Source organism: Electrona antarctica, assembly GCF_951216825.1.
Source record: "Electrona antarctica genome assembly, chromosome: 10".
NCBI classification, from domain to species: Eukaryota; Metazoa; Chordata; class Actinopteri; order Myctophiformes; family Myctophidae; genus Electrona; species Electrona antarctica.
The window spans coordinates 765,656-835,962 of NC_136791.1; the positions used below are offsets into that span (position 1 = coordinate 765,656).

The 70,307-nt window shown below is 46.2% G+C and overlaps 2 protein-coding genes across 3 annotated transcripts; both read right to left on the bottom strand.

The window, feature by feature from the left end:
- Nucleotides 1-29,399: 29,399 nt before the first annotated feature.
- LOC306931480 (alanine--tRNA ligase, cytoplasmic-like) lies at nucleotides 29,400-32,435 on the bottom strand (the record flags this gene model as incomplete). The annotated part of the gene is made up of 1 exon (XM_079512879.1): nucleotides 29,400-32,435. The coding sequence occupies one exon, from the start codon at nucleotides 32,433-32,435 to the stop codon at nucleotides 29,400-29,402; it is 3,036 nt and encodes a 1,011-aa protein (XP_079369005.1).
- Nucleotides 32,436-46,304: 13,869 nt separating this feature from the next.
- Nucleotides 46,305-60,341, bottom strand: LOC306931681 (GRIN2-like protein). 2 transcript variants are annotated; one of them, XM_079513222.1, is made up of 4 exons: nucleotides 60,226-60,341; nucleotides 56,531-56,635; nucleotides 51,591-51,748; nucleotides 46,305-49,401 (listed from the first exon to the last, which is right to left on the bottom strand). In XM_079513222.1, the coding sequence occupies exons 1-4, from the start codon at nucleotides 60,298-60,300 to the stop codon at nucleotides 49,293-49,295; spliced, it is 447 nt and encodes a 148-aa protein (XP_079369348.1). In that variant the 5' UTR covers nucleotides 60,301-60,341; the 3' UTR covers nucleotides 46,305-49,292. The 2 variants fall into 2 exon arrangements, with proteins under 2 accessions (XP_079369348.1, XP_079369349.1); XM_079513223.1 differs by lacking the exon at nucleotides 60,226-60,341 and adding an exon at nucleotides 57,627-58,310.
- Between the last annotated feature and the right edge of the window lie 9,966 nt (nucleotides 60,342-70,307).

A 70,307-nucleotide genomic window follows, 5' to 3' on the forward strand; every position in this document is an offset into this window, starting at 1 on the left:
ACGTTGTGAGCTTGTAGATTGGCTATTTTCAAAAACATTCTGAGCTTTTTTGGTTTTCACTTTCAATTCAATCAATCAATCAATCAATCAAACTTTATTAAAGACACAAGGTCCATAGTGACATAAAAAAACAAAACATACAAATACAGAGACAAACAAAAGGCAGACATTGTCTGCATAAAATCACAAGTGCATACTATACAGGCTTACACGCCAATGGTTCCACAGTTTAGAAACAAACCTGACTGAACTCAATAAAGGGTTAGTCAGAATAACAATAATGCTGTTGGCAGAATCAGACAGCCTACACATACATTTGTACATGAGGTTCCTCAGCACAGCTGAGCAGGTGGGTACGCCGATGCTGACAAACATTTCGCTTGCACTGCTGCACCGTGGCACTTTAAGCAGTAGTCTCATGGCATCATTATAAGCCACATTGAGTTTCTGCATACTGCCCTTTTTGTAGCGCCGCCACAAGTGGGCAGTATACATAGGTGTGCAAAAAGATATAAATAGTGTGGACTTCACAGAAGTTGAACACATACTAAACTTACGAACAATCATGTTTGCTTGTGCATATAGCATTCTACGTTGCCTGTATATGTCCCTATCATCAGATAGGTCATTTGTTAAATAGTGGCCTAAGTACTTGACCTCATCACAGACTTTAAGGGCTGTACCAGACAGAAAAAAGACTGGAAATGACAGTTTACTGTCTTCCTTGGTTCTTACAATCATGATGTTACTCTTCTTCGCATTATAAATAATGTCACAGTCTGAGCCATATTGAGAACAGACCCTCAGTAACTGCTGAAGGCCAGCACTATATGGGCATAGGATGACCAAATCATCTGCGTACATCAAGTGGTTGATGACTGTGTCGCCGACCCGACACCCTGTATCACAGCTGTTCAGCTGTTTAGATAGGTCATCCATATATAAATTAAAAAGCAAAGGGGATAAAATGCTTCCCTGTCTGACGCCATTTTTCACAGTAAAATGTGACGACACACAGTTACCCCATCTAACACACATAGTTTGATGTGTATACCAAAAGGCCAGGATTCTTATTAAAGAGGTAGGAACCCCTCTGTTCTGTAATTTATTAAATAATTTTTCGTGATTGACACGATCAAAGGCCTTCGATAAGTCAATAAAACATGTAAAAATAGTGGTATTATGCCCGTTATATAAATCTAAAATTTCCTTTAGGGCAAGGATACACATATCGGTACCATGTTTAGGTTTAAAACCGAACTGGTTGTCAGACGTCAGGACAAACTTCTCCAGTCTGTTCAGTATAGTCCTCTCCAAGACCTTGGATAAAATACTGGCCAGGGCTATTGGTCGATAATTATCGGAGCTATTCAGCTTCCCAGACTTGTCTTTAATGACGGGCACTAATAAGACTGATACAATGGAACTTGGTAGAACACCATGTATTAAAAACCCAGTGAAGCAGATAGAGAGTAAGGGACAAAGTTTTCTGCTTGCAAATTTTAAATGCTCGGCCGATATTTTGTCAATACCACATGCCTTATTATCTTTAAGTACTCTGATTGCATCGTAGATTTCTTGTGGGGAAATGGTAACATCCTCACTGTTGTCAATGTTGCCCACTATAAAGGCATTACTTTGAACGCAATTGAACAGTTCATAATAATGTTTCTGCCACAGTTGGGCAATCTCCTCTGAGCCAGTAGCCTTATCAATGTTGGTTGGCAGCGATGTTTTGCACTTATTTAATACCTTGATTTCTTTCCAGAAGTCATTTGCATTATGTTGTTGTAGCTTCTTTGCAAGAGAATCAGCCCTCATTGTATTTTCGTTTTTTTTTATGAAACGCAAAGCGTATTTAAAATTTGCATTTGAACATTTCTTTTGTTCAAATAAGGGACCATGTCTTTGTCTTCCTGACATAACCCTGGCTTTGAAGGCTCTTCTAGCCTCGGCATGAAGCTCACCTACATGTTCCTTCCAGCCTGGCTTAGCCTTGTATTTGTTGGTCCTATGTTTATACAGAGGCCTGCTGGACTGAAGTAGAGACTCCACAATGCAGTCATAGAAATTACATAGTTCAGTGCAATGTTGAGGATTTTTACAGTTTATATCACTACACACGGCAGCATCTCTTGGCAGTACAATGTTACTCAACATGGTGTTGGACTGAATCTGGTACTGGCTGATATCCTCCTCAGTCAAGTTAGACCAGTCAACCCTCCCAGAACTCATATTATTGTCCACAGGCAACAGAGTGGGTACCTGACCCATATTTACAGAGACAGAAAAAGGTACATGATCTGATATGGCAAATTCATAACAAATTCTCATAGTCTGTAAGGAGTCATGTGCATCAGCTGTACATATGCAATGATCCAACCATGAAGTTGTGTGCCACACCTCACTGATGTAGGTGTAGCTGTCATCAGGCAACAACAACTTACTGGAAAGAATCAAGCCACTGTCAGAGCAGAACTGCTTTAAGTGTTTAGCAAATGAGGAGTTGACATCAGAAACATCTGCATTCAAATCTCCCACCACGTATATGCATGTGGAGGCATTGTCCTCAATAAAAGACAAAACACAGGCCAATCTGTTCAGATATTCATCTTCATTGTGTGAACTTTCATATGGTGTGTATATATTCAAGATGATGATTTTTTTACCACCACATCAATATTACAATGATTCGTTTTAGTCTAGTTTTAGTCGGTTTCGTTTTAGTCATGGTACAACAAGTATTGACATGTTTTTATGATTCGTTTTAGTCTAGTTTTAGTCGGTTTAGTTTTAGTCATGGTACAACAAGCATTGACATGTTTTTATGTTGTCCTGGACAGTCAGCTCTCGTTTAAAACTCACATCACAGCTGTCACTCGATCCTGTAGGTTCACACTCTATAACATACGACGAATTAGACCGTTCCTCAACCAGGAATCAGCCCAGCTCCTAATCCAGACAACAGTCTTGTCAAAACTTGACTATTGTAATTCGCTCCTTACTGGCCTACCGGCATGTGCACTTAAGCCTCTCCAACTGATCCAAAACGCCGCAGCTCGTCTGGTCTTCAACCAGCCAAAATTCTCACATGTCTCCCCCCTGCTCCGCTCCCTGCACTGGCTCCCAGTTGCTGCCCGCACAGAATACAAAACTCTGATGCTGGCATTCAAAGCAACCAAAGGTATGGCTCCCCCATATCTTGCAAGCATGATTGAACCCTACAAACCCTCCCGCGCACTCAGTTCAGCCAACGCAGGAAAGCTGGAAGTACCCTCACTAAAAACGCCGGGACAACGCTCCACACGTCCCAAACTCTTCTCCCTTCTGGCCCCAAAACTGTGGAATGCACTCCCCGTTGCAATCAGAACTGCAGCATCACTCCCAATCTTCCGCCGTAGTCTGAAGACCCACCTTTTCAGACTCCATCATGGCCCATAGCACTTATCCTACCCCCTTAGATAGCACTTTTTAGACTTAGATAGCATTTGAAACAGACTTATAGCATGTCATGTAGACAGCACAATAATTGCATTGTATGTAGTCATAGCACATCATAGTACATATGTATAGCATAGTATAGTATATATGTATATTTAATATGTATAGTGTCATTATATAGATATGTTCTAGTTACGTTCTTAGCTTACGCATGTTTCTTGATAAATGCATTTTATATATGTGATGTATTCCCATACTTTTGTTCTTGCCTAATGTAAGTCGCTCTGGATTAAGAGCGTCTGCTAAATGCCTAAATTGTAAATTGTAAATTGTAAATTGTATGATTAGTTTTAGTCTAGTTTTAGTTTTAGTCATGGTACAACAAGCATTGACATGTTTTTATGATTAGTTTTAGTCTAGTTTTAGTCGGTTTAGTTTTAGTCATGGTACAACAAGTATTGACATGTTTTATGATAAGTTTTAGTCTAGTTTTAGTCTGTTTAGTTTTAGTTATGGTACAAGTATTGACATGTTTTTATGATTAGTTTTAGTCTAGTTTTAGTCGGTTTAGTTTTAGTCTACTTAGGTGTCATATGTTTGGAGATGACCTCATAGGAGCTCCAGAAAGCACAACGTATATGAAATAGTTAAACGTAGATGTGCAAGAGGAGCAGAATATGATGCAGTACTCTTACCCGTAGCGTACATCCACAGCCATGGAGTTTGGCCGGTCCAGACCGGTGTTGACCAGGACTGTTCTGTACGACCCGTCTAGTTTGGACACCTCTATGGTGTGACTGAAAGCGGCACCCCAGTACAGGTTTCCTCCCACCCAATCAACAGCCAGACCGGATGGAACACTTCCGAGTGACTTGTGAAGGACCTGTCAATCAACCACACATGCACTCTGAATATAATCAACATGTTTTATTTTTATACAACTCTTTCAACATTTGTATGACTTACATACATTCTATTACATATTATTGGGACAATAAACATACAGGAGGAGTCCAAAATAAAGCAAACGTCAGAACTAAACACATTGAAGCCTCTCAAACCTGATGTTGCTGCTTGTTAGATACAACAGATGTACAAGCTCACAATGTGTAACGTCTGCGATGCGTTGTTAGCTTGTTGATCGTCTATTTTCACTCAGGCAAATGTGTCTTTAGAGTCAGCTTTTAGTCAGTTGAAATCTTCACAGACTAAGGTTGAAAGTGTCTATATCTTTGACTGACGCAAAGTTCAAATAATGACAACACTTCCATGTGTTGAAAGTGTGGTGTAAAGTAACTAGGTACATTTACTTAAGTAGGCTACTATACGTAAAGGACCACTTCACCACTTTTCAACCTATCTTCATATAATAGGTCCTCACTAATAATCATGATAAAATGCCACCATTTTTTTCTACTCAGTCTGTGTCTCATAGGAGGGCTGTGGGCAGTTCAGAAACCCGTCCTCCAGTGACATCATCATTAGGCAGATTTTTTTTTAACAAGATTTTTTTTTTACAAAAATGTTTAGATTTGTATCATCGTGAGAACGATGGCTTCCATTTTCGCATTGCAACTTTTCAGGACTAGAAATCCTGCAGTTTCCATTAGCTTTAAAAGTGGTGAAGTGGTCCTTTAAGTACAGTTTTGATTTTTTGTTTTGTTTTAAACTTTACTGGAATATTTCCAATTTTTGTTACTTTTACTTCTACTCCATGCATGCATGTCACACTGACCTGGACGTCGCTGCCACTGATGTGCATGTCACACTGACCTGGACGTCGCTGTCACTGATGTGCATGTCACACTGACCTGGACGTCGCTGTCACTGATGTGCATGTCACACTGACCTGGACGTCGCTGCCACTGATGTGCATGTCACACTGACCTGGACATCGCTGTCACTGATGTGCATGTCACACTGACCTGGATGTCACTGATGTGCATGTCACACTGACCTGGATGTCACTGATGTGCATGTCACACTGACCTGGATGTCACTGATGTGCATGTCACACTGACCTGGACGTCGCTGCCACTGATGTGTATGTCACACTGACCTGGATGTCACTGATGTGCATGTCACACTGACCTGGACGTCGCTGCCACTGATGTGCATGTCACACTGACCTGGATGTCACTGATGTGCATGTCACACTGACCTGGACGTCGCTGCCACTGATGTGCATGTCACACTGACCTGGACGTCGCTGCCACTGATGTGCATGCGTTGGATGCTGTAGGGCATTCCTTCTATCCAGTAGATCATCTGCTGCTGATAGTCAAAGTCCAGAGCCTCTGTACCTACATCGGTCTGTCACACCACAGCAGTTTGTGTTAGTTTTAGTTGTCTCAGACAGGAAAACATTCCAGCATGGCAAAAGCACTGTGTGCGTCAGTGTTGATTTCGTCGACTAAAGCAAAGATGAAACCTGTTGGTCGACTACGTTTTTTCACCGGCGAAAACCAAATAAAAACGAAATGAAAAGTAAGCTATGCCGACTGAAACTAGACTAAGGCCCAGGCCACACTACTCTGGATCTTTTGCAAAACGGATATTTTCGTCCTCCGTTTTAGAAAAAATCCCTGGCCATACGAGATATCTGAGTCCACACCCAAACGCAGAAACACATTGAACACAGGATAAAATCACTGCAGTAGCAGGTTTCAATTGTAGGCTATATTATATTTGATTTTATATTTACACTTGCCACTGCCAATCATATTTTTTAATGAAGGAATAAGTACCGCATTTTAAAAGCCACCTAAATTGTGAGTGGAAGTGGAACATGTTTCTTTCATTGGCCGGGTTTCCAGTACAGATTTCATACGCATCTTCTTAAGAGCAAAGTTCTACGCACGCGCAGTAGCCCTCTAGGCCGCAAACAGAAGCCTGTCTACTGCATAATTGGCTGCATGGGCAGCGAATCAGACACCATGTCGTTTTTTGGGAAACGCCGTCAAACACGACAACATAGACATAGAATACCTAGATAGAGCACAGCCTTACGTGTCATAAGGCCTCCTGCATGAATGAATTTAGAAGTTACCCCGTTTTTCCTAAAGCCTTTTTAAATATAAAAATGTCGTAATTAAATTAATATTTTTAGCATCATCTAGAGAATTTCAGCCATCTTGTCATATGTTTTATATTTCTTTTAGAATTATTTGATTACCCGTGACAGCACTTTAGGAAAATGCAGCTATTATAACGTCGTCTTCATTTTGCTGCGCCATGGCCCAGAATATGAATGGAGTAGGCTAATTATTTTTTTGGAAAGGCTCGCCACCAAACATGCAGTCATCTTTTTTTAGTATGGTAAACAATAAACATTGCAGGCAATGCATTTTGATTTAATTGTAAGAGGGAGCATATCAACACACATGTGTAACCACTACATGTTCTGATTGAGCAAGGGGACGCAGCGGGCAAATCAATGATTTCATTATAAACTGTAGGCCTGTACCGGTAGATTGCAATTGAATAAAACCATAATTTATAGGCCTACACTACACATAGCCTACTGTAGTACTGTGTGTAGTCAAGTGGCTTAAACCCCACATGTTACAGGCGATAGAAAATGTAATGTCAAGCAGAGCCTAGCCCGTCTCCGGACCCCCCGGGTTGAGCTCCTTTGGACCTACCACGTAGGGTCCGGTCTCACCGGCGTCAAGCAACATGGGATGCCATCTGATTTCCCCTGACTTAGCCCTGTGCTGCGGTGTGGGTGTCACGCTGACATATTCCAAACGAAGCATATGAACGCTATAGGAGACAACGAACCATCTGACCCCCCCCGCGAACGGCTCAGAAGCCGTTAAGTATTTTTAATGTTTGTACGACCGTTTTGCCAGCTCTGAAATTCTCTCTTCGGTCCCTCCTTGTTGACATCTCGGTTGGCTAGCTGCGCCTACGAGGCGCGTAGGGAGGCGCTGCTAGCCAACCGAGATGCCGAGAGGCGGTACAATGGGATGACAACAAGAGAGAATTTCAGAGCTGCCAAAACGGTCGTACAAACATTAAAAATACTTAACGGCTTCTGAGCCGTTCGCGGGGGGGGTCAGATGGTTCGTTGTCTCCTATAGCGTTCATATGCTTCGTTTGGAATATGTCAGCGTGACACCCACACCGCAGCACAGGGCTAAGTCAGGGGAAATCAGATGGCATCCCATGTTGCTTGACGCCGGTGAGAAGGAACCCTACATAAAGTCATCAAAATGTCAGAAACTTTAACGTAGGGTTCCGAAAGGAGCTAAGCAGAGCCATGCAGTGCGCTTGAGCATTATATGCCGATGTTAGCATCTCACTCCATATCATTTAATTAAAGCATATAAAAAACATGAATTATACACCCAATGAAAATGTACACTTCACGGATTATAGGCCATTTGGAATTAGAACAATCGGTTGAAGATTGCCCGAGTATAGCACGATTTAAATATCAACTTTGTGGTTGCGCTGAGGCAGTGAGGACCTGGCTGGCTGTGCGCACCGAAAATGGATGATCTGCAAGCTCACAAAGCGCCGTCATGCAACACTTGGAGCTTGTAGATACACGGATGACAATAAACATTTCACAGAATACCGTATAGGCCTATACCACTTTGAATTAAAACAATTGGTAGTGCATAGGCTGCATAGGCACTTGTGAAACTATAGCCTAGATTTATTTTATGGATGTGGAGCCGGAGGACTGGTGTTGCGCTGTTGTTAGGTGAGTGGCGTGCGGAAATCTGCAAACTCAACACTTAGTCCTGTACCTGCCTGTAGACCTTCTCGCAATTTGGTGTTGTGGGGATTTCTCACTTGAACTGAGTCAATGGGTCCCTAGACATGAAAAATCAACGAGGTGCTCGTCCGCCATAGTGCCACGAATGGCGCAATGGCCACATCAAAAATGGCCGCCATCGGCTATGATGAAAATACAACTTTTTTATTTCTGCGTGTATTTGCACATGTAATACTAGCCTGGGTAAACCCACTCCCCCTGCTGGACAACATTTCATTCTGCCAGGAGGGTTGAGGCAGAATGCAAATCTGGCGAGGGGGGAGGGGTTTACCCAGGCTAGTGTAATACATCCATCCTGACTAATTCAGGTGTGTGGAATTCGTTTCTGATACTATTTTAATCATTTTGGGTGTTATTGACCTTGAAAGGTCATGGTCAAGGTAATTTTTGCCATTCCGAAGACCTTGGCCATAACCTGGCCATTGTTAGGAGTAAGAACAGGTGCAATAAGTCTAATGCAACTAATTGTGACATTTTCAATTCATTTCTGATACTATTTTGACCATTAAGGATCATCTTGTCATTGAGATATCAATATAAATGTTTTTATTCAATAATTAAATTCCGATTTTTGTCATTACTGTCACTTTTATTGTATTTTTTCCCACAACTATTTGTTTTATTTATAACAAGACATGAACCTAAAAATATAACAATTATAAATGTCCCACATAAAATCAAAACAAAATCAAATAACAATTTCACACAAAGTGCACCATTGTGTGCATGCAAGTTAGTGTGATGGGTTTTTACTTTTTACATGAGGGATTTTCCATGGCAAAATATTATGCATGGAACTCCATCAGCACAGCAGCCACATCGGCGAGTGTTACTTCCCTGCACACTTGCATACTGTGAGCAAACTGGGTGGTAAGGGCTTCAGACATTTTGATGGCAGGAGTGTACAAAAGTGCTCCTCCCATCCATGTTCCATTGGCTCTAGTCTTGACTTGGGTTCCTTTGCTGTCTCAAGCAGGTGGCAAGCCCTATGCACCAGAAAGCACCTTGTTGGATGTGACCTCTGATCACACGACTTGTGGGAGGGAGAGCATCAATTCCAGCACTGGCACTGGTATAGCTTTCCACCCTGAGGTCATCATGTCTCAGCAGTTGTACTTGACCTGGCCCCTGCCCAGACAAGCACCAAGTACTTCTCTGCCAACGCTGCATCTTGTTATCTCAAGGTGTCTGACTCTCCAAAGTTAGTTAAATATTTTACTGGGTCAGAAGCCATAGCTGCATGTTTGGTCCCCACCTTGCTCATGCAGTCTTCTCCAGTCAGGATATGTGCCTTGATCACTGTCTTTGCTAGTGGTGGTCCAAGACGAGAGACTGCTTGATGCAGTGGAAGCATGCACAGCTTCTCGCAAGTGCAATACTGCAGCCAGATCTCCTTCAACCCCAGTGATTGGACGTATGGGGTGTAGTGTAGCAGTAATGCGAAGGTGTCTGTATGACAACTCTCTTGCTCTGCTTCACTCGAACAGCCCACTCCACATGCACCACCAATCTGGTGTCAGCCTCCCAATCCAGTTCAAGAGGTCTGGGATCTCTTGCTGGGAGCACCTCATCATCACAGACAACAAAGCTGACAATGACGGTAGCATTGCCAAATTTGCCATAGACTTGATGGCACAACATATCCCGAACTAGCAGCTGGAGATTCTGTTTGTTTTCCTCAGACACCCAGAATTTGTCAAGTTGCTGAGGGATAGTCTCTGTTCATGCCAACAATGTCGATTCCTGTTGTTGAATCTGTGCGCTGCATGCGCACCCTTTCCTTTAGAGACATCTCAATGTAAGAATAGTATGATATGGATGAACTCTGGCTCTTGGCAAAGAGATGATGTTGACCTGATGATGGCATTGTTAACAGCACCTAAAGTAGGGAATTGTGCTAGTGGCATCTGCCGCATTTTCGACATGAAGTCTACTACAACATGAATGGCAAGAGTAGACTTTGGACTCCATTGGGTGAGGTCAAGTTCAGGCTCAATCTCACTGGCAGGTTTTGACTTGTCGACATGAGCTGGAAGGTCACCATCAAGCAGGGGAGATGCTGAGAGCACATCATGTGTAAGTATCTCCTGGATATTCATGCCCCGCTTCTTAGCAATGTCCATACTCCTATGTGTCTCTGCAATGTATTTGGACGAAACTAACTTCTACTCCTTCAGAATGGTTGTTGGTGTCTTCTGTGGTTGCTCGTTGAAATGAGGTATCTTCCGCTTTGGTATGGTTGTGCTCACTGTCTTGGTCTCTTCCCAACTAACATTTCTTGTCTGTATGAGCAGTACACACGCTCCCCATTTTTAGACAGTTTAGCAAGCGTGCAGCGACCCCTCGGTCAACAGCCTGCTTTGTGAGCAGATTGTGCAGTGTCACAGGCACATTGACCGCTATCGAGTATGGATTCTGACGCTCTAGCACAAAGTCCATCAGCTTCGCCACATTACGATTGAATGTAAGGCTCAGTGCATGCTGGAGATGGCATTCTGTGTCTTTCATGGTGTGGTTGTTAGTGAGAAGGTTGAGGACATTGGTGATTGACCAAATCTTGTGGAACAAGAGCTCAAATTCGGCCACAGAATTTGCATTGTGTATGGCTCCTACTACTGTACATAGTGGCCACCTGGACCCACACTCACTGAATGGTCTGCTCGATCTTCATGTCACCTCCTACAGCGCAGAACCAGCCTGGGTGATCCTGAACAACTCAATGGCCTACAGAGAAGCGCCAGTAGAGCTCAGGATGTGTGAACTCTAGAACCTGTATTTGTTCAAGATACCCTGCATGAGCCATGCCAGGTACTTTATGCAGTCACATTCTGCAAAGATTGGCATAGAGTCGTTGATAGTAGTCACATGTAGATTCCAGTTTCCTTCTCTTTTGGAGACTACAGCATTCTTGATGATCTTGATGATCCAGCCAAACTCCAAAGAATTGGCATGCCGATGTGGCTGCCGTGCTGCTGGAGTCTCATGCATGTAAAACCCATCACACTAACTGGCATGCACACAATTGTGCACTTTGAGTAAAAGTGTTATATTTTGTGTTATTATTTTGTTTGTATACCACATTTCTTTTCTGCATAGACTTATATTCTAATGAAAGCACCCAATTAAAATAAAAGTTAAAGGGGGACATTTATAATTGTTATATTTGTATTTTCAATGTCTTTTGATATAATAAAAAAACAAATGATTACGAGAAATATAATAAAAGTGAAAGTAAAGACAAAAATCGTAATTGAGTTATTGAATACAAATATTTATATTGATATCTCAATGATAAGATGATTATAATGGTCAAAACAATATCAGAAATGAATTATAAATGTCAGAATTAGTTGAAATAGACTTAATGCACTTATTTTTACTCCTAACAATGGCCAATGTCTTTGGAATAGCTAAATGACCTTGACCATGACCTTTCAAGGTCAATATCACCCAAAACGATTAAAATAGTATCAGAAATGAATTCCACACACCTGAATTAGTCAGGATGGAGGTATTACATGTGCAAATACACGCAGAAATAAAAAAGTAGTATTTTCATCATAGCCGATGGCGGCCATTTTTGATGTGGCCATTGCGCCATTCGTGGCACTATGGCGGACGAGCACCTCGTTGATTTTTCATGTCCAGGGACCCATTGACTCAGTTCAAGTTCACACCAAATTGCGAGAAGGTCTACAGGCAGGTAATATAAAAGAGGGCTGAGGCTGATTAAGTTTGCAAATAACGGCCCATGGGCGGTTATATGGATGATATATATATATATATATATATACGCTAGAAATGCCAAAACGCGACGATGCGCTTTTTTCATCGCTAGAAAGGTCAAAACGCCACGATGCGCTTTTTTCATCGCTAGAAAGGTCAAAACGCCACGATGCGCCTTTTTTTTTTTGGCGCATCGTGGCAATCGTGATTAGTGATTAGGATGTGTTGTTTTGTTTAATGGTTTTCACCTGTTTGATTAGGATGTGTTGTTGTGTCTAATGGTTTTCACCTGTTTGATTAGGATGTGTTGTTATGTCTAATGGTTTTCACCTGTTTGATTAGGATGTGTTGTTATGTCTAATGGTTTTCACCTGTTTGATTAGGATGTGTTGTTGTGTCTAATGGTTTTCACCTGTCTGAGCTCTGTGTAGATGGAGCCGTCCAAGCTGATCTTCAATAGGTCGAGCCAGTCAGCTACGATGAGGAAGGGCTCCACCTCTGGTGAAAGTGAGACATTACATCTGAGTTGGTTTACAAAAACATGCACACACCCTACAAAGCAGGACTATATGCTTATATATATATATATATATATATATATATATATATATAAAACTTTATTTATATAGCACCTTTCAAATTTGCATTACAAAGTGCTTTACAACAACAAACAAAATATACAGCAGAAGACATTTCAATAGAAAACAAAAGCAGGAAAAATATATATACTAAAATATATACATACATACATACATACATACATACATACATACATACATACATACATACATACATACATACATACATACATACATACCGGTATATATAAAATGTAATAATAATAATATATACAATATAATATCTCTCTCTCTCATGTAGATTCATACATAACCATGTAAACAGCAACATATCGTATCGTTTTGAAATAGAAAAAATACATTTAATCAATACTAAGCACTGCATTGTGTTTAGCAATTTTAAGAAGAAAAAATATAAAGATGGGTTTAATTACTTTTCCATTCCATATCGCTACAATTGGTCCATCGAACAATGTGTGTATTCTGTGTTCATGTCAAGGCGTGGGTTTGTCCATATGTGTTCAAATACAATGTCCATGATCCATCTATTTGTGTGTATTCTGTGTTCATGTCAAGGCGTGGGTTTGTCCATATGTGTTCAAATACAATGTCAATAAACACTAAAACAACAAATAAACGTTTAAAGAAATCCGACATTAATATAAAATACAATTATTTTGCTGCAACATAAAAACATTATGACATTATATTATTCCTCCCCCAACGCTGAGACATTATCTTAGTTACGTCACCATCAATAGTCAGTGCCGTCTCTACAGGGGGGCACCCTACCCTACCCTACCAATATTTATTTTATTTTTTTACAAATGTAAAATACCTTCCACCCAACATTGAAACATATCTTAATTATACGTCACCATCAACAGCCAATTATAACCACGCATACCATGCATAACACTTTTGATCCACTCTGCTTGTGCAAGTAATAAGACATGTTCTCTCACCACTATGAGGATAAAGATAATATTAATAAAACATGTTCTCTCACCACTATGAGGATAAAGATAATATTAATAAAACATGTTCTCTGACCACTATGAGGATAAAGATAATATTAATAAAACATGTTCTCTGACCACTATGAGGATAAAGATAATATTAATAAAACATGTTCTCTCACCACTATGAGGATAAAGATAATATTAATAAAACATGTTCTCTCACCACTATGAGGATAAAGATAATATTAATAAAACATGTTCTCTGACCACTATGAGGATAAAGATAATATTAATAAAACATGTTCTCTCACCACTATGAGGATAAAGATAATATTAATAAAACATGTTCTCTCACCACTATGAGGATAAAGATAATATTAATAAAACATGTTCTCTCACCACTATGAGGATAAAGATAATATTAATAAAACATCTCTCACCACTATGAGGATAAAGATAGTATTATTAAAACATGTTCTCTCACCACTATGAGGATAAAGATAATATTAATAAAACATGTTCTCTGACCACTATGAGGATAAAGATAATATTAATAAAACATGTTCTCTCACCACTATGAGGATAAAGATAATATTAATAAAACATGTTCTCTCACCACTATGAGGATAAAGATAATATTAATAAAACATGTTCTCTCACCACTATGAGGATAAAGATAATATTAATAAGACATGTTCTCTCACCACTATGAGGATAAAGATAATATTAATAAAACATGTTCTCTCACCACTATGAGGATAAAGATAGTATTAATAAAACATGTTCTCTCACCACTATGAGGATAAAGATAATATTAATAAAACATGTTCTCTCACCACTATGAGGATAAAGATAGTATTAATAAAACATGTTCTCTCACCACTATGAGGATAAAGATAGTATTAATAAAACATGTTCTCTCACCACTATGAGGATAAAGATAATATTAATAAAACATGTTCTCTCACCACTATGAGGATAAAGATAGTATTAATAAAACATGTTCTCTCACCACTATGAGGATAAAGATAGTATTAATAAAACATGTTCTCTCACCACTATGAGGATAAAGATAATATTAATAAAACATGTTCTCTCACCACTATGAGGATAAAGATAGTATTAATAAAACATGTTCTCACCACTATGAGGATAAAGATAATATTAATAAAACATCTCTCACCACTATGAGGATAAAGATAGTAATATTAAAACATGTTCTCTCACCACTATGAGGATAAAGATAGTATTATTAAAACATGTTCTCTCACCACTATGAGGATAAAGATAATATTAATAAAAGATCTCTCACCACTATGAGGATAAAGATAATATTAATAAAACATCTCTCACCACTATGAGGATAAAGATAGTATTATTAAAACATGTTCTCTCACCACTATGAGGATAAAGATAATATTAATAAAACATCTCTTACCACTATGAGGATAATGATAATATTATTAAAACATGTTCTCTGACCACTATGAGGATAAAGTTAGTATTATTAAAACATGTTCTCTCACCACTATGAGGATAAAGATAATATTAATAAAACATCTCTCACCACTATGAGGATAAAGATAATATTAATAAAACATCTCTCACCACTATGAGGATAAAGATAATATTAATAAAACATCTCTCACCACTATGAGGATAAAGATAGTATTATTAAAACATGTTCTCTCACCACTATGAGGATAAAGATAGTATTAATAAAACATGTTCTCTCACCACTATGAGGATAAAGATAGTATTAATAAAACATGTTCTCTGACCACTATGAGGATAAAGATAGTATTAATAAAACATGTTCTCTCACCACTATGAGGATAAAGATAATATTAATAAGACATGTTCTCTGACCACTATGAGGATAAAGATAATATTAATAAAACATGTTCTCTCACCACTATGAGGATAAAGATAGTATTATTAAAACATGTTCTCTCACCACTATGAGGATAAAGATAATATGAATAAAACATGTTCTCTCACCACTATGAGGATAAAGATAGTATTATTAAAACATGTTCTCTCACCACTATGAGGATAAAGATAATATTAATAAGACATGTTCTCTGACCACTATGAGGATAAAGATAATATTATTAAAACATGTTCTCTCACCACTATGAGGATAATGATAATATTATTAAAACATTTTCTCTCACCACTATGAGGATAGTTAGTATTATTAAAACATGTTCTCTCACCACTATGAGGATAATGATAATATTATTAAAACCTTTTCTCTCACCACTATGAGGATAAAGATAGTATTATTAAAACATGTTCTCTCACCACTATGAGGATAAAGATAGTATTATTAAAACATGTTCTCTCACCACTATGAGGATAAAGATAGTATTAATAAAACATGTTCTCTCACCACTATGAGGATAAAGATAATATTATTAAGACATGTTCTCTCACCACTATGAGGATAAAGAAAAGTAAAGTAAAAACCTCTCTCACTAGTTTCACCACTAGCTTCACTAGTAGTTTCACTAGTCTGAGGATCCACCAGTGGATGTGATGCAGGTTGTGGATCTGGGTCAGGCTCAGCTGGAGTAGAAGGACCTAAAACACACATATAAGTACAATAAATAATAGGTAAAGTGTTACATTATAATACTACTGTGATAATGCTTATCACACTGAGTATAAATGATTGAACTATTAATGGACACTGACCAGCAGTGGTATATAGGAGAAGATAGCAGGTTCTCATTTAGACTATGAACCCTTTCAGCGCTATCATTTATTGAAAAATTAGGATCTAATTCACGCCAGCATTTTTTTAATTTGAGCTCTTATTTTGAAAAGCCGCCATTTCCGCTCCACTTGCAGTAGTCCTAAATTAGGAATTTACACGGAGCTGGGCCGGCCTTGTTTACATTTTGAATCCAGACCGGAGCTCTGCAGAGCTCCAGAACGTCAGCTCTGTTCCGTCAAAGAAACGCTGTTTTGACCAAAATGCCATCTGGGACAAGGAATAGGAGATACAGGCGATTGAAAGAAATGGATAGAATGGATTATTATGGCGACGACGATCTAAGATGGGCGATCCAGTGCTGTGCTAACAACACAGCTAGCTAACCGGCTAACGTGAGTAGCTTTTGGTTCGAGCAATTAAAGGAGCATTCAGTGATTTGGAAAACCACCCAGTCCGCCCCGGTAACAAAATGTGCACATGCACGCTCTACAGTGGGGGGAAGTGCAACAGGCCAACAGCATGTGCACCAAGGCCCGCCCCCAGTCGATCATGATTGGAGGAAGGCCCCTCTCATCCTGATTGGATGAAGGCTTTGCCACCCGCCACCAAAACTGAAACTAGGGTTTTTTGACCCCAGGGGCTCACTGGGGACAGGGAGGAACTCCTTATATGGTCAGCACACTCTATAGTAGGGAGGATTATCCAGAAAAAAAGAAAAAATAAGTGATACTTGAATTAAGTAAAATCACTGAATATACCTTTAACTAGAGAGATAGTAATACAGGTTCTCATTTAAACTATTAACTAGATAGATAGTAATACAGGTTCTCATTTAGACTATTAACTATAGATAGATAGTAATACAGGTTCTCATTTAGACTATTAACTATAGATAGATAGTAATACAGGTTCTCATTTAGACTATTAACTATAGATAGATAGTAATACAGGTTCTCATTTAGACTATTAACTATAGATAGATAGTAATACAGGTTCTCATTTAGACTATTAACTATAGATAGATAGTAATACAGGTTCTCATTTAGACTATTAACTATAGATAGATAGTAGTACAGGTTCTCATTTAGACTATTAAATATGATCATGTTGTATGCCTTCTTGAAATAATTCATATTTGGACTTTGTTGAACCTCCGTACTCAGTCCACTGACTCCATCTAAGGACCCTGGCAGTACTCAGTCCACTGATTCCATCTAAGGACCCTGGCAGTACTCAGTCCACTGACTCCATCTAAGGACCCTGGCAGTACTCAGTCCACTGACTCCATCTAAGCACCCTGGCAGTACTCAGTCCACTGACTCCATCTAAGGACCCTGGCAGTACTCAGTCCACTGACTCCATCTAAGGACCCAGGCAGCTCTTCTTTGTTGAACCTCCGTACTCAGTCCACTGACTCCATCTAAGGACCCTGGCAGTACTCAGTCCACTGACTCCATCTAAGGACCCAGGCAGCTCTTCTTTGTTGAACCTCCGTACTCAGTCCACTGACTCCATCTAAGGACCCTGGCAGTACTCAGTCCACTGACTCCATCTAAGGACCCAGGCAGCTCTTCTTTGTTGAACCTCCGTATTCAGTCCACTGACTCCATCTAAGGACCCAGGCAGCTCTTCTTTGTTGAACCTCCGTACTCAGTCCACTGACTCCATCTAAGGACCCTGGCAGTACTCAGTCCACTGACTCCATCTAAGGACCCTGGCAGTACTCAGTCCACTGACTCCATCTAAGGACCCTGGCAGTACTCAGTCCACTGACTCCATCTAAGGACCCAGGCAGCTCTTCTTTGTTGAACCTCCGTACTCAGTCCACTGACTCCATCTAAGGACCCAGGCAGTACTCAGTCCACTGACTCCATCTAAGGACCCAGGCAGCTCTTCTTTGTTGAACCTCCGTACTCAGTCCACTGACTCCATCTAAGGACCCAGGCAGCTCTTCTTTGTTGAACCTCCGTACTCAGTCCACTGACTCCATCTAAGGACCCTGGCAGCTCTTCTTTGTTGAACCTCCGTACTCAGTCCACTGACTCCATCTAAGGACCCAGGCAGCTCTTCTTTGTTGAACCTCCGTACTCAGTCCACTGACTCCATCTAAGGACCCTGGCAGTACTCAGTCCACTGACTCCATCTAAGGACCCTGGCAGTACTCAGTCCACTGACTCCATCTAAGGACCCTGGCAGTACTCAGTCCACTGACTCCATCTAAGGACCCTGGCAGTACTCAGTCCACTGACTCCATCTAAGGACCCAGGCAGTACTCAGTCCACTGACCCCATCTAAGGACCCAGGCAGTACTCAGTCCACTGACTCCATCTAAGGACCCTGGCAGTACTCAGTCCACTGACTCCATCTAAGGACCCTGGCAGTACTCAGTCCACTGACTCCATCTAAGGACCCTGGCAGTACTCAGTCCACTGACTCCATCTAAGGACCCTGGCAGTACTCAGTCCACTGACTCCATCTAAGGACCCTGGCAGTACTCAGTCCACTGACTCCATCTAAGGACCCTGGCAGTACTCAGTCCACTGACTCCATCTAAGGACCCTGGCAGTACTCAGTCCACTGACTCCATCTAAGGACCCTGGCAGTACTCAGTCCACTGACTCCATCTAAGGACCCTGGCAGTACTCAGTCCACTGACTCCATCTAAGGACCCTGGCAGCACTCAGTCCACTGACTCCATCTAAGGACCCTGGCAGTACTCAGTCCACTGACTCCATCTAAGGACCCTGGCAGTACTCAGTCCACTGACTCCATCTAAGGACCCTGGCAGTACTCAGTCCACTGACTCCATCTAAGGACCCTGGCACTGGCAGCCCTTCTTTCTATATAAGGACCTTTTGACCCTAGCGTCATAACACACGGCAGCTCTCCGGAACCGGACCGGCACCCTGACCACGTTCTTGTGGGTCTGGAACTTCCGGGGACCCCCCGGGGACCCCCACACAGAGTTGACCACTCACTTCACACAGGTGTGACAGACAGACAGACAGACAGACAGACAGACAGTTAGTTACCTGAACAGATCACCTCCATTGTGCCAGTAGAACTTGCAGGCTCCATTGTTCCACACTCCCTCAGTGAAGACTCAGAACCAGCACAGCCAGAAGATGTCATCTTCCATACGAATGAATCTGTAAGCCCCAAAAAACCCCAAAAGCCATCTATACGCTCTGTTGAAACGGCAGAGCCGCAGTCCAGTTGTCGACACACTACAGATGCTGACTTCAGGTTCCAGTCGTCACCATCCACACTTCTCCAGTATCCCTGGCGTTGCATCTCCAGTTTACCAGTACACTTCGATGCTCCTCCCACCAACCTGACATCAGCTTCTGGATGGACAGACAGAGACAGACGGACGGACGGACGGACGGACGGACGGACGGACGGACAGACAGACAGACAGACAGACAAATGCCTTTATTATCCCGGGAGGACAATCAGTCGCCCAGAGGCAGCACAGCAGTTAAGGTTACAACTTAAAGAGACAAGAGTTAGCAAGGGGAAAAGTAATAATACATAATGGAGATGTTCCGCCAGGCCATGGTAGTGTAGACTTAGGGCTCCATTTTCGTCACCGCTAAAACCCCTTATCCCTAAACCCCTTATCCCTAAACCCCTTATCCCTAAACTTCTTTGCCTTTTTTACTATTTTGAAAAACATTTTTGAATAGTTCAACTAGCCAACCTACATTGACACATTGTGAGCTTGTAGACTGGCCATTTTAGGATAAAGTTAGTATTATTAAAACATCTCTCACTAGTGTCACCACTAGTCTCACCACTATGAGGATAAAGTTAGTAATAAAACACATTGAGGATAAAGATAGTATTATTAAACATCTCACCAGTCTCACCACTAGTGTCACCACTAGTCTCACCACTATGAGGATAAAGTTAGTAATAAAACACATTGAGGATAAAGATAGTATTATTAAACATCTCACCAGTCTCACCACTAGTGTCACCACTAGTCTCACCACTATGAGGATAAAGTTAGTAATAAAACACATTGAGGATAAAGATAGTATTATTAAACATCTCACCAGTCTCACCACTAGTGTCACCACTAGTCTCACCACTATGAGGATAAAGTTAGTAATAAAACACATTGAGGATAAAGATAGTATTATTAAACATCTCACCAGTCTCACCACTAGTCTGAGGATCCACCAGTGGATGTGATGCAGGTTGTGGATCTGGGTCGGACTCAGCTGGAGTAGAAGGACCTAAAACACATAAATAATAGCTAAAGTGTTACATTATAATAATACTGTCATAATGCTTATCACACCGAGTATAAATGATTGAACTATTAATGGACACTGACCAGCATTTTTCATTGATATCAAACGAGATAAAAATATATTGCCAACGTGCATGCTCTTCGTGCGTGCGCGTTGGCGTTCACTTCCCTGTTTACCGCTCACAAAGAAAGGCTCGTATATCTATATCTATAGGGAGCTCTCCATGGTTTTGACCAGATGGATATACTAAGCTCTTCATTTCTGACTTCAACACGCCTCTCGTTCACAATATGAACCGGGGGATTATTCAGCGACTTTATCGTAATCATAGCGAGGTAAGCAAGCAACATTATTTCTCCCGTTTTTTGTCCGGAACGGAAGGGGGGGGGGGGGGGGGGCTTTCAGAGTAAAAGCTGCCATATCTGCGCGGCACCCTGAGCTGTTATTTTTGAAAGAAATCCCGGCGCTGATTGTGTTAAGTAGATAGATAGTAATACAGCAGGTTATCACCATCGCACTACATTAACCCATTTAGGCCTGACGTCGAAATTAAAAAAATGTCTTCTAAATGTTTTCTGAAATTCCTATGTTTCTGTATCAGTGGTGCTCAATATTTCATGTCAAGGACCCCAGAAACTATCTGTATTTGGCCGCCGACCCCCATCTGAAAATATGTTGTTCCAGGGACCACCCCCCAAGAAGCAACGATTTGAGTTAACAACGTTCGCTCTGAAAGAATATATATTCAAAGATTTGTGCCACATTTTCACGATTCTTCAAAAATAGCAGATCTACAAGTTCATAGCGCGCCACTCGGTGGCGCGCTATGAGCTTGTAGATCTGCTATTTTTCAATAGCTAAATTATAACAATGTTTAAAACACCAAAAGGGGTTTCCGCCCAGAATGGGTTAAGTGTTAAGTTAGTTTCGAGAAGCACTTTCTGTTGCGTGTAACAAATTGCTGCTGGATTCACACATTCTGCAAACTGCTTACATTTCAATACTATCCAAAAACCCATTCAATGTGAGATTTATTTTTCATACTCCGTTTAATGATACTTCTAATCAAACTGAAATAACAGTTCAGTGTATTTACATAGTAGGCCTACACACCATGACTCAGCTAAATTAATTATATATCCAAATATCAAATCATACTCAACTGATATTTCCAAAGAGTTGTTTGAACTAAATTAGATTTGATGATTTCATCTCTGGGTTATCCACATATAATGATATGCAAAAAGATAGTAGATTATTTGATGTAAATTAATACTGCATTTATTCTCTATTACTCTATTCTTGATATAATGTGCAAATAAAGCCATGGTGAAAATGTATAATTTTTTAGATTGTTTGACTGATCATATTGATCAGAAACGTTAATCTAATGCAGTTGAGATTAAAGTTTAATTAAAGTCAATTGAAATTGTGCCGTTGCACAAGATGAAGGCATAGGTCTACCAGTGCGTGCGTGCGTGCGTGCGCGCGCGCGTGCGTGCGTGTCACAGACAGACAGAAGAAAAAATACCAAATATGAGAAGGGGCCTCTCGTGGTGTTACACCACGTGTTGTTACCCGTCACGTTATGTGACCTAACGTTAAACTCCACTGACTGCACAGTGTTGGTCACATAATATTATTAATGACAACATGTGGTGTAACCCCACCGGGCAGAGTGCACGGATAGCAAATGCCTGCGTGCGTGCGTGCGTGCGTGCGTGCGTGCGTGCGTGCGTGCGTGCGTGCGTGCGTGCGTGCGTGCGTGCGTGCGTGCGTGCGTGCGTGCGTGCGTGCGTGCGTGCGTGCGTTCAGCACGGTATAGAATGCCACAGAGGAAGCTTAGAATGGTTGCTATGGCGATGAGCTGACATCGCACGCACACGTCCTTTTGGGTAGAAGATGAACCCAAACACTCGTAGTCATCAACCTGTTTCAAAGGAGTGTTGATAAGTGTTTTGATAACGTGGTTATTGTTGGATTTGCATATATTTCTTTACGTATTCAGCTTTGGTCTCGTTGAGATAAAGACCAGCACAGTTGGAGGCCTGCTGGAGAGACTGAAGCAGAGCCTGAGCGTGTTCCAATGATTGACTGATAAGTGTGACGTTATCAGTCAAGTCAGTGTCGGTTTGGTATTTAGCAGGATGACTTTTTAGGGTTTGGTTGGTAACCCTTATCGTTGATAGACATACGAAGAACATAATCTAAGAACATAATCACACACACACACACACACACGCGCACGCGCACACACACACACACACACACACACACACACACACACACACACACACACACACACACACACACACACACACACACAAAGTGGAGTCAAATGCATCGGTTACTAAATGTACTTTTAAACATTGTAACACATTGTATAGCCTACACAAATACAGAAAGTGCTTTACTTACTGAAGGCATAAAAGATAAAAAAGATATTTATTAATAGATCAATGGAAATAGTCTCCCCTGTCCAACGGATGTTGTAAGGAACACTATAGCATCTCCTCACACGGAAATATCTGATCTACAAGCTCACTGCGTGTCACAACGTGACCATGTCTGAGCTTGTATAGATCGGCTATATTTGATCATTGTAACTCCTACTGGAGTCTCTGGTAGGAGACTCTGTTGATGTGACAAAAACAAAGTGTCCATGAATGGACCGCCAAGCATGACGCCAATGTGTGCTCAACACAAACATTAAATTCCATTGACAATTGATGTACGATGACAAGAGCGCCCCTCACTTCACACGGGTGTGATTTTGAATTGCTGTGTAATTGATAGAAAATAAGTAGGCTATTTTTTGGGGTTAACTACTTCTTTAAGGGGTTAACAAGACTGGAACAGACTGTGTGTGTGTGTGTGTGTGTGTGTGTGTGTGTGTGTGTGTGTGTGTGTGTGTGTGTGTGTGTGTGTCTGTGTGACTGTGTGTCTGTGTGTCTGTGTGTGACTGTGTGTGACTGTGTGTCTGTGTGTGTGTGTGTGTGTGTGTGTGTGTGTGTGTGTGTGTGTGTGTGTGTGTGTGTGTATAGTCAGCTCATCACCATAGCAACCCTTCAAACTCTCCCTGTGTGGTTAACATACAAATATTTTTTGGAAAAATTAAATTAAATAAAATTAAATTAAGAGAATGTTGTGAATATTATCATTTGTTATCAAACTGGTCTGTCTTGCCCGGGTTCGGACTGGCAACCTTGCGGTTGCCATCCAGCCACTCTACCCCTGAGCCACCGCCGCCATATTTACACACTCACTCCAGAGGGCCACTATAGTTCCACACTCACTCCAGAGGGCCACTATAGTTCCACACTCACTCCAGAGGGCCACTATAGTTCCACACTCACTCCAGAGGGCCACTATAGTTCCACACTCACTCCAGAAGGCCACTATAGTCCCACACTCACTCCAGAGGGCCACTATAGTTCCACACTCACTCCAGAGGGCCACTATAGTCCCACACTCACTCCAGAGGGCCACTATAGTTCCACACTCACTCCAGAGGGCCACTATAGTTCCACACTCACTCCAGAAGGCCACTATAGTTCCACACTCACTCCAGAGGGCCACTATAGTTTCACACTCACTCCAGAGGGCCACTATAGTTCAACACTCACTCCAGAGGGCCGCTATAGTTCCACACTCACTCCAGAGGGCCGCTATAGTTCCACACTCACTCCAGAGGGCCACTATAGTTCCACACTCACTCCAGAGGGCCACTATAGTTCCACACTCACTCCAGAGGGCCACTATAGTTCCACACTCACTCCAGAGGGCCACTATAGTTCCACACTCACTCCAGAGGGCCGCTATAGTTCCACACTCACTCCAGAGGGCCGCTATAGTTCCACACTCACTCCAGAGGGCCACTATAGTTCCACACTCACTCCAGAGGGCCACTATAGTTCCACACTCACTCCAGAGGGCCACTATAGTTACACACTCACTCCAGAGGGGCACTATAGTTCCACACTCACTCCAGAGGACCACTATAGTTCCACACTCACTCCAGAGGGCCACTATAGTTCCACACTCACTCCAGAGGGCCACTATAGTTCCACACTCACTCCAGAGGGCCACTATAGTACCACACTCACTCCAGATGACCACTATAGTTCCACACTCACTCCAGATGGCCACTATAGTTCCACACTCACTCCAGAGGGCCACTATAGCTCCACACTCACTCCAGAGGGCCACTATAGTTCCACACTCACTCCAAAGGGCCAAATTGCATAATAGTGTCTAATGCCAGGTCATTATTGGTCTGTGAGCAGGTTGTGGACAACCTGACAGCTCAGCTCAGAATGGAACCAGTCAAAGAAACATTTTGACACAACACCACAGAGTGATAAAAAGAGCATCGTCAACCATTTAAAACCATCAATCATTAAATCTCAATCCTACCTGAACGCCACAACAAGAGGAACAGCATCAGGATTCCACCCATTTCTGTCTGTCCCATTAGAGTCTGGACCGGACTTCACAGGAGTCTGGACTGGACTTCACAGGAGTCTGGACTGGACTTCACAGGAGTCTGGATTGGACTTCACAGGAGTCTGGACTGGACTTCACAGGAGTCTGGATTGGACTTCACAGGAGTCTGGACTGGACTGGACTGGACTGACTGACGAACTAACTAACTAACTAACTAGCTGACTATGACTGACAGACAAAGTAACTGGCTGGATGCCCACTAACTGTCTGGCTAGCTGGTGAACGAACTAGCTGGCTGACCAAACTGGCTGGCTGGATGCCCACTAACTGTCTGGCTAGCTGGTGAACGAACTGGCTGGCTGACCAAACTGGCTGGCTGACGGACTGACGGACTGACTGACTGACTGACTGACGGGCTGACGGACTGACTGACTGACGGACTGACTGACTGATTGACTGATTGACTGACGGCGGGACGGACGGACGGACGGACGGAGGGACTGACTGACTGACTGACTGACTGACTGGCTGACTGACTGACTGGCAACAAGAAGAATCGTCTCTTATATCTGAATATGCTGACGTATCAAGTTTCCTCTGCGTGTGTATCTGTTCATCAGTGTGTGTGTGTGTGTGTGTGTGTGTGTGTGTGTGTGTGTGTGTGTGTGTGTGTGTGTGTGTGTGTGTGTGTGTGTGTGTGTGTGTGTGTGTGTGGATGTGGTCACAGCTAAAGTTCTCACATTCTGACAGGAAGCTGTTATTAAAATCTCTTCAATCTGACGTGGAAACTCCAACAGGACGTACAGTAAACAGTACATCACTAGGGGTGGAGCTCGATAACCGATACCCCAAGACATCAGATAACAAGCTTATCGAGAACCCGTTATCAATAAGCTTTGGGCTCATCAAGCCTGTTATGGAGCATAGCGGCCCATGATGACGTCATGGTTAAACAGTCAAGACAAGAGGAGATCAAGAAATAAAGATAATCACAAACGCTGACACAAACATGTGGGTCTAAAAGTGCAGATACCTGCCAACCAGCGCTGTCCGGGTAAACACAATATTAATGCATCCATTGGTCATAAATATTAATGCATTCATTGGTCAGTTCAAGAACGCATGAGATGTGAGAAAAACAACGATACGCTCAGAAATGTCTTAAGAGATCAGAGTCATGATTATTATTATTTTCGTCGTGTTGTGGGGTCTCGCCTGGTGGGCGTGGAGGTGGAGGTGGCCAGGGTGACTAAGCTGGACACCATCCTGAATAATTCCTCCCCCCCCTTTTTCCGAGCATATCCTGTGCTGTTTTTGAGTGGTGTAAACCACTCCTACAACTGGCTTTTTTGTGCAGAAAAAATGAGCATGGTTGCTATGTTCACCCTGTTGTAATGACGTAATGAAATCACACCCGGGTGAACAGGGTGAACATAGCAACCATGCTCATTTTTTCTGCACAAACAAAGCCAGGTAATGAAATCACACCCGGGTGTGATTTCATTACGTCAGACATGATTTCATTACGTCAGACAGACCTTACACCACTCAGTTCACACGGGTGTGATTTTTTTTTCTACATCTCACCCTTTCTTGGAAACTTTTGTTTTGTTTGGCTTTCCACTGTTGACTTTTAAAAAATATATTTTCAAAAGTTACAACATACAAGTAAGGATAAGAAGGATAAAAAACAGTACGCCCACCAGGCGAGACCCCACAACACGACGAAAACAATAATAATAATCATGACTCTGATATCTTAAGACATTTCTGAGCGTATCGTTGTTTTTCTCACATCTCATGCGTTCTTGAACTGACCAATGAATGCATTAATATTTATGACCAATGGATGCATTAATATTGTGTTTACCCGGACAGCGCTGGTTGGCAGGTATCTACACTTTTAGACCCACATGTTTGTGTCAGCGTTTGTGATTATCTTTATTTCTTGATCTCCTCTTGTCTTGACTGTTTAACCATGACGTCATCATGGGCCGCTATGCTCCATAACTGTAGTATACAGAAGAAACAAGGCTGCAGAAGGAAAAGAAAGAAACGATAATAATGATAAAATAATGATAAACAGGACAAACAAGGGTTACAGGGCAACTTCAGTGATGCTTGCTTGCGGAACTCGACTACGTCTCGTTCCTGACCGCATCACTGTCGTGGCAATAATCACGTTAAGCCACACCCTCTCGTGTAATATTGCTTAATTATGACGCACTGATCCACTGTATATATGTTTATCCTTGTTTATCATTATGTTATCATTATTATCGTTTCTCTCTTTTCCTTCTGCCTTGTTTCTTCTGTATACTACAGTACTGTTTCTTATCCTTACTTGGATGTTGTAACTTTTGAAAATATATTTTTTAAATGTAATGTCCTTGATTTTTCATTAATTTATTATAAATTATTTAGATTGTTTTTGTTTTAATTAATGATTATTTTTTTGATGAAATATATATTTTGAAATGTAGGATACAAAAAAAGAGGATATCTATACGGGCTACGACCGATCACGTGACACGCGCGTCGACTCCGATTGGCTACGGCCGACCACGTGACACGCGCGTCGACTCCGATTGGCTACGGCCGTCCATGTGACACGCGCGTCGACTCCGATTGGCTACGGCCGATCACGTGACACGCGCGTCGACTCCGATTGGCTACGGCCGATCATGTGACACGCGCGTCGACTCCGATTGGCTACGGCCGATCACGTGACACGCGCGTCGACTCCGATTGGCTACGGCCGATCACGTGACACGCGCGTCGACTCCGATTGGCTACGGCCGACCACGTGACATGCGTGGCGACTCCGATTGGCTACGGCCGACCACGTGACACACGCGACGACTCCGATTGGCTACGGCCGACCACGTGACACACGCGTCGACTCCGATTGGCTACGGCCGACCACGTGACACGCGCGTCGGCGCAGTGCAAGGCATACTGGGTCACAGGTGCATGATGGGAAGCCGAGTATTTATGAATTAATTTATTCATTCCTCTTTTTAGGGGCACTATAGCCCCTCCTATGGCCAGCTTTGTGTGTGCGTGTGTATCCCATAGCAATGATTTGATTGGCTGAGCACCCCATAGCAATTATTTGATTGGCTGAGCACCCCATAGTGATGATTTGATTGGCTGAGCACCCCATAGTGATGATTTGATTGGCTGAGCACCCCATAGTGATGATTTGATTGGCTGAGCACCCCATAGTGATGATTTGATTGGCTGAGCACCCCATAGTGATGATTTGATTGGCTGAGCACCCCATAGTGATGATTTGATTGGCTGAGCACCCCATAGTGATGATTTGATTGGCTGAGCAACGTACGTATTGAGGATAAGAGGACAGACAAGTGAAGATGCCAAAAGTGATTGGTCGGAATGTGGTGATGTATGGTGATGTATGGTGATAAGAGTGCCCCTCACTTCACACTGGTGTGATTTATTATTAGTTGAGGGGTGCTAGCCCCTCCTATCGTACGCCCGGCTTCTGGGGTCTGTGAAAAGACGCCAAAAGTGATTGGCCAGAATGACATTTGTGATGCTTTGATTGGCTGAGCACGGGATGTGGTGTATGATGGTGTATGCTGATAAGAGCCTACCCTCACTTCACAGGGGTGTGATTTTTTAAAGCTGGATGTGAGTGCGTGAACCTCCCCTTATCCCTTATCCCTAAACCTATTTGACATTTTTAACTTTTTTGAAAATCATTACTTGCGCAAGCAGAGCGCGCAAGTAATAGTTTTCGTCCAGCGCCTCGATGCGTATGTCGCCGTTTGATGTGTACGTGCCGTGCCAGCGTATGACGTAAACTTGTGCTTGATATGGCAGTGGTGTCAGATTACATACATAGGGGGCATTACCTTTAATCCTCCCGACACTAAAACATATTGTCATTACGTCACCATCGAAAACCAATTACACCCTGGCATTGGGTCCTTTAATCCACATCTTTATTACGTCATCATTGAGAGCTAGTTATACCCTGTCATATGCTGCTACGATACATAGACATCAACCGGGGGATACGAAAAGTAATCACATTATACCGCTAATCAACTTACAAATTACATAGCTAAGATTTGACAGTTTGTAGCGGTCGACAGTACTTACGCGCTCTGCTTGCGCACTAGTAGGCCATTTATGGCCTACTTGTGTGCAACAAGCAAGTAGATCTACAAGCAAGTTCTAGTTTTAAAATAGTTCAACTAGCCGATCTACATCTACACGTTGTGAGCTTGTAGATCGGCTATTTGAACTATTTTAAAAAGGGTTTTTTTAAATAGTAAAAAATGGCAAAATACGTTTAAGGATAAGGGTTAAGGGGTGGCGCAAGATATATCCCGTATAGTTTACTCACAAGCCCATGAAAACGGTTCCATCTGTATCGTCTATAAAAGGCCAACCGGACCCGTGGTTGGTCCCCGGGGACCCAACGGTGAGAAGCGGCTCTCCTTACCGCTCTCCCAGCTTGAGCCGTGCAAACTCGTCGGCCACCTTCAGCGCCTCCTGCAGGCGCTGCGTGTTCCTGCCGGTGCCCTGGGCCGACAGGTCCATGCCGCCCGACTTGCCTCCCAGCAGCAGGCAGACCTCCTGCGCCCACTCGCTGGCCTTCAGGCCGCGGTCGGCCGCGCCCCGCGGCACCTGGCACAGGCAGACCACCGTGCCGGCCTCGCGGTCGGCCGCCAGGAGCAAGGCGGCAGTCTGCGGCGAGCGCGTCCGCAGCAGCTTCAGCGACTCGTTCAGGGCCTTGGCCGAGGCCCCGTCCTCCACCTCCATGACGAGCAGTGGCTGGTTGGGGCTGCGGTCGATGGCCTCCCGGGTCCGCTCCAGGACCCGGGAGAGCACGCGGCCCTTGCTGGCGCGGTCCAGGTCGTCCATCGTCCTCTTGGAGGCCCTCAGGGCGTCCCTCATCTCGTCCTTCTCCCAGCGGGAGATGGTCGCAACGGCGAGGGCCTCCGTCATGCTGGCGATCTCTCGCTGGACGTCCCGGAGGTCGGGCGGCGCGGCTCCGGCCCCTCCTCCGGTCCGATCCCTCACCCTGTCGGCCAGCTCCGCCAGGGAGCGGCGCAGGGCGTCGGCCCTCCCGCGGGCCTCCCGGGCCTCGGCCCCCGTCACGGCCACGATGCGCCGCGTGCCCTTCGCCACGGCCTCCTCCGACACCACGACCAGCGAGCCGGCGTGGCTGGAGTTGCGCAGGTGGGTTCCTCCGCAGAGCTCCACGGAGGCGCGCGACCCGGCATCGCCGCCGGGGTCCGCCAGCAGGTCTCGGACGGGCACGCCGACGGACACCACGCGCACCGGGTCGGGGTAGGCCTCGTCGAAGACGGCACGCAGCCCCCGGACGGCCTTGGCCTCGGCCAGGTGCACGTCCAGGGCGTACACGGGCCGGGCGGCGCGGATCTCGGCGCATGCCACCTCTTCCACGCGACGGACCTGGTCGTCGCTCAGCGCGCCCCCCTTGGAGGAGAAGTCGAAGCGCAGGAGGTCGGGGGCGACCAGGGAGCCCCGCTGCTCCGTCCCGCTCTCGGCGCCCAGGACGTCGCGCAGGGCGAAGTTGAGCACGTGCGTGGCGGTATGGTTGCTCATGACACGTGTGCGGCGAGCCTCGTCCAGGCGCAGGGCGACACGGTCCCCGACGCTCAGCGAGCCGGCGTGGACTGTCCCTACGTGGACCACGTAACCTCCCCTCGCCTGGACGTTCCTCACGATGAACTCGGCCCGGTTGTCGCCGCCGCCGCCCTCCCTGAACATGTAGCCCTCGTCGAAGGTCTGCCCTCCCTGCTCGGCATAGAAGCATGTGCGGTCCAGCACCACGCCGCACTCCTGGCCCGTGGCCACGCGCTCGCAGAAGGCCCGCTCGCGCCGCAGCGCCAGGACGACGCAGGCCGACGGCCGCTCGAAGTCGTAGTTGCCGTCGGCGTCCGCGTCGTACGCGTGCTTGGGGCCGTCGTCGGTGGCCGGCACGTCGGCGCTCCGCAGCTCCTCGATGGCGTGAACATCCAGCATGGCGTGCTCCTCCCGGTCGCCGGCGGCCTTAACGCCGTGGGACCGCAGCTGCGCCGCTCTCCTCTCCTCCTCGAAGGCGTCCATGTCCACGGCCAGGCGTCGCTTCTCGCCGATGAGGACGATCAGGTCCAGCGGGAGGCCGTAGGTGGAGTACAGCAGCCACGCCGCCTCGCCCGGGATGGTCCCGTTGCCGGTGCCGCCCGCCACCAGGCTCTCCATCTTCCTGTCCAGGATGACGCAGCCTCGGTTGAGCGTCTCCAGGAACTGCTTCTCCTCGTCGTCGATGATGTCCTTCACGGCGGCCGGGTCCTTCCTCAGCTCCGGGAAGGCGTCGCCCAGGGATTCCACCACCACGTCCACCAGGGAGGCGAAGGACCCCCTCCGATCTTCCAACATCTTCACCACAGAGGCGAAGGTTTCTTCCTCCTCATCCTCCTCCTGTGCTTTACTCGTTACCTTAGCACTCTTTAGCTTAGCCGAGTACAGCACGGCACGGCGCAGGATCCTCCTCAGCACGTAGCCCCGTCCCGTGTTGTGCGGCCGCCCTCCGTCCGAGAGGGCCACGGTGAGGGTCCGAGCGTGGTCGGCCAGCACGCGGTACGCCATGTCGACGCCGTCCGCATCCTCGGCACCCACCTTACCCGAGTAAGGCCTGGCGCCCGAGAACTCCTGGATGGCCTCGAAGTACGGCCGGAAGAGGTCGGTGTCATAGTTGGACGTCTTGCCCTGCAGAATGGACACCAGGCGCTCCAGACCCATGCCCGTGTCGATGCTCTTCTTGGGAAGTGGCCGGAGCTCCGTCGCAGACTCCCTGTCGAACTGGACGAACACCAGGTTCCAGATCTCCAGGACGTCGGGGTCGTCCGCGTTGACCAGGCCGGAGGCGTCCCGGTTCCCCACGCGGTCGTAGTGGATCTCGCTGCAGGGGCCGCACGGGCCCGTGTCGCCCATCTCCCAGAAGTTGTCCCTCATGCTTCCGGGCAGGACGCGGGCCTCGTCCACGCCCAGCACCAGCCAGATCTGCCGGCACTCCAGGTCGGGCTCCAGGCCCAGCTCGGCGTGGCCCTCGAAGTAGGTGACGTAGAGGCGCTCGGCGGGGAGCCCGAACTCCCGCGTCAGCAGCTCCAGGGCCATCTGGCAGGCGCGGCGCTTGAAGTAGTCGCCAAAGGACCAGGAGCCCAGCATCTCGAAGAAGGTGTGGTGGTAGACGTCCTTGCCCACGTCGTCCAGGTCGTTGTGCTTGCCGCCGGCGCGGATGCACTTCTGGGAGTTGGCGGCGCGGCTCAGCCGCGCCATGGGGTGGGAGGGGCCCGCCGTGCCCAGGAGGAGGGGCTTGAACTGGTTCATGCCGGCGTTGGCGAACAGCAGCGTGGGGTCGTCCAGCGGGACCACCGAGGACGAGGGGACGTGGTCGTGGTCGCGGTCGTGGAAGTAGTCGATGAACTTCTGGCGGACCTCAGCGCCGCTTAGCACACCGTCCATCGTTAGTAGCTGCTAATACGTCTCACGTGAAATACACTACTCGGATCGGTGAGCGGTTGTCCGAGTTTAGGATCCGCCGCAGTGGTGAGAACTTCACAGGTGTCTCTAGATCCCCGATGGGTCGTAAGGCCGGGCCGCTACCGAACCACTAGTGGCGGTGATGTAAAATAGCTCAAGGCTGTATTGCTGATTACTTAGCTTAGGACCCCCGCAGTGGTGTCCGGTTAGAACTTAAACCAGGATGCTTTGACTTCTGCCTTCTCCCTGAAGCCGACCCTGTATATATTCTCCGACCAGGCTTGTCACGATGACTAAGCCAGTTAGATCTATCCATATATGGTTCTATCCATATATGGTTCTACCATATCTATCGATATCAGCACTAGGTCGGCTCGGGCCCAAATATAGGGATTGTCATACTAAACATGTCATATATCATATAGCCCAACGTCCTAGTCAGAGTCTTCGTTACAGCCACCCCAGATTTCACGTTGAAATCTATACCGCATCCAGAAGACTCAGACAATTGTCCTTTCTTTCGGCTAGGTTCTAACAGGCCAGGCCTGGTAGTTATCCAGCAAGGGAGGCTCTCGAAGATGTTAATCTCTCTCCATTAGTCTGCTGACAATCTGTGTATGCTCACAATCCAAGCTATTTGGCGATCAATGCTCCCTCAATATTATTGACTTGGTTTGGCTGTACGGCAGGAGATACCTCGGAAGATACAGCCACCCCGTGCAAAACTTGAAGATCTCTCATGATTCTGATACGCAACTCTTCAGGTTGACCCCTCAATCCGACCTGCTTGGCAACTGTGTGTAACAAAATGGTTCGCCCCGAACCATCATCCAGAACTGCATATACTTCCATTACTTTGCCACAATTGCAAATTAGAACTTTGCACACCTTTAACATGACATTTCTCCCTTTAGGCGGTGGATAGCCCACATGCAAGGACTCTCCTGCTATAGTCAAGATTGCTGGCTGCGGTAATTCCTCTTGTAAATCCTGTCCCGTCTCGATCTTAGGTGTCCTAGGGTTCCGCAAATGTTCATCTGCTCTCCAGTTCAACCGGCTCCTATTAATACTGTGAAAAGCCAGAGGGTGCCTTCCACCACAGTTCACTCCTAGTCTGTAGTTTACAGTTTCTTGCCTGATGACGACGTCCATTGCTGATAACACAGCTTCATCTGTCATATCAAATCTCGTCGTTTGAACCTGCCGCATACCCCAAGATGGTGTGTGCCGCTATTACAGTAATGCCATCTTGCTGGTTACTTGGTGTACGATCGGCAGAATTGGGTGCTACTACCGTACCATGCATGATGACTATTCGTCTCCGGTTATGCTCATGGTCATTTCTGCGAGAGTGACCGTCCAGCCTCCTTGCTGGACTACTTCGGTCCCTATGAACCTGGACTTCTGGTCTGTCAGCTTGCACTTTCATCTCGATATCCTATCGGTGAACGAAGCCTCTGCCGTCCTCCGACTGCTCCAAAATATATGGGAGGGTTGATATAGCTCCGATGCCCTTGCATCATCATGCTGTCCAGACAATGCTCTCATGATATCCACTAGAAGCTCTAGGTGAAAGCCTTCGTTACACGATGACACATGAAGCTCTAGGTGAAAGCCTTCGTTACACTCATTGACTGCGGTAATTCCTCTTGTAAATCCTGTCCCGTCTCGATCTTAGGTGTCCTAGGGTTCCGCAAAGGTTCATCTGCTCTCCGGTTCAACCGGGTCCGGCTCCTATTAATACTGTGAAGAGCCAGAGGGTGCCTTCCACCACATTTCACTCCTAGTCTGTAGTTTACAGTTTCTTGCCTGCATGACGACGTCCATTGCTGATAACACAGCTTCATCTGTCATATCAAATCTCGTTTCGCCATTAAACTCAGTCGTTTGAACCTGCCGCATACCCCAAGATGGTGTGTGCCGTTATTACAGTACTGACTTACGGCTTCTTGCCGTCTTGCTGGTTACTTGGTGTACGATCGGCAGAATTGGGTGCTACTACCGTACCATGCATGATGACTGTTCGTCTCCGGTTATGCTCATGGTCATTTCTGCAAGAGTGACCGTCCAGCCTCCTTGCTGGACTACTTCGGTCCCTATGAACCTGGACTTCTGGTCTGTCAGCTTGCACTTTCATCTCGATATCCTATCAGTGAACGAAGCCTCTGCCGTCCTCCGACTGCTCCAACATCTATGGGAGGGTTGATATAGCTCCGATGCCCTTGCATCATCATGCTGTCCAGACAATGCTCTCATGATATCCACCAGAAGCTCTAGGTGAAAGCCTTCGTTACACGATGACACATGAAGCTCTAGGTGAAAGCCTTCGTTCATTGCCACCCCCAGATTTCCCATGGAAATCTGTACCATATCAAGAAGGCTTGAACAGTAGACCCCTCAGGCCACCCCAATACGAGCATACTGAGGCTTGAACAGCAAACGTCAGCCATTCAAGCCACCCCATTGAGGGCGTCCAAGCTTCGCGCTTTCTTCCTTTGATGTTACGGTGGGTCATAAAAACCTCAAGATCAAATCACATGCCACCCATGAAGGGCGTTCCCTGTCAATGGTTGCTCTCTCTCCTGTACATCACCAGTGCTCTGCACATCACCAGTGCTCTCTCTTTCCTGCACATCACCAGTGCTCTGCACATCACCAGTGCTCTCTCTTACCTGCACATCACCAGTGCTCTCTCTTTCCTGCACATCACCAGTGCTCTCTGACTCTAAGGGCCGGGGAGGTCTCACGGCTCCGAGATTCTGGCATCCAGATTCTGGTAACTGGGTGGGTCTCACAGCTTCGAGACGCTGCTGCTCACCTATGGAGCAGCCAGGACCGACAGAGCGTTCATGCTCTGACGGCGACAACTGGGTGGGTCTCACAGCTTCGAGACGCTGCTGCTCACCTAAGGAGCAGCCAGGACCGCCAGAGCGTGGCTCTATTGGCAACAGAGTGGATCTCACAGCTTCGAGACGCTGCTGCTCACCTAAGGAGCAGCCAGGACTGCCAGAGCGTTCATGCTCTGGCGGCAATGCTGAACGTGGATGTGGTTGAGAGTGAAGTCACGTAGTGTCAGTTGTCAGTTGCGTGAGAGTGAAGTCACGTAGTGTCAGTGGTCAGTTGCGTGAGAGTGAAGTCACGTGGTGTCAGTTGTCGGTTGCGCCACATTCAGTCGCACACCGCCCTTTCCAAAATGGCAGCAGCATAGATGCGACCTGCCTTTCAAAGGCGTCACTGTGACATCACAGCGACATCGCGTGCAACCTTTAAAGGCACCACGTCATCACAGTGACATCACTCTTGACTGTGGCTCAAGAGGTAGAGCAGGTCGTCCAATGATCCATGGGTCGGTGGTTCGAATCCCGGCTCCTCCTGTCTACATGTCGAAGTGTCCTTGGGCAAGACACTGAACCCCAAATTGCTCCCGATGTGCTGGTTGGTACCTTGCATGGCTTCCGCCGCAATCGGTGTATGAATGTGTGTGTGAATGGGTGAATGTAATGCACAATCTATGTAAAGCGCCTTGGATAAAGGCGCTATATAAATGCACCATTTACCATTTACTGTGATGTCACGCTGGTGCGCACGCTGCATGCATGCCCAAGGTTAGTTTTTGTCCGTGAAAAAATGTAGTGGACACACATTGGCCTTTAGAAAGGACTGTGGCAGTAGAGCAGAATCCTGTAAACCTCTTTTTGTTTCTGTGAAGAAAGGTGTTTATGGAAGTCGTCTCGTCAGATTCAAAACACGTACACTAGAATACATTATTCAGACAAAGAAGAATCGTAAAGGTAGGTGGTTAAAATACGTGTTCAAAAGCTCTATATCGTGATAGTACTCATTGCGTATAGAGTGACAGAGAGACGAGAACTGCATTATTGGCACCTCTTCTTGTATCAAGCTATGCTTGGAATTTGTCCTAAATACATCCCATCTTTCCTGAAGTGGGACTCTGAACCCTAGCTACCACACCCGGTCAAGGACTCTGAACCCTAGCTACCACACCCGGTCAAGGACTCTGAACCCTAGCTACCACACCCGGTCAAGGACTCTGAACCCTAGCTACCACACCCGGTCAAGGACTCTGAACCCTAGCTACCACACCCGGTCAAGGACTCTGAACCCTAGCTACCACACCCGGTCAAGGACTCTGAACCCTAGCTACCACACCCGGTCAAGGACTCTGAACCCTAGCTACCACACCCGGTCAAGGACTCTGAACCCTAGCTACCACACCCGGTCAAGGACTCTGAACCCTAGCTACCACACCCGGTCAAGGACTCTGAACCCTAGCTACCACACCCGGTCAAGGACTCTGAACCCTAGCTACCACACCCGGTCAAGGACTCTGAACCCTAGCTACCACACCCGGTCAAGGACTCTGAACCCTAGCTACCACACCCGGTCAAGGACTCTGAACCCTAGCTACCACACCCGGTCAAGGACTCTGAACCCTAGCTACCACACCCGGTCAAGGACTCTGAACCCTAGCTACCACACCCGGTCAAGGACTCTGAACCCTAGCTACCACACCCGGTCAAGGACTCTGAACCCTAGCTACCACACCCGGTCAAGGACTCTGAACCCTAGCTACCACACCCGGTCAAGGACTCTGAACCCTAGCTACCACACCCGGTCAAGGACTCTGAACCCTAGCTACCACACCCGGTCAAGGACTCTGAACCCTAGCTACCACACCCGGTCAAGGACTCTGAACCCTAGCTACCACACCCGGTCAAGGACTCTGAACCCTAGCTACCACACCCGGTCAAGGACTCTGAACCCTAGCTACCACACCCGGTCAAGGACTCTGAACCCTAGCTACCGCACCCGGTCAAGGACTCTGCACCCTAGCTACCACACCCGGTCAAGGACTCTGCACCCTAGCTACCACACCAGGTCAAGGATTCTGAACCCTCGCTACCACACCCGGTCAAGGACTCTGAACCCTAGCTACCACACCCGGTCAAGGACTCTGAACCCTAGCTACCACACCCGGTCAAGGACTCTGAACCCTAGCTACCACACCCGGTCAAGGACTCTGAACCCTAGCTACCACACCCGGTCAAGGACTCTGAACCCTAGCTACCACACCCGGTCAAGGACTCTGAACCCTTGCTACCACACCCGGTCAAGGACTCTGAACCCTAGCTACCACACCCGGTCAAGGACTCTGAACCCTAGCTACCACACCCGGTCAAGGACTCTGAACCCTAGCTACCACACCCGGTCAAGGACTCTGAACCCTTGCTACCACACCCGGTCAAGGACTCTGAACCCTAGCTACCACACCCAGTCAAGGACTCTGAACCCTAGCTACCACACCCGGTCAAGGACTCTGAACCCTAGCTACCACACCCGGTCAAGGACTCTGAACCCTAGCTACCACACCCGGTCAAGGACTCTGAACCCTAGCTACCACACCCGGTCAAGGACTCTGAACCCTAGCTACCACACCCGGTCAAGTAATTTCCCCAAATTCAAGGGACCAAAAGTGAACTCTGAACTTGGTAGATCTGCCTTTAGCTTCTGTGCCCCTAAGACAACATGCAACGACCTACAAACGACATTAACATTGACCACACTGGTACCTTGAGACATTTTAAAACCTTGGTGAGCATACAGACCCCCACAATGTGGAACTGTTTTTAGATCGTTTTGAAATTTGTCTTATCTTTTTATGTGTAACCCTACTGTATGTAATTCACATACAGTATACCTTTTGTTTTTCTTGTCCTGATCTTCCGATACATTGTGATGTTTCTCTATGTATAGAGATATATATATCTCTAACTTTTAAAAACCTTTCTTTTTACACAGTCTATTGTTTATTATGTGGTGTTGTTATTTTATTTATTGTCCGTTCAATGATTTAACGATGTTTTGTTGTTGATTTATCCCATAAACTACCTCTATTGTACTGTATTTTATATGCAATGTAAAGCACTTTGTGAATTTTGTTCTGAAAAGCGCTCTATAAATAAAGTTTATTATTATTATTATGTGATTGTATTACTCGACGACACTGACAATGAGTTTGATTACTCAGTGTAATTTTGAGAATAAATAAAACTTGAATGTTTGTTCAGTAAACAGGAGTCTCCATGTCTGGCCAGCCTTTTATTACACACAACATGTCTTTTCAGGCCAGGATACCAATTTTATCCAATCAGGATGGAGGAAAATATCCCTTATAGCCTACCTTTAACGGTATAGGGTAAGTGATATGTTTTGGTTAAATAAAGGGTTAAATCACTATATTCTAATAGTAAGCATTGGTATAAGAGTGTTTGTTCAGGTTACTGAACAAACGCCCATTTAGACCTGGGAACGATTCTACAAAATGTCTTCTAAATCATGACAGTTTTCTGAAAAACCTATGTTTCTATGTCAGTCGTTCTCAAACATTTTCATGTCAAGGACCCCCAAGATTATATGTATTTGGCCGCCGACCGCTATCTGAAAATATGTTGTTCCAGGGACACCCCCCCCCCCCCCCCCCCCCCCCCAGAAGCACAGAATTGAGTTAAAAAACGTTCGCTCTGAAAGAATATATATTCAAAGATTTGTGCCACATTTTCACGATTTTTCAAAAATAGCAGATCTACAAGCTCGTAGCGCGGCACTCGGTGCCGCGCTACGAGCTTGTAGATCTGCTATTTTTCAATAGCTATGCTTAAAACACCAAGAGGGGTTCCTGCCCGAAAAGGGTTAAAGACCTGTAGGAATAGAGAGACTCCTGTTTACTGGGGAGGAAAATACTAGCACTATGTCAAGAACTATGATTAGTGTCAGATTATAGAGCTATTACCACTTGTTTAAAGCCATCATTATGACTCACAGCACCTCTAAACCACATCATGTATAATTGTGTCATTATTTCGGGTGATGTTGTTTACAAGCATTTTGTAAAACCTGTTTCTTCTACACCTGGTGTCCGACGGCTATTTTTAATGTGTTATCTAACCGAAACACTCTAGCCTGTGTTGTTGTGTTGCCTGTACACAATCATGACAGGAAAAATATACATATTTCTTTTCTTTTCAGTCAAAACATAGCCTATACGCTTTTCATTGTTTGTCAGACACAGAACATAAGTTTACCTCCAAGTGATAACCGACTCCTTCATAAACAGCTTGGAGGTTAATTGGCACATTTCACAACAACAAATTAAATTGGGCGCAGGTGGTAATTAAAGGCTCTGTTCCATTCTCTAATTCAGGGGTTCTCAACCCGTGGGTCGCGACCCCTCGGGGGGTCGCCAAATTAGTTTAGGGGGTCCCCAAATTATTTTCAAAAAAATAAAAATAAAAAAATAAATATTTTCACGATTTTTTCAAAAATAGCAGACCTACAAGCTATGAGCTATGAGCTTGTAGATCTGCTATTTTTCAATAGCTAAATTATAACAATGCTTAAAACACCAAAAGGGGTTCCCGCCCAAAATGGTTTAAGGTTATTGTAGCAGTCAATTTCGGGAGTCGGGCGGGGCGGGGGTCCCGAGACATTGCCAAAGCATTTCCGGGGGTCCCCGGCCAAAAACGTTGAGAACCCCTGCTCTAATTCACCCTTTGTCAAGTCCCGCCCATGGTTGTGGCCCTCTTCGCACCCATTGGTTGCCGTTTCGTGGTTGGACAAAAATCCTCTCTCTCTCCATCTACTACCATATTGAAATAAGGTGTTTTTCAGTTGCTTCGTATTGATATTCTGTGAGTTCAATTCTTATTGTAAACTTGGTGTCAGTAAGAAGGAACATCACAGGGGCAGCACGGTGACTGCAGGGCAGGTCATGTTTGTTTTTAGTTTTTTTTTCCAAAAATGATGTTTTAAATCAGGGGTTCTCAACCCGTGGGTCGCGACCCCTCGGGGGGTCGCCAAATTATTTTAGGGGGTCCCCAAATTATTTAAAAAAAAAAAAAAGCAGACCTACAAGCTCATAGCGCGCCACTCGGTGGCGCGCTATGAGCTTGTAGATCTGCTATTTTTCAATAGCTAAATTATAACAATGGTTAAAACACCAAAAGGGGTTCCCGCCCAAAATGGTTTAAGGTTATTGTAGCAGTCAATTTATATTGGGGGTCGGGAGGGGGCGGGGCGGGGGTCCCGAGACATTGCCAAAGCATTTCCGGGGGTCCCCGGCCAAAAACGTTGAGAACCCCTGTTTTAAATGATGGGTTAAATAAAGGGCTACGTCACTATATTCTAATAGTACTCATTGGTATAAACGTGTTTGTTCAGGTTACTGAACAAACACGTTTATACCAATGATTACTATTAACTTATAAAACGACAAACAAAAAAAGTATTTTCAGATAATTTAACCCATTTAGACCCGAGGTCGATTCTACTAAATGTCATCTAAATCATGACAGTTTTCTGAAAATCCTATGTTTCTAAATCAGTCGTTCTCAAACTTTTAAAGAGTTTAAAGATCTACAAGGGTCACCCAGCGATGGTCACCAACTCTCCATCATTTATCTGGGGACCACCTGGAACCCCCTCAAGGACCACTGGTGGTCCCCGGACCACCTGGAACCCCCTCAAGGACCACTGGTGGTCCCCGGACCACCTGGAATCCCCTCAAGGACCGCTGGTGGTCACCGGACCACTGGTGGTCACCGGACCACTGGTGGTCCCCGGACCACCTGGAACCCCCTCAAGGACCACCTGGAACCCCCTCAAGGACCACCGGCGGTCCCCGGACCACTGGTGGTCCCCGGACCACCTGGAACCCCATCAAGGTCCACTTGTGGTCCCTGGACCACCTGGAACCCCCTCAAGGACCACCGGCAGTCCCCGGACCACCTGGAACCCCCTCAAGGACCACCGGCGGTCCCCGGACCACTGGTGGTCCCCGGACCACCTGGAACCCCCTCAAGGTCCACTTGTGGTCCCTGGACCACCTGGAACCCCCTCAAGGACCACCGGCGGTCCCCGGACCACTGGTGGTCCCCGGACCACCTGGAACCCCCTCAACGTCCACTTGTGGTCCCTGGACCACCTGGAACCCCCTCAAGGACCACCGGCAGTCCCCGGACCACTGGTGGTCCCCGGACCACCTGGAACCCCCTCAAGGTCCACTTGTGGTCCCGGACCACCTGGAACCCCCTCAAGGACCACTGGTGGTCCCCGGACCACCTGGAACCCCCTCTGGAACCCCCTCAAGGACCACTGGTGGTCCCCGGGCCACTGGTTGAGACCTACAGGGGATGAAATATTACCATAATATTGACGACATTGTGACCTGCTGTGAAAATAATTTATAATTGGACGATCCACAGCATGTACGTTCTCTGCATCAACCAAATTCACCACACGACAATACCCACGTACAGGTAAAGTAACATAGTATAGACCAGGGGTTCTCAACTGGGACCCCCCGGAAATGCTTTGGCCATGTCTCATAGACTTTTCAGAAAGTATTTATTTAAAGACGTTTACGCCGCAGACAAAGCCAACTCTTGTTGTGACAAATCATGACAATGAATAAACACAATGTTTTAGGCCAAACAAAGTAGAAGTAGAAAGTAGAAAAAAACGGCAGGTTACAACACTTTTCTTGTTGTTTTTCTTCTTTGTAATTATTTGTTTGGTCCAAAATATTGTGTTTGTTGTCATGATTTGTCACGACTCGAGTTGGCTTCGTATGACGCTTAAAAGGTCTTTAAATAAATACTTTTTGAAATGTCTATGGGGGAAAATGCATTGTGATTCATTTCCTGGCGTCGTCATGAAAGGGGGCGGGACTGCAACGCTCTATAGCCTATACTTGATAGCTGCAATACAAGGTAGGCTACATTAGATGCATGTATACATTTAGTAGTAATGTACAGGCATTAGACCTAAACACTGTAATCATCTATTTTTTGTACCAACACTTCATTTTAATTTTGGTGGAATAACTTTTTTCTTTAGTAGAGACCTCTGATGTGATATGAGACAGACAGACAGACAGACAGACAGACAGACAGACAGACAGACAGACAGACAGACAGACAGACAGACAGACAGACAGACAGACAGACAGACAGAAAGGACTACATTAATTGCTTGTTACAAAAGCAGGTATCAGGTATAAAACCGACAATACAAATGTAGAACAATAACACCTTCTCAAACAGTGACATCAGTAAAGTAGACTATGTATTGTAAAGGCTATGATCCATCATCAACACCTCAGTAACCTCAGGCTGCGTCCCATCTGCCCTCAAGTCAGCCAGAGTAACTCCACTCCTCAAGAAACCAACCCTTGACCCCTCAGATGTCAAGAACTACAGACCGGTATCACTCCTTTCATTTCTGTCTAAAAGCATTGAACGTGTTGTCTCCAACCAGCTCTCTCTCCATCTCTCACAGAACAACCTGCTGGATCCCAACCAATCAGGATTCAAGAAGGCACACTCCACAGAAACTGCCCTGCTGGCAGTCACAGAAGCACTACATGCTGCCCAGGCTGCTTCCCACTCTGCTGTCCTGATTCTCCTAGACCTATCGGCGGCATTTGACACAGTGAACCACCAGCTGCTCCTAGACACCCTAGCGGATCTAGGCATCGGCGGGACAGCACTAAAGTGGTTCTCTTCCTATCTCACCGACCGGACCTACCAGGTTTCCTGGAAAGGTCTGCTATCATCCCCCCGAACCCTCCAAACTGGGGTCCCACAGGGATCTGTACTTGGTCCCCTCCTTTTCTCACTATACACCAAATCCCTTGGCACTATCATCTCTGCTCACAATATATCCTATCACTGCTATGCCGATGACACACAACTGTTTCTATCCTTCCCCCCCTCTGCCACTCAGGTGGAAGAGCGCATCACTGCATGCCTGGCTCAGGCGCGCCTGAGCCATGGAGCAAACGGAGCAGCTGCGGCACCATTTGAAATAGTGGTGTCGCAACGCGACACCACTATTTATCACCCCCCCCCCCCCCCCCCCCCCCGGCCGCCGCCACGCTCGAAGCGCACGGTGCGCGACAGCGAGAGAGAGAGAGAGAGAGAGAGAGAGAGAGAGAGGAGGAGAGGGTGTTTGTCTATGTGTGTGATGTGACAGTGTGAGCGCGGCACGCGCGGCGCGCGTGTAGTGCACGCGAGCGATGTCTCTAATAACATAACTGATCTTCAATCTCATGCTGGGAATTTGCTCTGCAATGAGTGCAATCTACATGGCGATTGGTGTCTCTCTTGGATGACATTACAACTGAATTGACAACAACAGCCTACACATGAAAGAAAGCCACGCATGGTAAGAGAAATATTGAATACTGCCAAGTTCTATATTCATCTATTTATTTGCGCATTGAGTGAGATGACGTCAGTCGGTCATCAGGTCAAGTGGCGCATTGATCACTGAAAGACATGCAGCTGGTTCAACTAATCAGCGCATCTTCCAGAGTTTGAGTTGAGACACAACTTTTCCGAGGCTACTGCTCTGCTGCTGACGCTATTTCCGGTTACCTTTACGCACGGGGCGCACGGATTTGAATTTCTCCGGTCAGCCTGAATGTGTGTGTTGTTGTTGTCAACATGGCTCAGAAGAGAATGAGTGATTTATTTGGTGGGTCCAAGCCCAAATCAAGTCTAGTTAATGAACCCTTGGCCTTCATGGGCACCAGCAGCAGTGTTCAGCAGGGAACGAGTGCTAACGTTGTTGGAGGAGAAGGAGGACAATAATAAAAACAACAGCAGCAGCAGCAGCAGCAGCGCAAGCAGCAGTGTCCATCTCACGTAGCCTACATAATGACATTCTGGACACGTAACTCACGTTGGATATACAGTAAATGCCATGATGAGGGAATTAACCACCCCGGAGCGCAAGAGCACATTTGGGGTTTAAGGTAAAGCATTTACAATTTAACTATATTATTTCTCTAATAGTCACTATTGCAGTGAGAAATAATATAGTATTTACTAATTACTATGGCCGCCGTGCCAACTGAACTGCTGAATGCTGCTGCAATTTAATGTTAGATATTAGATTCTGACGGGGAGGGATCTATGATGAATGATGACGATACAACACCGGGGTCGCCGAGCCCAAGCGCGCTGCGCTGTCAGCTCGTCTGTTGTATAATAGGGCTATAATTTATATGTTTTGTTTTGATATCGGCGCCTTGCCAATGTCATGTGTAGCCTAAATAGGCCTATGCCTTTTTATGATGCATTTTGTCAGTTTGTTCATATAACTTGCGTGTGGAGAGGGAAAGTAAAAGCCACTTTTCCTTGTGAAAATGCGCGAAAACGCGCGTGCACGAGGCACATGCACGCGCATTTTTGCGCGCGCGCTACGCGCGCGCATGAGTCCAAATCTGTGCTCCCCCACCTGGAAACGAAGTTAGGCGCCCCTGGCCTGGCTGACATCTCACAGTGGATGTCCTCCAACCACCTCAAGCTGAACCCAGACAAGACTGAGCTTCTCTTCTTCCCAGCTAAGTCCTGCCCTATGCGGGAGCTAACTATTTCCGTAGACAACGCCCTGGTAACGTCTGTCCCAACAGCCAGGAACCTTGGTGTTGTCCTGGACAGTCAGCTCTCGTTTAAAACTCACATCACAGCTGTCACTCGATCCTGTAGGTTCACACTCTATAACATACGACGAATTAGACCGTTCCTCACCCAGGAATCAGCCCAGCTCCTAATCCAGACAACAGTCTTGTCAAAACTTGACTATTGTATTTCGCTCCTTACTGGCCTACCGGCATGTGCACTTAAGGCTCTCCAAATGATCCAAAATGCCGCAGCTCGTCTGGTCTTCAACCAGCCAAAATTCTCACATGTCTCCCCCCTGCTCCGCTCCCTGCACTGGCTCCCAGTCGCTGCCCGCACAGAATACAAAACTCTGATGCTGGCATTCAAAGCAACCAAAGGTATGGCTCCCCCATATCTTGCAAGCATGATTGAACCCTACAAACCCTCCCGCGCACTCAGATCAGCCAACGCAGGGAAGCTGGACGTACCCTCACTAAAAACGCCGGGCCAACGCTCCACACGTCCCAAACTCTTCTCCCTTCTGGCCCCAAAACTGTGGAATGCACTCCCCGTTGCAGTCAGAACTGCAGCATCACTCCCAATCTTCCGCCGTAGTCTGAAGACCCACCTTTTCAGACTCCATCATGGCCCATAGCACTTACCCTACCCCCTTAGATAGCACTTTTTAGACTTAGATAGCATTTGAAACAGACTTATAGCATGTCATGTAGAAAGCACAATAATTGCATTGTATATAGTCATAGCACATCATAGTAGCCTACATATGTATAGTATAGTATATATGTATAGTTAATATGTATAGTGTCATTATATAGATATGTTCTAGTTACGTTCTTAGCTTACGCATGTTTCTTGATAAATGCATTTTATATATGTGATGTATTCCCATGCTTTTGTTCCTGCCTAATGTAAATCGCTCTGGATTAAGAGCGTCTGCTAAATGCCTAAATTGTAAATTGTCTGCTAAATGCCTAAATTGTAAATTGTGATCTACTGTGACACACACAATCCCCACACAATAACTACCATCTCATTCCCTGTTTATTAATATTTATGACTGCTGATCTCACAGTGGACTCGACGTGTGATGTGACATTTTCACAGGGTTTACATTCCATCACAGTTCAATGTACCTCTCTGTGTATACACTGTGCTCTAGTTTACGCACACTGAAGATTAGAAAATCACGTGAATTCATCAACATATACTGACTTGGAGCATACATATTGTGTGCGTGTTGGGTCAGGTTGAGCTGGGGGGTCCCGTCCCGTCTGGGGGGTCCCGTCTGGGGGGTCCCGTCTGGGGGTCCAACGACATTCAGTCCACAGCCAGATGTTTGGGACCGATGACGACTCCGATTTTGGAGAGTCCTCCACTAATTACCCGACGTTCTGACATTTATTTATTTTTTCGTATTCAAAAAGTGCAAACTTTTGATTAAAGTTGATGCTAAACATTTAACTTTTTTATTTCATTCAATCTAGCCCTGTTGGAAAATGATCAAAAACAAACGATCTACAAGCTCGTAATCTCTTTGCCACGTGTCGGGCCTCGTAGATCACACTATATCATTTTGTTTTAATCTTTGAAAACTTTTGAAAATGTTCTCCTAAAATTACATGACCCAAAACTCATTCACAACAGACAAATCGGGACACATCGGCTGTAATACTTGCCAATAATGATATCATTTAAAAAAAAGTCATTTAAAAAGTTAATTAATGGCAGTTTATTTTCTTAAAAATGTTCAGCCAAACTGAAATATGGGTCGGGCTGTAGTTCAATCTACGGCAGTGGTGGATGGGAGTTGTAGTTCAGTCCACAGCAGTAGTGGATCATGGCAATGTGTAGGCTAGTTCAGTCCACGTCGGTGGAGGATCATGGGAGTTGTAGTCCAGTCCACAGCAGTGGTGGATGGGAGTTGTAGTTCAGTCCACAGTTTTGGTGAGTGGGAGTTGTAGTCCAGTCAACACCATTGAAGGATCATGGGAGTTTTAGTCGAGTCCACAGTGGTGGTGGATCACGGTAGTCGTAGTTCAGTCCACAGCAGAGGTGGATGGGGGCTGTAGTTCAGTCCACAGTGGTGAAGGATCATGGTAATTGTAGTTCAGTCCACAGTGGTGGAGGATCATGGTAATTGTAGTCAATTCAACAGCGGAGGAGGATCACAAGAGTTGTAGTTCAGTCCACACAAGGAAGCTCTGAGCAAGGACTGTCTAAGGACGAGACGCGAGGACCGTAAGGGCGACGCCATGTTGCTCACATGGTGCTCCATGGAAGGAAAGAAACATGCACAGTTGAGACCAGGAAGTTGGATATGACAAATCATAGATATGGCACAAATGGCCCAGCAGATGGCGTGATGCCAATGAAAGGAGAGATGCTTGTATGTCACGTCCGACCAACATTACTGTCTGTGTGATGATCCATGCTGGGACTTACTTATCCATTTGCTGTTAAAACGTTAATATAAAAGGTAAAATGCAATGACGTGACATGATATGTACAAGCATATCTCCTGTCAGTGGCATCACGCCATCTGCTGGGCCATTTGTGCCATATCTATGATTTGTCATATCCAACTTCCTGGTCTCAACGGCGCCTGTTTATTTCCTTCCATGGAGCACCATGTGAGCCATAGACATATATACATAGACGCCCTTTCCGGCTCTGAGGCGCGTGTCACCAATTGAAGGCGGAAGCATTAGCGGAAGCAAGGCGGAAGCTTGTCAAGCTTCCGCGTGCGTAACATAAGTCCCGGAAAAGACGCGCTGTGATTGGCCAGTAGTCACTTGAGTGACAGCGAGAGACATGGAGGAGTCGCATGAGTGACGTCACTTGGGCAGCGACGCAGTCGCCTTCAGCAAATGCCTTCAGCACTTCTAAATAAGAAAGCTGCGGAGAACTGTTGCTTTGTGTTCACTCTTTAATGTTTTCTGTTAGTAATCTAATCCCCCTGGCTCTGATGTTGTATTGTTAATAACTTTGTTGTTTGTGTTTGTTTGTTTGTCTTGTTTTGTATTGTAATGTATATTGTCATGACTGTTATAAAGATTTGTTAAAAAAAAAAAAAGCCTTCAGCACTGCACTTCCGCCTTCATTGGGATACACGTCGCTCCAATGAACTGCAGCGGCAAATGAGGCATCTATTTCTTATAATATCTATGATGTGAGCAACATGACGTCGCCCTTACGGTCTTCGCGTCTCGTCCTTCTTAGACAGTCCTTGGCTCTGAGAAGGAAGGGAAGTGGTCACGTGACTGGGCTGCGGCCATGACACTTTCATGGACACTTTCATGGGAGCCAAACTCACACCGGAAGTGCAATGAATACATGGCAGTGAATGGAGCCGGCTGGACCAGCTCATGACAAACATTATTTATGAACAATTGAGACCTTTTGTAAAGTAATCACTTCTGGAAAATAACAGAAGACATATCACAGGTTGTTTTCTAATCACTTACTTTTCGATGTGCACAGAGTGCACAGTATATAATTTTATCTGAGGATCTAAACAGCAGCAGGTATCGTTTCTGGCTCCGAAGTATCGCAAGATTTGTCTGCCAGACAGGAAACGGTGTGGGAAGTCTCGCGATACTTGGTACGTTCAGAAAGGTACTTTGTGCTCTTTAGATACCATACCAAAAATTACACAGTGTACACATCGAATAACAACACAGCAGACAATAATGTGTTATATGTCTTCTGTTATTTTCCAGAAGTGATTACTTTACAAAAGGTCTCAATTGTTCATAAATAATGTTTGTTCATGAGCTGGTCACTGAGCTCTCATTGACTCCAGTGCATTCTGCCAAACTTCCGGGTAGTTTGGCTCCCATGAAAGTGTCCATGAAAGTGTCATGGCGCAGCCCAGTCACGTGACTTCACTTCCTTCTCAGAGATTCCTTGAGTCCACAGCGGTGGAGGATCATGGGAGTTGTAGTTGAGTCCACAGCGGTGGAGGATCATGATAATTGTAGTCAATTCAACAGCGGAGGAGGATCACAAGAGTTGTAGTTCAGTCCACATCGGTGGAGGATCATGGGAGTTGTAGTTCAGTCCACATCAGTGGAGGATCATGGGAGTTGTAGTTCAGTCCACAGTGGTGGAGGATCATGGGAGTTGTAGTTCAGTCCACAGCGGTGGAGGATCATGGCAGTTGTAGTTCAGTCCACAGCGGTGGAGGAGCATGGGAGTTGTAGTTCAGTCCACAGCGGTGGAGGATCATGGGAGTTGTAGTTCAGTCAACATCGGTGGAGGATCATGGGAGTTGTAGTTCAGTCCACAGCGGTGGAGGATCATGGGAGTTGTAGTTCAGTCCACAGTGGTGGAGGATCATGGGAGTTGTAGTTCAGTCCACAGTGGTGGAGGAGCGGGCGCAGCAGGCGGGGGTTCGGATGGAGCCGATCATCATCCTGCTCCTCTTCCTACGACGGCTGTCTGCCGGCGGGACGCTCTGCCTGGGGGCGGGGTTAAAACGTTATCACAGTTAACACCCTGAGCGGCAAGGACGGAGTTCTCCGTTCAATCAATCAGTAACGCCCAGCGCTCAGGACGGAGATTGATAAAAAGAGAGACGGAGATTATTGATATCAAAACGGATCGCATCGCTCCACAGACTGGGAGCGTCTGTTGCGCAACGTCATCGAAAATGTTCCCCCCATAACCATTTTAGCGGATGCGATCGAAAATCTTAAAACATGAATAATAATCTAAATCATTCCATCCAATTCTAAGCAAAGATTATGTGTCAGACGGCCCACCGCGGTCCCGTCGCTAGTCGTGTTATAATTAATCATACCTCCCGTTGTTGTCGATCGCCTTGGGAGTGTTTTGGCTACATAGATAGATAGATAGATAGATTCAATTTATTGTCACTGTACAGAGTATACAAATACTTAGACAGCGAAATGGAAGGTGTACAAAGAGTACTGAGCCGCTGCAACATGAGTCGCGCCGCCACTGACTTCTCTTTACATCAGAAAAAATAGAAGGATAGTGGACAGAGAGGGAGGGGGGGGGGGGAGTGGACAGAGAGGGAGGGGGGAGGGAGAATACATCACATCACATTACATTACAGTTGCATTGTATCGTGTGGGCACAAATGATCTTGGGTGGGGGGCAGGACGGGTTGTAGGTCTGGGCACCAATCAAAAAGCACTACCAGCACGCCCCTCTTCTGGTTGGAAGGGCTGCGTGCGCGTAGGAACATCCCGGATGTAGCTGCTTCAGCTACATCCGGGATAGCGCCTGGTCCGTCGCTAAATGTGCTTCACTGCTATAAATCACTGGGCTCTGATTTAATGGATTAAATAACCCCGGGCGTTCGGGGTGTTAACACATTGTCTGCTGCTAACGAATATATACAGTACGTTTTGTATTAGCCATCTATTGTCTGCTGCTGACGTATACGTTTTATATCGCTTTGCTCTAAGCCCGCCCCCACGAAACATGCACTCCATAGAGTCCTGTTTAAATGACGATCTTCTCTCGCCGTCTTCTCGGAAACTACGTCGCTGTCCGTGGTGTTGATCATCCATGCGAGGCTCGGATCTGATTTGTGATTTTTCACGGCATCACGATTAAAAAAGAAAAGAAAACGAAACGAAATTAGCAAGCCCACTTTGAGAACTAATGAATTGTATTTTTATAATGAATTGCATTTTTATAGCGCTTTTCCAAGTGCTCAAAGCGCTTTTCAATGGTTCATTCATTCATACATTGGGAGTTGAAGCGGCGAACACTTCCCACATTCACCGACGGTGGCGAGCTCACACAGACCGACTCATTGGAGGCGATGCAGGGTTCAGTGTCTTGCCCAAGGACACCTCGACATGTGGACAGGAGGAGGAGCCGGGATTCGAACCGCCGACCCAGGGATCATTGAACGACCTGCTCTACCTCCTGAGCCACAGCCGCCACTTCAATTCAAAACTAACAGACATTATCCCATTAAAACCGTGAAAGCATAGAGCACCGAAGTCTGACGTCAATATCGGTAGAGGGCGCAAATCCACAGGTTCGTGTACTTTTTATTTGCATTGTAATCCCCATAGGGGGGATTTTAGATCGCCTCATATAAGAACTGTGTTTGAAAAATAAACATGTCATCCCGGCCGCTTCACTCATATGGATATGAAGAATCAACTGACTGAGAGAAAACGCTATCGTTACTGCTACTGAATTAGTTACATTTTCGCTAGAAACAGACGGTATCATATATGAGTGACTGACTGTTGCAAACGATACAGAGACACCTCCCTGACAATATAACGATACAGAGACACCTCCCTGACAATATAACGATACAGAGACACCTCCCTGACAATATAACGATACAGAGACACCTCCCTGACAATATAACGATACAGAGACACCTCCCTGACAATATAACGATACAGAGACACCTCCCCGACAATAACGCCGAGACAGCTTGTTTATTTTTGGACCACAACGCTTATATGAGACGATATTAAGATGAGCCCATGTTATTCTCCATAGAGAAATTACTTCCGCGAACCACCGAAGGGATGAGCGAGTTACGTCAGGACTTCGGTGCTCTATAGTACATCATTTTAGATTTTATAATTTAATATTCAAACATAGCCATTATCCCCGAACGGGTCAGGACTAATGAAACACAGTAAACCTGGATGTGCTGGTGTCCTGCCGGCAGAGCTTGGCGGCGCGCCCCGCCGTCTCTTTGATCTGCAGCTCCAGGTGCTTCTGGATGGCCAGGCCCAGCTCCTCAGGGTCTACGGACGCCCCGTACACCTCCCAGGTCATCCCCTCTGCATCCCACTTCACCTGCAATGACACAGCATTTATAATACACCTCCCAGACACAGCATTTATAATACACCTCCCAGACACAGCATTTATAATACACCTCCCAGACACAGCATTTATAATACAGCTCCCAGACACAGCATTTATAATACTCCTCCCAGACACAGCATTTATAATACTCCTCCCAGACACAGCATTTATAATACACCTCCCAGACACAGCATTTATAATACTCCTCCCAGACACAGCATTTATAATACTCCTCCCAGACACAGCATTTATAATACACCTCCCAGACACAGCATTTATAATACTCCTCCCAGACACAGCATTTATAATACACCTCCCAGACACAGCATTTATAATACTCCTCCCAGGTCATCCCCTCGGCGTCCCACTTCACCTGCAATGACACAGCATTTATAATACACCTCCCACTTCACTTGCAATGACACTATTTAGTATTTATAAATACGTAGGTCATAACCTTAGGCTATAACCTTATTCCTAAACTTAGGGGAGGGCAGGAGGAGGGGGGGAGACGCACACCAATAGGATCCACCGGCTGTTTTGGCCCGGCATATTGAACCCGCCCCTCTAGGCCACAAATCACACAGGCTGGGGCAGGCTATGACCTCAGTGAGACGGTGCCAAAACCTAACGCCATCCCTAAACTTGACCCCAGTAAAACTATGCCTAACCCTAAACTTATTTCTAACATTATTCTCTAACGCTTCTGATGACTTTTAAGGTTTCGTGAGACGGATTAGTTAAAGGTGACTTTGCTTCCGGTTCATTTGGGGTGAATTTCTGGGTTTTAAAAATAAAAGGCCCCGTGGATTAAAACTATTTTACTGCCACCATTGAACTCCGTTCAATGGTGGCAGTAAAAGAGTTTTAATCCATTGAGACCTGGAACACATCCATGTCACGTTAGCGTTTAACCACATTAACCATTAACCCATTTTGGGCGGGAACCCCTTTTGGTGTTTTAAACATTATGTTATAATTTAGCTATTGAAAAATAGCAGATCTACAAGCTCATAGCGCGCCACCGAGTGGCGCGCTATGAGCTTGTAGGTCTGCTATTTTTGAAAAATCGTTAAAATGTGCCTCAAATCTTTCCGAAAATTGTCATGATTTAGAAAACATTTTTTTTTAAATTATGACGTCAGGCCTGAATGGGTTAATAATAATAATGAATTGCATTTTTATAGCGCTTTTATAGTGCTCAAAGCGCTATACAACGGTTCATTCATTCATACATTGGGAGGTGAAGGTTCATTCATTCATACATTGGGAGGTGAAGGTTCATTCATTCATACATTGGGAGGTGAAGGTCCATTCATTCATACATTGGGAGGTGAAGGTTCATTCATTCATACATTGGGAGGTGAAGGTCCATTCATTCATACATTGGGAGGTGAAGGTTCATTCATTCATACATTGGGAGGTGAAGGTTCATTCATTCATACATTGGGAGGTGAAGGTTCATTCATTCATACATTGGGAGGTGAAGGTCCATTCATTCATACGTTGGGAGGTGAAGGTTCATTCATTCATACGTTGGGAGGTGAAGGTCCATTCATTCATACGTTGGGAGGTGAAGGTCCATTCATTCATACATTGGGAGGTGAAGGTTCATTCATTCATACATTGGGAGGTGAAGGTCCATTCATTCATACATTGGGAGGTGAAGGTTCATTCATTCATACATTGGGAGGTGAAGGTTCATTCATTCATACATTGGGAGGTGAAGGTTCATTCATTCATACATTGGGAGGTGAAGGTTCATTCATTCATACATTGGGAGGTGAAGGTTCATTCATTCATACATTGGGAGGTGAAGGTTCATTCATTCATACATTGGGAGGTGAAGGTTCATTCATTCATACATTGGGAGGTGAAGGTTCATTCATTCATACATTGGGAGGTGAAGGTTCATTCATTCATACATTGGGAGGTGAAGGTTCATTCATTCATACATTGGGAGGTGAAGGTTAATTCATTCATACATTGGGAGGTGAAGGTTCATTCATTCATACATTGGGAGGTGAAGGTTCATTCATTCATACATTGGGAGGTGAAGGTTCATTCATTCATACATTGGGAGGTGAAGGTTCATTCATTCATACATTGGGAGGTGAAGGTTCATTCATTCATACATTGGGAGGTGAAGGTTCATTCATTCATACATTGGGAGGTGAAGGTTCATTCATTCATACATTGGGAGGTGAAGGTTCATTCATTCATACATTGGGAGGTGAAGGTTCATTCATTCATACATTGGGAGGTGAAGGTTCATTCATTCATACATTGGGAGGTGAAGGTTCATTCATTCATACATTGGGAGGTGAAGGTCCATTCATTCATACATTGGGAGGTGAAGGTTCATTCATTCATACATTGGGAGGTGAAGGTTCATTCATTCATACATTGGGAGGTGAAGGTTCATTCATTCATACATTGGGAGGTGAAGGTTCATTCATTCATACATTGGGAGGTGAAGGTTCATTCATTCATACATTGGGAGGTGAAGGTTCATTCATTCATACATTGGGAGGTGAAGGTTCATTCATTCATACATTGGGAGGTGAAGGTTCATTCATTCATACGTTGGGAGGTGAAGGTTCATTCATTCATACATTGGGAGGTGAAGGTTCATTCATTCATACATTGGGAGGTGAAGGTTCATTCATTCATACATTGGGAGGTGAAGGTTCATTCATTCATACATTGGGAGGTGAAGGTTCATTCATTCATACATTGGGAGGTGAAGGTTCATTCATTCATACATTGGGAGGTGAAGGTTCATTCATTCATGCATTGGGAGGTGAAGGTTCATTCATTCATACATTGGGAGGTGAAGGTTCATTCATTCATACATTGGGAGGTGAAGGTTCATTCATTCATACATTGGGAGGTGAAGGTTCATTCATTCATACATTGGGAGGTGAAGGTTCATTCATTCATACATTGGGAGGTGAAGGTTCATTCATTCATACATTGGGAGGTGAAGGTTCATTCATTCATACATTGGGAGGTGAAGGTCCATTCATTCATACATTGGGAGGTGAAGGTTCATTCATTCATACATTGGGAGGTGAAGGTTCATTCATTCATACATTGGGAGGTGAAGGTTCATTCATTCATACATTGGGAGGTGAAGGTTCATTCATTCATACATTAGGAGGTGAAGGTTCATTCATTCATACATTGGGAGGTGAAGGTTCATTCATTCATACATTGGGAGGTGAAGGTTCATTCATTCATACATTGGGAGGTGAAGGTTCATTCATTCATACATTGGGAGGTGAAGGTCCATTCATTCATACATTGGGAGGTGAAGGTTCATTCATTCATACATTGGGAGGTGAAGGTTCATTCATTCATACATTGGGAGGTGAAGGTTCATTCATTCATACATTGGGAGGTGAAGGTTCATTCATTCATACATTGGGAGGTGAAGGTTCATTCATTCATACATTGGGAGGTGAAGGTTCATTCATTCATACATTGGGAGGTGAAGGTTCATTCATTCATACATTGGGAGGTGAAGGTCCATTCATTCATACATTGGGAGGTGAAGGTTCATTCATTCATACATTGGGAGGTGAAGGTTCATTCATTCATACATTGGGAGGTGAAGGTCATTCATTCATACATTGGGAGGCGAAGGTTCATTCATTCATACATTGGGAGGTGAAGGTTCATTCATTCATACATTGGGAGGTGAAGGTCATTCATTCATACATTGGGAGGTGAAGGTTCATTCATTCATACATTGGGAGGTGAAGGTTCATTCATTCATACATTGGGAGGTGAAGGTTCATTCATTCATACATTGGGAGGTGAAGGTTCATTCATTCATACATTGGGAGGTGAAGGTTCATTCATTCATACATTGGGAGGTGAAGGTTCATTCATTCATACATTGGGAGGTGAAGGTTCATTCATTCATACATTGGGAGGTGAAGGTTCATTCATTCATACATTGGGAGGTGAAGGTTCATTCATTCATACATTGGGAGGTGAAGGTTCATTCATTCATACATTGGGAGGTGAAGGTTCATTCATTCATACATTGGGAGGTGAAGGTTCATTCATTCATACATTGGGAGGTGAAGGTTCATTCATTCATACATTGGGAGGTGAAGGTTCATTCATTCATACATTGGGAGGTGAAGGTCCATTCATTCATACATTGGGAGGTGAAGGTTCATTCATTCATACATTGGGAGGTGAAGGTTCATTCATTCATACATTGGGAGGTGAAGGTTCATTCATTCATACATTGGGAGGTGAAGGTTCATTCATTCATACATTGGGAGGTGAAGGTTCATTCATTCATACATTGGGAGGTGAAGGTTCATTCATTCATACATTGGGAGGTGAAGGTCATTCATTCATACATTGGGAGGTGAAGGTTCATTCATTCATACATTGGGAGTGAAGTCGGTGAACAGTCGACACCAGCATCCTCACTTCCCACATTCACACACCAATGGTGGCGAGCTCACACCGACCGACTCATTGGAGGCGATGTAGGGTTCAGTGTCTTGCCCAAGGACACTTCGACATGTGGACAGGAGGAGCTGGGTTTCGAACCGCCGACCCAGGGATCATTGGACGACCTGCTCTACCTCCTGAGCCACAGTCGTTTTTAGGCGAGCATATATTATACGCTCGGCAAGCTTATGCTATGCTTCTGCTCAAGCTTACGCTATGCTTCGCAAGGAACCATGACCTTGGAATCAAGAATCTTGGGAAAGCTTGCCTCGATGTTTCCCACTTCCTCACCTCCTTCACCGGAGACTTCTGACCGTTGCTGCCCTTCCCGCCGCTCTCCGCCATCTTGTTGTGGTTTCCGTCGGTCGCGTTGCCGTTCTCCTCCACCAGACACACCTGGGAGTAAATTAGGGCACGTCACCATTATTACACAACCATATTACATTATTACATAACCAAAACTGCCTCATCGCAAATTATTTGAGATAATCACAATTATTTTATAGAATAATTTCCATTCATGTGTCCATGTGTCCATGTTATCTGTCCCTATTATGCCCATATATGGATATCCTGATGGCACCCACGTATGTATGGGCATATCAGTTGGACATGTAGTTCTGGACAACCGGGTGTCCATACTGTAAATGTACTGTAAGCCTGCTAGAGTTCTCAACGGGCCTGGATTATTATTTTTATTTTTTTATCCCATGATTTTGTAACCCATTTTTCACCCCTGTGTCAATAAGCCTATCTCACAGAATTTCCCCGCCCCCTTAATACGCCCCCTTTCGGGGTTAGTGGTGATAGCGTGACGTCACTCCATAGACGCTACATGTTAACAGAGGTAATTTAAGAAGTCTACAACTTTTGTTTTCTCAAGGTAAGGTTTGTTCTATCTGTTCGAGCTGATTTACCATATTGTTTGCTTCATAATAATATTGGTCTGTCACATTTTTACATTAGAAAATGTACTTAGATTCTCCAGAGAAAAAAACGTGTAAATGCTCATGTTAAAGTCACCACTATTTACCGTAGGGTTTAATATTTTCCCGGATTTGGCTCATTTTAATTCCCGGGAATTTGCGGACCTTTTCCCGGGCTCCCGCGGGAATTCCCGTCAGAAAAAAAAGAAAAGAAGTGCCCACCAAAATGCATTTATATGTATAGATACTTCATATGTTCAATAGAATAGTGATATTTTTTGGTTTAAAACGTTTTATTTGAACGAAATATGAACATATAGCCTACAATAAAAGTATTACATTAAAATATTAATAATGTTATAGGCCTACTACGCTATTCAGAAAAAGGGACACAGGAGTTTGCACTAATGTGACTGTCGAAGCACGGGGAAAAAACGACCTCACGTCTTTCACATAGATACCTTAGCCATGGTCTTTCACCCTTTGAGCATGCAGCCATGCAGTGGGTCCCCTTCTCCGCTGCAGAGAATGTGATCATCCCGCTTTGTACTTTATGAAAAGTCCGATTGGGTGTTAAATTAGCCAGCACGTCCAGTGCACAGCACACTGATTATTAGAGAGAGAGAGCGAGAGCGAGAGAGATAGAGAGAGGGAGAGAGGGAGAGAGAGAGAGAGAGAGAGAGAAAGACGCTGCGTGCTGGTGGTTATTATAAAACAAATTGTAGCCTACTCATCTTTGTTTGTGTTCCGTTTCACGTTATTGCTGCACACATGCAGGCAAAAGCAAAAAGGGGTTTAGAAGTGACAATGTCCATCACAGGGACAGGAAACTCCTCGCTCAGTCGCTCCGTCCGTAATACACACAATTCTCACAGAGTGACTGATTAGGCTAATGATTGACAGGTGCAGCAGCTTTGGGAGCGTGCCTGAAGATGTCTGTCAGACATTCATATTTTGCTAAAGTGTATATAAACTCTGTAGGCCTATCTGATTAATTGCGGGAGGATGCAGGATTCGCGGGGTCCCACTGATTTCATCTTGACCGGCCGGCGGCCGTGCCTGCCCGCCCGCAGGTAGGCTATTTAAATACCGCCCGCGCCGCAAACATTTACATTGGGTCCCGCTGGCTCCAGTTCCCGTTGCAGGCTTGCAGCCCTCGAGTGTAATCCATAATTCCATATAAATATCATCTAACATGTTTGAAAATGATGGGAGGGTTCAGATTGAACATTTGATCACTCATAGATAAGGGGAAAGAACGCGCACTGTGTGAAAACTCCAATAGTGTAATTTCCCTACAAGAAAAAAAAAAAACTCCGGGACAACGGGTCCCGAAGAAATTTCCGGGCGGGAAATTGCGTGCCCTATAACCGGAAGGACCGAAATCCCGGGATCCCGGCATTAAACCCTAATTTACCGGAAGTGGGCGTGGAAAACGGGCTGTGAGATAGGCCTATTATCTAATGTGATCCTGGGCTCTACACACCCTCCGCCAACCTGGGGAGAGCAACGGACTTGAACTCATGCTTCCTTCATGCATGAATGTCCAAGTTGCTCCTTTACACCTGACAGGGGGGAGTTTCCCCGGTTGGACGTAGCGCGTGGAAGGAACACGTTATTCCAACCAGTTCCTTTCCCCTCCATCAGGCGCCCCGGCTGGCCAGGGGGAGGCAGTTTAGAGACCAGGATTACTGCATGTTTTTTGTGGGGGTACCTACCCTAGGGGACACGGTGAGAACATGTGAGGGTACCTACCCTAGGGGACACGGGGAGAACATGTGGGGGTACCTACCCTAGGGGACACGGGGAGAACATGTGAGGGTACCTACCCTTAGGGGACACGGGGAGAACATGTGAGGGTACCTACCCTAGGGGACACGGGGAGAACATGTGAGGGTACCTACCCTTAGGGGACACGGGGAGAACATGTGAGGGTGCCTACCCTAGGGGACACGGGGAGAACATGTGGGGGTACCTACCCTAGGGGACACGGGGAGAACATGTGAGGGTACCTACCCTAGGGGACACGGGGAGAACATGTGGGGGTACCTACCCTAGGGGACACGGGGAGAACATGTGGGGGTACCTACCCTAGGGGACACGGGGAGAACATGTGAGGGTACCTACCCTATAGGGGACACGGGGAGAACATGTGAGGGTACCTACCCTTAGGGGACACGGGGAGAACATGTGAGGGTACCTACCCTAGGGGACACGGGGAGAACATGTGGGGGTACCTACCCTAGGGGACACGGGGAGAACATGTGAGGGTACCTACCCTATAGGGGACACGGGGAGAACATGTGAGGGTACCTACCCTTAGGGGACACGGGGAGAACATGTGAGGGTACCTACCCTAGGGGACACGGGGAGAACATGTGAGGGTACCTACCCTAAGGGACACGGGGAGAACATGCAAACTCCACACAGAAAGGCCCTTTCGCCAACCCCCGCCTCAGGTATGGGCACTGATGACGCAGAGGAGGAAACACGCTGCCAGCACCCACAGCGTCCCGAGTGGGAATCGAACCCAGGACCTTCTAGCTGGAATTTAAGGCCGGGCCCTAACTGGTCCCTAACTGGTCCCCAACTGGGCCCTAACTGGGCCGGCTAGAGGCCCGGCCTGACCCCGGCCCTAAAACGCCGGGTCGGATATAGTGTCAGGTTTGGGCAGATTTGATTTAATTTGTCATGGAGCTCGAGGGCCAGCCCGGAGCTCCTTATTAACATACATGTGAGGCCCGGCGAGTCGGGTCTGGTCAGTCAACGTATGCGCATATTGGTCAGACTCAGACGTGCAGTTCTAGACAACTACCTATGAGGCTTCACTCCGGACACCACACTGACACACACCCTCAGGGGATTTCATTTGAAGCAGATCAGGCGGGCAGTATTGGAGAAGGACAGTTAAGGACAGTTACACATGTGTAAACTCACAGATAATGTGAAGTTATGGAATTATTTGTCATATCTGGCCCTGAGCAATATTTCTGAGTTACAAGCCTGAAAGGCAATAATGTTCCAAATCCAAAAAAAGACGTGGGGAGGGAGGGGGCCTACCTGTGGGAAGACGTGCGGAGGGGGGCTGTGCTCTGTCTGCACCCCGCTGTCCACCATCCGTCGGTGGGCCGTCATGGTGCCGACGTCCCTGGTGGCGCTGGTGGTGCCCTGGACGCCCCCGGGGCCGACCCCTCCCCCGGGGCCGACCCCTCCCCCGGGGCCGACCCCTCCCCCGGGGCCGACCCCTCCCCCGGGGCCGACCCCACCCACCATGCACACCTGCAGCAGAGCAGCGGTGGAAACGTTAATCAAATTCTCCTACATTCTCTAATTGTGTAGAATTCTTGTAAATTAACTAAAGTAATGCAGATGTTTAACAATAATTGAACTCTTGAGAGAGACACATTCATTTTATGCTCTCAAGAGTTTAAGATCTAAGGGTCTATTTACTACTGCAATGTAGGAACACTGTTTGTGAAGTAAAAATCAAAAAATCCAGATCTACAAGCTCACAAGGCGTCGCAGCTATAGCGGCGCCATCAGCACAGGTCTGTCTGTCGGTCTACCTCGTTTAGCCCAACGCGTTGGTGCTGCTGCTGCAGTGACCAGGGCCCAACACCAGGGGGCAGCGAGCTGACCCAGGAGCAGTCGTGGTGGTCGCAGCAGTGCAGCATGCGCTTGGCGTCCAGGCCCGTCTCGCTGACCGACGACATGAGGCCCAGGGCGGGGGGCGGCGGGCGAGGCGCCGTCCCCTGGTCCCCGCGGGCGGAGAACGTCTCCTCCGGACCGCCCGGGTGACAGGGCTGCACGTGCACAATATGGAAAGAAATTTCACATATCGGTATCTATGCCAAATATTGTGATATCGATATACGATATAATGATATTACCTGTTGCAACATTGAAAACTAAACATTATTAAAAAAAAACAAGAAATATGACATAGTCATATTTGTCAGGTGTGCATCTTTCCTGCTGTCCAGTTAGCTTATAACATTAGCCGGTGTTATCAGGCGCTCCGCTGCGGTGTTAACCCATTCTGGGCGGGAACCCCTTTTGGTGTTAGCATTATGTTATGCTTTAGCTATCAGTTGCTATGTTTTTAATTATTTTATTCTTTTCCACTCTTACAGAGTAGGATCTTATATGTGACATTCAATTGCTTATCTAACTGTGTCTTCCTTGTATGTTATCTGGCATGACATTTATGTATAATTCTCTTTCCCTGTATTATTGTTTTCTGCTATTGACAATGATATATGAGGAATGTTCACAGTAACACTGCACCTTAAGTCACGTGACAAGGTTTTTCACAGCTGTTAACTGTTGAGATAATTACATGCATTTTAATTGGTTGTTTAGACTGTCTGAAATGTATTTAGTGACAATGTCAGCCCATTCTTGAATTAAGCCTGAGGAAGGTCGCAAGAACCCAGCAAGTGGCGGTGTGCGGGCGTCCCTCCTTCAACATTGTATATGCCTCGTCATCATCGCACCTGCTCCAAACCTACCGGGTGTGCGGAAGTCATCTCTCTATATGCTTTAGCTATTGAAAAATAGATTTTTCGATTTTTCAAAAATCGAAGAACGGCTGACATAGAAACATAGCTTTTTCAGAAAACTGTTTTTGTCTCCACCAGGCCGAAGGCATGGGGAGAGAGTATGTTTTGCACTCCGTCCGTGTGTGTGTGTGTGTGTGTGTGTGTGTGTGTGTGTGTCCGTCCGTCCTTCCGTCCGTCCGTTACCAGCTAATCTCCGGCACCGTTAACCCGGTCGATACCAAACTTTGCACACACACTCCCTGGATGCCAACGATGAACCTCTGCCCCGCATTTTCCAGAACGGCCTGTTATAGCGCCACCATGAGGCAGCTTTTCACATGTTTTACCTAAAACTGCACCGATCTACGTGAAACGTTGCATGCACACTCCCTAGAGGCCAAGGACAAACCTTTGACCTGCATTTTCCGCATCTGCCTTTTATAGCGCCACCAGGAGGCCGACTTTTGTAAAACACATTTTTGGATATTACTCCTCCAGATTCTGTCCAAGAATCTCACAAATCGTTACACAGTATCTCTATGGTCATGTGCTCAAGTTGGATCTGTCCGATATTTCATATTCCATCCTAATTGGCTATAATTGGCTTTCACAGTTTGCAAGATTGCCCCGTTTTGAACAAAAGCCTCAAATCATGAACGCAGCATGCAATTTACGTGAAATCTTTCACACATTTTCTTACTAGGCTGAGGAATATATCCCACCCTTTTCACATTGGCCTGTTATAGCGCCACCAACAGGTTGATTTTAGCAAAACACGTTTTTGGAACAAAATGCCTCAAATCATCCAATTGCCATCAAAGGCTAACATGTTTATATTACTCCTAAACATTTTGCCAAACATCTCACACAGTCCTATCCTCCTGGTGGAGACCTGTGCCCAGAAGGGCACTTTTTCTAGTTAGAATCTGATCTCAGGTAAAAATGGGTTTATATACGTCTGTGGTTGTAGAGTGTGGTCTGGACCTTGCACATTACCGTGTGAGCGTACGAGCCGTAGCATGGCGCCGTGTCCTGGTGCCACCGCTGCTGCTGCTGTGGAGGCGCGGGCGGGCCGCAGGCGCCGGCCAATAGCTGCTGCTGCTGTGGAGGCGCAGGCGGGCCGCAGGCGCCGGCCAATAGCTGCTGCTGCTGTGTTGGCGCGGGGGGGTCGCAGGCGCCGGCCAACAGCTGCTGCTGCTGTGTTGGCGTGGGGGGGTCGCAGGCGCCGGCCAACAGCTGCTGCTGCTGTGTTGGCGTGGGGGGGTCGCAGGCGCCGGCCAACAGCTGGCGTTGTTGCTGCGGAGGCTGCATGGGCTGCTGGCACGCCGGCAGCGTCGCTCCTGGCGCCGGTCCCCGAGGCTCCCCGAGGGCAGGGCGGGCGCCACAGGGACCACAGGGGTCCCCGTGGGGGTGGCTTGGGGGAGCGGGGACGGACCCCTGCGTAAACAGAGGCACGGAGTCGGAGTGACTCCGCTGGACGGGAAGGCAGGCAGGTTGCAAGCGGTCGTCCGTGTGTCGTGGGGTCGCGCTCGCCGACGCCTCTGCAATGCTGCGGGGGCGCTGAGCAGGCTGCGGGTGGCGGGGGGGGTCAGGAAGGAGGGGGTGGAGCCGCTGCTCGCCGGACCTCTCCACCGCTGCCGCCCCCTGGCTGTGGACGTCCGTCTCTCTGGTGGAACGTGACGGCGGAGGTTGGGTGAAGGGTGTAGCTGAGTCTCTATGGTCTGGAGGTTGGGTGAAGGGTGTAGCTGAGTCTCTATGGTCTGGAGGTTGGGTGAAGGGTGTAGCTGAGTCTCTATGGTCTGGAGGTTGGGTGAAGGGTGTAGTCGACGCAGAGTCTCTGCGGTCTGGAGGTTGGGTGAAGGGTGTAGTCGACGCAGAGTCTCTGCGGTCTGGAGGTTGGGTGAAGGGTGTAGTCGATGCAGAGTCTCTGCGGTCTGGAGGTTGGGTGAAGGGTGTAGTCGATGCAGAGTCTCTATGGTCTGGAGGTTGGGTGAAGGGTGTAGCTGAGTCTCTATGGTCTGGAGGTTGGGTGAAGGGTGTAGCTGAGTCTCTATGGTCTGGAGGTTGGGTGAAGGGTGTAGCAGAGTCTCTATGGTCTGGAGGTTGGGTGAAGGGTGTAGCTGAGTCTCTATGGTCTGGAGGTTGGGTGAAGGGTGTAGCTGAGTCTCTATGGTCTGGAGGTTGGGTGAAGGGTGTAGCTGAGTCTCTATGGTCTGGAGGTTGGGTGAAGGGTGTAGCTGAGTCTCTATGGTCTGGAGGTTGGGTGAAGGGTGTAGTCGACGCAGAGTCTCTGCGGTCTGGAGGTTGGGTGAAGGGTGTAGTCGACGCAGAGTCTCTGCGGTCTGGAGGTTGGGTGAAGGGTGTAGTCGATGCAGAGTCTCTGCGGTCTGGAGGTTGGGTGAAGGGTGTAGTCGATGCAGAGTCTCTATGGTCTGGAGGTTGGGTGAAGGGTGTAGTCGATGCAGAGTCTCTGCGGTCTGGAGGTTGGGTGAAGGGTGTAGCTGAGTCTCTATGGTCTGGAGGTTGGGTGAAGGGCGTAGCTGAGTCTCTATGGTCTGGAGGTTGGGTGAAGGGTGTAGTCGACGCAGAGTCTCTGCGGTCTGGAGGTTGGGTGAAGGGTGTAGCTGAGTCTCTATGGTCTGGAGGTTGGGTGAAGGGCGTAGCTGAGTCTCTATGGTCTGGAGGTTGGGTGAAGGGTGTAGCTGAGTCTCTATGGTCTGGAGGTTGGGTGAAGGGTGTAGCTGAGTCTCTATGGTCTGGAGGTTGGGTGAAGGGTGTAGTCGACGCAGAGTCTCTGCGGTCTGGAGGTTGGGTGAAGGGTGTAGTCGATGCAGAGTCTCTGCGGTCTGGAGGTTGGGTGAAGGGTGTAGTCGATGCAGAGTCTCTATGGTCTGGAGGTTGGGTGAAGGGTGTAGTCGATGCAGAGTCTCTATGGTCTGGAGGTTGGGTGAAGGGTGTAGTCGACGCAGAGTCTCTGCGGTCTGGAGGTTGGGTGAAGGGTGTAGCTGAGTCTCTATGGTCTGGAGGTTGGGTGAAGGGTGTAGCTGAGTCTCTATGGTCTGGAGGTTGGGTGAAGGGTGTAGCAGAGTCTCTATGGTCTGGAGGTTGGGTGAAGGGTGTAGCTGAGTCTCTATGGTCTGGAGGTTGGGTGAAGGGTGTAGCTGAGTCTCTATGGTCTGGAGGTTGGGTGAAGGGTGTAGCTGAGTCTCTATGGTCTGGAGGTTGGGTGAAGGGTGTAGTCGACGCAGAGTCTCTGCGGTCTGGAGGTTGGGTGAAGGGTGTAGTCGATGCAGAGTCTCTGCGGTCTGGAGGTTGGGTGAAGGGTGTAGCTGAGTCTCTGCGGTCTGGAGGTTGGGTGAAGGGCGTAGCGGTGTCTCTGCTGTCTGGAGGTTGGGTGAAGGGCGTAGCGGTGTCTCTGCTGTCTGGAGGTTGGGTGAAGGGCGTAGCTGAGTCTCTATGGTCTGGAGGTTGGGTGAAGGGTGTAGCTGAGTCTCTATGGTCTGGAGGTTGGGTGAAGGGCGTAGCGGTGTCTCTATGGTCTGGAGGTTGGGTGAAGGGTGTAGTGGTGTCTCTATGGTCTGGAGGTTGGGTGAAGGGTGTAGCTGAGTCTCTATGGTCTGGAGGTTGGGTGAAGGGCGTAGCGGTGTCTCTATGGTCTGGAGGTTGGGTGAAGGGTGTAGCTGAGTCTCTGCGGTCTGGAGGTTGGGTGAAAGGCGAAGTTATTTTTATTACACAACACTTAAGGTGGTTGCACACTGGACGCGTTTTTCGGAAAACCGACAGAGAAACGCCGCTAAAAATCAGAAAAACGCGCTCTGTGTGCAGGGACCTTAACTCTGGCACTTTCCAATCCTGCACAATTTATCAGACGCTCTAAATCCAGAGCGAATTACATTAAGCAGTAACAAAAAGCATGGCAATACATCACATATATAAAAAGTAGTTATCATGAAACATGCGTGAGCTAAGAACGTAACAGTGGAATATCTATATCATGAAACTATATATATATAAACTATACTATACTATACTATACATATACTATACTACACTATACTACACTACACTACACTACACTACACTACACTATACTATACTATACTATTATACTATACTATACTATACTATACTATACTATACTATTATACTATACTATACTATACTATACTATACTATACTATACTATACTATACTATACTATACTATACTATACTATACTATACTATACTATACTATACATAATGAGTACCACAGACGAATAACAGTCTAAGTCCACACTATTGATCCATAATATATAAATGATAGATAAGGGTTCAGGACAACAAGGCCTTTTCGTGGAGGGGTCAGTCTGAAATTTGGACTTGGACTGTTTTTCGTCTGTGGTACTCTTATGTACTATAAAGTGCTATGACTACATAAAATGCAATTCTAGTGCTGTCTACGTAACATGCTAGTCTGGTCAGGTGCAGGATTGAAAAGGGAAGAAAAAAAGAGCCTGTCTGAAGTGAGTGGTGCAAAAACCCGCTCTAAAAACTAAGTGAAACTAACGGAATTAGAAGAAAAAAAACGAACTAAAACTAAACTATAATGAAAAATCCAAAACTATTAAAACCTTGGAAGGTCGTAGTCGAGGCAGAGTCTCCTCTCGGCTCTCCCTGGCGGGGGGCGTGAGCAGCGGGTCCTTCCGGGCGATGCGTTTCTGACGTCCCCCCGGGGGAGGAGTTGTGCGCGGAGGCGGGCGGCGGGTGCTTGGCGGGCGAGGTGGAGTCGCAGGAGACCGGCGGCGGCGGTGGCCCCTTGGGGGGGTACGGCTCTGACGCTGCAGGACGACCACCCTCCTCCGCCATGGGGGGAAGCCTTCAGGAGAGAGGACAGACACAGTCAGGACCCCAACCCTAATAGAAGCCAAATTCCCAAATCCAGCCAGATTCCCAAATCTCGGTCACTCGCTCACTCATGCTCGGTCACTCCAGCATGGTGGTGTTACGGTGAAATTGGTGACCTGCTGAAATTTGTGACGATCGTGTATACGATCACATAACATCAGTCTGAATGTAAATTGTTGCAGTTTGTTTATTAGAAGAGTGGAACCTAGCGGTATTCATTCATGATCCACCAGTGCCATGTATTTAAAGACCTCCGTGCAGGCCCGGTTCTTTCTACAGGCCTTCAAGCGCCCTGGGGGGGGGGGGGCGCCAAATAAAAAACTCTGTTCCCTCAGTGCCTCCCCAGTGTCCCCCCAGCGCCTCCCCAATGTCTGCCCAGGGCCTCCCTAGTGCCTCCCCAGTGTCCCCAAAGTGCCTCCCCAGTACCTCCCCAATGTCTGCACAGGGCCCACCTAGTGACTCCCCAGTGCCTCCCCAGTGTCCCCCCAGTGCCTCCACAGTGCCTCCCCAGTGCCTCCACAGTGCCTCCCCAGTGTCCCCCCAGTGCCTCCCCAGTGCCTCCCCAGTGTCCCCCCAGTGCCTCCCCAGTGCCTCCCCAGTGTCCCCCCAGTGCCTCCACAGTGCCTCCCCAGTGCCTCCACAGTGCCTCCCCAGTGCCTCCACAGTGCCTCCCCAGTGTCTCCCCAGTGCCTCCCCAAGAGTGAAAAAAGCCGTCATGCTGGAGTGATCGAGTGTGGGTGAGTGGCCAAGATTTTGGGTTATTGGAATTTGTCTGATGAGATATGAGATGTGTGTAATACCATATTGGCCTGAATAGGAGACTTACGTTTTTTTTCCAATGAAAATATCCTAAAAAAAACTGGGTCATATTTTCATCGGGGACTAGAGACTATTTGACATTCAATGTTATTTTTCCACAAATGAGTTTTGAAAAATGGGGGTTGTCTTAGAATCAGAGTCACATACATACACAGAAAAGTCCTATCTGATTGACAGCCCATACATCCACACAGAAAAGTCCTATCTGATTGACAGCCCATACATCCACACAGAAAAGTCCTATCTGATTGACAGCCCATACATCCAATCAGAAAAGTCCTATCTGATTGACAGCCCATACATCCAATCAGAAAAGTCCTATCTGATTGACAGCCCATACATCCAATCAGAACAGTCCTATCTGATTGACAGCCCATACATCCAATCAGAAAAGTCCTATCTGATTGACAGCCCATACATCCAATCAGAACAGTCCTATCTGATTGACAGCCCATACATCCAATCAGAACAGTCCTATCTGATTGACAGCCCATACATCCAATCAGAACAGTCCTATTTGATTGACAGCCCTTACATCCAATCAGAACAGTCCTATCTGATTGACAGCCCATACATCCAATCAGAACAGTCCTATCTGATTGACAGCCCATACATCCAATCAGAACAGTCCTATCTGATTGACAGCCCATACATCCAATCAGAACAGTCCTATCTGATTGACAGCCCATACATCCAATCAGAACAGTCCTATCTGATTGACAGCCCATACATCCAATCAGAACAGTCCTATCTGATTGACAGCCCATACATCCACACAGAAAAGTCCTATCTGATTGACAGCCCCATACATCCAATCAGAAAAGTCCTATCTGATTGACAGCCCATACATCCACACAGAAAAGTCCTATCTGATTGACAGCCCATACATCCAAACAGAAAAGTCCTATCTGATTGACAGCCCATACATCCAAACAGAAAAGTCCTATCTGATTGACAGCCCCATACATCCAATCAGAAAAGTCCTATCTGATTGACAGCCCATACATCCACACAGAAAAGTCCTATCTGATTGACAGCCCATACATCCAAACAGAAAAGTCCTATCTGATTGACAGCCCATACATCCAATCAGAAAAGTCCTATCTGATTGACAGCCCATACATCCAATCAGAAATACAACGTATGGAAATGTGTGGTTTTTGTACAGAGTATAACGCACGCACGCACGCACACGCACACACGCACACACACACACACACACACACACACACACACACACACACACACACACACACACAGTAGTAAATGGGAGAATCTGCATTGAAAACTCTCGTCCACTGCAATGAATTAAAGGTATAGCGACTATAGCTAAGTAAGAATAAACAACAGAGTGTTTAAATCTCTCAGACAGGTTTCCAATAGTCAATGCGTCGTGTCCAGGTGCCTGGTCAATATTATGGCATCCGACCACCGGTTTGGTTATTGACAGGGAAGGACAATCCATTACAACAGTGCAGGGTTCCCAAAGTGGGGTCCGGGGACCCCCAGGGGTACTTGAAGGAGTTCCAGGGGGTCCCCAGCTAAATGACAATTTGGAACCAAATGGACCCTTATCAGTCTGTAACTCAGAGTGTACAAATGGAACGTTCCATTTGTACACTCTCTGAGTTAAATTAGCATTGATTTTTACAATATAAATTGGGAGTCCCAGAGATATAAATGCTATTAAATGGGGGGTCTGTAGACTAATGCATGTCAAACTGGGGGGTCGTTGAGAATCTCTGCTAGAGCCGTACAAATCTTCTCTCATGGGGGTCCCTGGCATATATTTTTCAAACGGGGGTCCGCGGGGCTAATTAGTGTCAATTTGGGGGTCCTTGACATGAAAGAGTTTGGGAACCACTGCATTACAACACTGGTTCCCAAACTGTTTCATGTCAAGGACCCCCACATTGACACTATTATCCCACGGACCCCCATAAGAAAATAATATGCCAGGGACTCATATCATATTTGTACACTCTCAGAGTTCCCATGAGGGTCCATTTGGTTCCAGACTGTCATTTAGCTGGGGACCCCCTGGAACTCCCTCAAAGACCCCTGGGGGTCCCCGGACCCCACTTTGGGAACCACTGCATTACAATGCCAGGGTGCACGGGTCTGAACACCAACGCATTTCACTCAGCCGTTGCGTTGGCGTTCTCTTGAGGGTACAGTTGTTGGTGTCGCCAACGGATTCACTGACGCAACAACAACAACAACACAATGTAGGCATTTAGCAGACGCTCTCATTAATTCAGAACGACTTACAGTAAGCACGAACAACACGTGGTAAGACATCAAATGCTATAGAAATAGTCAAAGGATCATACTGTACGTGAGCCAAGAACTATTATGAAACTATAAGGATACACTACAGAAATCTAAATGGCATAAGTTTAGTCTTCTTTGCATACTAGTGCACAGCGAGTACATTTTCATCTTGAGCTTTGTAAGGATAAGTGTGAGTGTGCAAAGTGCCTGCATTTGCATAAAAAACTAAATTCAGTTTTACGCTTCAGCAAGTACCCAAGGGAAGTGTTATCTCCCTCTCTCTCTCTCTGTCCCTCTCTCTCTCTCTCTCTCTCTCTCTCTGTCCCTCTCTCTCTCTCTCTGTCCCTCTCTCTCTCTCTCTGTCCCTCTCTCTCTCTCTGTCCCTCTCTCTCTCTCTCTCTCATTTAGGGAAACCAAAATTCAGTTTTACACTTCAGCAAGTACCCAAGCCAGGGGAAGTGTTATCTCCCTCTCTCTCTCTGTCCCTCCCTCCCTCTCTCTCTCTCTCTCTCATTTAGTATGCGTATTGTGCATTATGCATGCATGGTTTTATAATAATTTTTGGAGGAGTGATCTGAGAGCCAGGCTGACAGTTGACATTAGCCAAACATGACATTAGCCA

Bases quoted from the DNA above. Each gene is read 5' to 3' on its own strand.
- LOC306931681 (XM_079513222.1), bottom strand. From the start codon at position 60,300: ATGACGGCCCACCGACGGATGGTGGACAGCGGGGTGCAGACAGAGCAC. The intron at 56,636-60,225 runs GTAGGCCCCCTC...ATTTACTCCCAG, and splicing joins CTCCGCACGTCTTCCCACAG to GTGTGTCTGGTGGAGGAGAA. The intron at 49,402-51,590 runs GTTTACTGTGTT...CCCCGCCCCCAG, and splicing joins CAGGACACCAGCACATCCAG to GCAGAGCGTCCCGCCGGCAG.